Source organism: Anguilla anguilla, chromosome 18, assembly GCF_013347855.1.
Source record: "Anguilla anguilla isolate fAngAng1 chromosome 18, fAngAng1.pri, whole genome shotgun sequence".
Classification (NCBI taxonomy): Eukaryota; Metazoa; Chordata; class Actinopteri; order Anguilliformes; family Anguillidae; genus Anguilla; species Anguilla anguilla.
Genome location: NC_049218.1, coordinates 4,402,273 through 4,474,167, shown reverse-complemented (window position 1 = coordinate 4,474,167; position 71,895 = coordinate 4,402,273). Strand labels below are relative to the sequence as shown.

The 71,895-nt window shown below is 43.2% G+C and overlaps 3 protein-coding genes across 4 annotated transcripts in view; 1 reads left to right on the top strand and 2 right to left on the bottom strand.

Moving 5' to 3' along the window:
* The window catches only part of pdzd8 (PDZ domain containing 8), a 64,286-nt gene extending 49,585 nt beyond the window's left edge, over positions 1 to 14,701 (top strand). The window contains exons 4-5 of the mRNA XM_035400631.1: positions 8,323 to 8,485; positions 9,648 to 14,701. Of these exons, the coding sequence (XP_035256522.1) occupies positions 8,323 to 8,485; positions 9,648 to 11,893 (2,409 nt within the window). The 3' untranslated portion in view covers positions 11,894 to 14,701. The remainder of the gene's footprint in view (positions 1 to 8,322; positions 8,486 to 9,647) is intronic.
* A 6,314-nt stretch (positions 14,702 to 21,015) lies between these two features.
* slc18a2 (solute carrier family 18 member 2) lies at positions 21,016 to 40,412 on the bottom strand. 2 transcript variants are annotated; one of them, XM_035399597.1, is made up of 16 exons: positions 40,265 to 40,412; positions 39,809 to 39,971; positions 36,309 to 36,651; positions 32,762 to 32,820; positions 32,398 to 32,481; positions 31,767 to 31,859; positions 30,859 to 30,948; positions 30,725 to 30,768; positions 28,011 to 28,071; positions 27,427 to 27,522; positions 26,298 to 26,376; positions 24,514 to 24,565; positions 23,675 to 23,738; positions 23,382 to 23,501; positions 22,518 to 22,651; positions 21,228 to 21,335 (listed from the first exon to the last, which is right to left on the bottom strand). In XM_035399597.1, exons 2-16 carry the CDS (start codon positions 39,939 to 39,941, stop codon positions 21,228 to 21,230), a joined length of 1,560 nt encoding a protein of 519 aa, XP_035255488.1. In that variant the 5' UTR covers positions 39,942 to 39,971; positions 40,265 to 40,412. The 2 variants fall into 2 exon arrangements, with proteins under 2 accessions (XP_035255487.1, XP_035255488.1); XM_035399596.1 differs by lacking the exon at positions 40,265 to 40,412 and having other exon boundaries at positions 21,016 to 21,335; positions 39,809 to 39,941.
* Positions 40,413 to 45,002: 4,590 nt separating this feature from the next.
* Positions 45,003 to 52,068, bottom strand: kcnk18 (potassium channel, subfamily K, member 18). The gene is made up of 3 exons (XM_035399598.1): positions 51,713 to 52,068; positions 51,130 to 51,270; positions 45,003 to 46,926 (listed from the first exon to the last, which is right to left on the bottom strand). Exons 1-3 carry the CDS (start codon positions 51,948 to 51,950, stop codon positions 46,115 to 46,117), a joined length of 1,191 nt encoding a protein of 396 aa, XP_035255489.1. The 5' UTR covers positions 51,951 to 52,068; the 3' UTR covers positions 45,003 to 46,114.
* Positions 52,069 to 71,895: the final 19,827 nt, after the last annotated feature.

Here is a 71,895-nt window from a genome sequence, read left to right as displayed (position 1 = left end):
CTTAATACCTGTTAAGGGGTATTTGTGACTATAAGATTTGATTGGTAGCACAGGGTGCAACAAAGTCTCTAATACACTAATGTGGCATAGTCATGATTTCACTATTTATATGACGTTTTTTTTAAAAATTGCTCAAGAAAATGGGGAAAGAATTACAACGTGATTGCATCTGTGGGTTGAAAAACTGTGATATTATTAACCTCATCTCTTGTCTTATGATTTTCCATGCAGTAACCGGTTCATATTTTCACTGTTTTCCACAGCTGGTTAAACTGGCTCGAGTGCTTGGCACAGTCTTGTTATTCTGTCGACCTGAATAGAGGTTATAATGTAATTTAACAAATATTTTACCAGATCAATTACTTATTGAAATGTGGGAAAACTTCTTATTCATATGCAAATTAAATATTTAAATAGATTGCCTCTTACCGTACTAAATAAATTGCCTCATGCTCGGTATGAATCTGTACTGCTTTTTGAAAAGATTTTTGAAAGATGTGATCCGTTAGTGATCCTCTCTAGATTGTGCTGGGCCTGGGGCACTCTACAGATTGTTATTGGTCAGACATTCACCCTCGATTTTAATTGGCCAGGATGCACTCTATATTGTGACTGGCCGGGGTACGCACTAGATTGTTATTGGCCTGCAAAACCCATTCAGAATCCGATCAGCTGGGGGAGGGGATCCTCCGTTTGGTTTGAATGGGGATCCGGTCCCTGCGTCAGCTGCGGCGGGAACGTGAGCGTCGACGCACGACCTGCTGCTCTCTGCGCAGATGTACTTCAGCGTGTGAGCACGTGCGCGACGGTGGAAACCGCGGTCACAGGAAGGGCTGTGCGCCCGGGCGCTCGCGACACGCTCGCATTGTGTAACCGCGGCGACGGTGGGAGGGGATTAGCGCGCATAATGGTACTATTTGCACTTCTGGGAAAAGAAAAAAAAAAAAAAAGAAAACCTTCATGGCGGTCGTCAGCCCGGCCCGCATCGCTCGGGCAACAGGTGTGTACATTGGGCTGCTGTTCCCACACGCGGCACAATGGCGTTCAGTCAACACGCGCGTACGCAAACACACAAGTGCGCACACACACGCGTCGCAGCCTCCGAGCGAATCCGGCCCGCGCGGGTCGAGCTGTGATGTCACTTGGCATGTTTGCTCGCTCTCCTGGCATCTGCGGGATGGCTCATTTGTTTCTCGCCGCGCGCCGCGCTGGTCCCTGCCAGACGGGCCTGTCTCTTCAATTGCGGAGTGCAATTTGATGTCTTTGTGCGTTTGAGTTCAAAGGCAGCGCTAGTTTAGCAGAGCATACTACAATCGCGTTGCCGGGTGTGGTTGGTGTTACAAGAGGGAACAACAACGACAACAAAAGAATAAAAATAATAACAATAACATAGCGGCTGTGTGTTTGCTGTGGGTTTGGTGTGTTTGGGCAGAGCGTGAGGAAAGGTGATGGGATGATGCTCTTTGTGAAAAGGCTCTATGAGGAGCGCTGGATAGATTAACCCAGGGCTTGTCCTCGCCGTGGAAAAAAAAAAAGCTCTTGGTTAAAGGACGGCCATCTTTGTTTTTGTTTGTGACTGATCAGATTTGGCTGCCAGTGTCAGACTTTTTGAACAGATCACTACACATATTTTGAACACTGTATATATGTGATGAATTGTATCCTTTGTTAGTACTGATGGTTTAAATAAAGTTCCTATTTTATGAAATGAGCAAAAATAGGAAAACAATACTATTGGCTGGCACTACAGTGAGATTGAAGTTACGTAGCAGTTTCTTGACCCATCTAAAGAATTTTGAAAGCAACACCACAGCATTTTTTTGGAAATCCTCTTTGATTGTATTTATCCTTTGACTGTTAAAAAGACATGCGAGCGTTGTGAAGAATCTGCCAAAACTCAAAGACTCTGCAGACGCTCCTCAGGCGGTAGTTTTCCCTTCAGCCGGAGATCGGTATTCTTCTCCTCCGTTTTTATAAACCGCGGTCCGCTGCGGCGTCTGCAAGGCTGGCGAGCGTGCCTGCTGGACCGGCGGGCACACTTTGCCGGTTTGCGCCATGGACCCGGCGGTATTGGCGCATGTTGGAGAAACAGGCTGGAGGGGGGGGAGGTCATCTGATCGATACCCAGAATCTTCCTCTGAGGAGATGAGGGGCGAGGGGACAGCTCTGCTAATGGAGAGAGAGAGAGAGAGAGAGGGAGGGGGAAAGACAGACAGAGAGAGAGAGCGAGAGAGAAGGGGAGAAAGAGAGAGAGGAGAGAGAGAGAGAAGGGGAGAAAGAGAGAGAGGAGAGAGAGAGAGAAGGGGAGAATGAGAAGGAGAGAGAGGGAGAGTGACAGAGAGAGAGGGAGCGAGAGAGAGAGGAGGGGGAAAGACATAGAGAGAGAGAGAGAGAGAAGGGGAGAAACAGAGAGAGAGTGATAGAGAGAGGAGAGAGAGAGGGAGGGAGGAGAGTGAGAGAGCGAGAGAGAGAGAGAAGGGGAGAAAGACGGAGAGAGGGGGAGAGAGAAGGGGAGAAAGCCAGAGGGGGAGAGAGAGAGAAGTGGAGAAATTACAGTGAGAGAGGGAGAGAGAGAAGAGTGAGAAAGAGAGAGAAGGGGAAAAAGAGAGAGAGAGAGCTAGAGAGGCAGAGAGAGGGGGGAGAGACAGAGAGAGATAGAGAGAGGGTTGAGAGAGAAGAGAGGAAGATAGAGAGAGGAGAGAGAGAAGGGGAGAGAGGAGTGAGAGAGAGAGAGAGAGAGAGAGAGAGAGGGTTTGTGTGGTCCTCACAGAGCAGAGCAGCGTTGGGGTAAATTGCAGTCCCGGGGCGAGCCACACGCTCTGCCTGAGAGCGTCTGTTTACCTGCTCCCTGGCGTTATTGGCTGGGATAAATGCAAAGCCATTCTGCCCCCCCACCCCTCCTCCTCCCCCCCCCCTCCCTGTAATTGCCCTTTGGACGCCGTTCATCCTCGCAAATCGCCCATAATTGCCGCTCGATGCTGTCTGTGTTCGTGCCAGGGTGGATCCGTCTTCCTCCGCTCCTTCTGAGACAACGGCACGGACGCACGAGGTGTCGTTAAATCGCTCTTTTTTTCCCCGCACGGCGAGCGCGGCAGGTGCTTCTGTCCCCCCCCCCCCCGTCCCCGACAGCAGGTACGTACGGTACAGTACGGCAAACTCGAGCGCCGCCGCCCCTTTCCCCAAAACGATCTGAGACGCTAAATAAATAAATAAATAAATAAATAAATAAATGGCAGACGTTTCGGTTATCGTCGGGCCCAGTCGCTAATATTCGCGGGTGTTTCGTATTCGATTACCTGCCGTGTTTGAGGGTTGTTCTGTTTGTGTGTGTTTTTTTTGGGGGGGTTTTTTTTTTTGGACGGGGCGAAAATAGCCCAGCCGTAATGGAGGGGTTGTTGTTGTTCTTGCTGATGCCCGCAGTCCCGCGCCCGGGTCATGCCCAGGTAGGTGGCACGGCCCCGGCCGGTCCTCCCGCCCGCGGGTGCTCGTTAGCGTCCCAGAAGCCCCGGTGAAAGACGAGTTCAGCTCGCCGTGTTCCTGGCTCCTGTGCCCTCGTGCTCTGGTCCTTTTTTTGTTTGGGCCACAGCCACAGCCTTGTTATCCAGGCCTAATTATCTTGTTCAGGCCTGATTTCCTGCTCATTTTAAGCCTCCTTCCCCCCGAAGCGCACCTCCTTTCCTGCCAACCTGCCGAACAAAACGTTATTTCAGTCGAGGCTAGCCCACCGCTGCGTCCACTTCTCCACTGTGGACCAGGTTCAAAACTGAAGCTGCTGTAGTCCTGTGTAGTGGACCGATATGGCTACAGATCTAGAATGTATTATTCAACTCATACGGATGATAGCATTATTCCTAAATGAATAACACTAAAAACAGTAATTAGCATCTAATTGTATTGTAAAACAGTGAACTATGTCAAAAGGGTGTTTTGTATTTCAAAAGGAATACATCAGTGAAATATGAGGCATTTTAACTGACACTGAGTAATTAAATATACTTCCGATAAGGCCCTCTGCATGTGAACTGGCCATCCTTTGGCTTTGCAGTGGTGATGATGCCATTGATGCTATCCATATCTGCCTACACACCTACTGCCCTCTTTAGACAGTTTCTTGTTTGTTTCTTTTTGCCCCGCATTTCACATAGCTACAATTAACTCTAACCATCTGCTCAAATTAATATTATAAACAGGTTTTTTTTTTTCTGCATGCCTTGGGTCCATGTGCAGCTGCCATGGGCAGACTGCAGTCCCCCAGGTGACCAGAGAGGGCGCTGTTGCGTGCACGGTCCTGCTGTGCTGAAAACCGTGTCTCTCCCTGGGCAATGGAAAAGGCAAATTCGGGTTCCCCTCACAGGCTGCCTGGCGACAGTCGGGCCTGGCCGGGTCAGGATTAAATTAAATGCTGCGCCGCGGGGTGCTTCAGTCAGACAGACCCCCCTCCCCCCCCCCCCAGGGCCCCACACCCAGCCCGTTACAGCTTTGGGCTAACGCCACGTGGTCAGGTCACGGAGTGAGGCGGCCATTGTGGTTGTGTGGGTGACTTACGACGCGAACGGAACGGCTTCCGCGCAAAGTTCTGAAGACTTTGATGGAGCTTCAGGCTGTGGCGTCGCGTCTGGCTTGTTTGCTTTGTTAATGAGCCAGAGTGGCGCTGTACGCAGTTCAAAGCCACACGCCATATATGGAAAGGCCCTGTGTTCCGTCACGCCAGGCAGGAGCGCTCCGCCTTTGAACCTGACCTGTGACATCAGCGAGGAGCACGCAGCCGCGTCCGGGCCAATCGTTTTGCATGGCAGAACAGCATGATTTCACAGAACGGTCTGTGAGGAGGACCATGAATTTAAATAGGGAAAGGATATTCGCTTCTTCTTTTCTTTTTTTTTTGTTTTTCGCTAGTTCACTTCAAGTCGTAACTGCAGGTGTCATTGCAATATCGGTCACACGCTATTTGATATGGCAAATGATCGTTTGACTCTGTGTTTTGATTAATCTTTCTTATGAAAAATGACATAAAGAGCTGCCTTGTACTTACAAATGTTTTAAAAATGGTGAAAAGGGTAAGAAAAGGGTAATCTTATCATCATATTGCAAAAAATGAATGATCAAACTTGAATATTTCATATTATCATTGGTCATATACAGGCTATTACAGGGATAAACTGGTGTCACTAAATCAGGAACAGTGAAGCAAGCTTTAGTGAAAGCAGGGTTCTTCTGTAGTTTGGAAGAAAGGCAGTTCTTGTGCTTATTATTATTATTATTATTTTGTGCCCTCAGCTGCTGAATCCTATTCCTAATGGGAACTTAATTGGTGACACAACAGATAAAGCGTTAGTGCCCTTAGGGGGGGATTCTGTGTCCGAAATCCCCCATGAGGGAGGGATTCTCAATCCGAAATCCTCCCTGAGGGGGGATTCTGAATCTGTGAAGTGCTCCAGCGTTGGCGAACGGCGGCCCTCTGGGTTGCCACTTTGCATATATCCTGTGCTTCTTCATTCCCCACTTTAACTTAATCAGCGCCCTCTTCGAGAGTTACAGCAAAACGACAGCGGCATTATTGCCGTCGTTCGTCTTCCCCGGGCGCCCCTCCCGCCACGAGCACTGACCCTGTCATCATATCCAGTGCCTCCTTCAGTGAAGCATTGTGGGTCAGTCACAACCGAAAACCTAGAGACAGTTATTGGTTTTTTGGGGGGGGGGTTTTTTTTTGGAATAGCTTTTGGCTGCACTGACTTGTGAGGCAAAAGTAATTAGTGTGTGCTTAATATGACTAGTTGACATCTTTTTTTTCCGCCCCCTGGAAACCTGGGTCTGATTAAATTCTAGATCAAATTGGATACACATTAAATGTGACGTGTAAGGTAGCCCTCTCATAATATTTGGAGCGCAGGCCTATTAAATTACCCTTTAGAACCAAATGGAAATAAAAATATTTAAGATAAATGCAAGTTGTTTCCTTAAGGAATATTTTTTGTTGTTGTACTATTTTTTTTCTTACTCAACAAATGTTTACTTTATTTCAGTTAGTCGCTGGTTTGAATGTCGTTATGGAATTCAGTAGTATGTTCATCTTGATTGATGGTATTAGCAATTTAGACCAACATATCTCTATCACCACGGAGAATCAGGTGTCTCTTTATGATGATGTATACTTATGTAAATCCTCAGGTGTTGCTCCAGGGTATTGTACAGGTGGATAAAGACTGAACAGGTGTACAATGGGATGCGTGACTTTACTCTGGCACTGACTGACAGTGATTTAGACAGCTGGTGAACCTAAAGGTGAACATTAGCTGTAATTATGGGGTATTCTTGCCTGGCAATTAGCACGTAGAAGCTGATTTCCTTTTTTTGAAAAACTGGCAGTTGTTATCCATCCCTCATCATTGACAGGTGTGATATTGAAGCCTGTGCTTTCTGTAAGTGCCCAAAAGTTTTATATCTTTTCAAGAGGGATACATTTGTGCCTCCCACAAAACCATGAGCGCACCAGGTGCTCTGCTGCCAAATCAAATTTTCGGGGTCTTCCTGTGTTTTCCATTGTTGGAAAATTATTATTATTTTTTTTCTCATTTTTAACGCCATGTCTGCACATGTCTATCGTCTAATTCCTGAGCCGTCTTCTGAGATTGTTTTGTTTCAGATGCTATTTTTACGTTGAATGACTTCTTGAGTGAGATGAATGGTTTGTTGACGTATGTAATTTTTAAGAGTGCTTTGGCCCTTTTTTCCCCCTTCTGCTGCTGGTCAGATGAGACCGTTTACAGGCGTACTGTAAAACTGGAACCAGCTACTTCACTACACCTCATTTTTCCCATGAAAAGTATTGTGATTTTGCAGCAAATTCAAGCACATTAAAGAGTCCTTCACCTAATGCCAGCAATGTCTCCACACTTTTCTCTGTAATACAGATAGTGTTGCATCATGCGGCACAATGTGCTTTCTTCTCTTTTTAATGTTGAAATAAGGACGGATTAACACGGACATGGTAGTAGTCTCTGGACCGTGTGCAAGATGACATGAGTTAGGACTGGAGTTTGTCAGCATGACAGATTTACAACAAACCACAAACCCTCCTAGTGCCTGCACAGTTATGAACATGCTATTGGGTGGGAGGAAAAAAAAAAACTGTCTGAATGTAATCTGTAACAACACTGCCTGCTGTTCCATAAAGTTTATTATCGCAAGCATTGGTGAATGGAGAGAGACTGATTTCCCCGCTCGATTCCCTGATAAGTCTACAGCTGTGTAAATGGCACACTCACTGTAAGATATTCCCTTGCTGGTGTTGCCATATAAGGGCTTTCCTGTTTGCTCAGTCATTGTTTGTTCTGGAGAAAAGTCAAGTGAATAATACTCTGAGTAAATTAATATTCTGTGATTGGTTGCCATCTCAACCAATTCAGATTGGGCGCACTCAAACTCTTGGCAGCGGGAAAAGTATACAGTGTTGTTCAGTGTAAACACGATTATGCTCAAGCTCTTCGTGGTAAAACAAAAAAAAAGAAAATTAAGTAAATAAATCAGTTCTCTTGTTACACCTCTGTAGTCTGTCGTGTTGCTGAGACAGGAAGTGTTTCCGAGCGATGCCATTTTATTATTTTTTTAAAATAATACTTGGATTTTTAAGAAACATTTTATGTATCCTTAATGTGTTCTTTGTGTTGTGCAAACACAGGTCGGCTCCAGTCGGGCACTTTGTGTGTGCCCCTGGTTTTTTGGGGGGTGAGGGGGAGTGATCTGCTCTGCGTGGCTGGATTAATACTCTACTCTTTGCCCATACAGGAGGGAAACCAACAGTCTGAGTGAATCTGGCCAATGGGCTACTCCCAAATGAGCGTTATTGAGGAAAAGTGTACTACAACGACACAGCAAAAATAAACTCTGAATGCCAGATGATGGAAATATTACCTTAAAAAAAAACCATGTAGAATCAGAGACCACTCCACATCTGTATTTCTTTTTATTGTTGGTTTTCAGCACAAAATAATATTGATGGGATTGTGATATGAGAATTATTCTGGCGTAATGTAGAGACAGCCATTTTTCCCCACTTAAAAGAGGGAGGACGAACTTACAATATTTAATAACATACACAGTTTGGGAGGATAATTTGTTTTGGTGTTATTATTGTCCTTGCAGTTCATATTGATAATGTCATTCTTATATTGTAATAAAACATTTCAAAATAAATCCTTTCTTGTGATTGTGTGTGTGTACCACCTCACGACTACTGAACTTGATGCATCGTTGTTCCGTCCCTTTCTGTTCCCACAATTCCCTTGCTGATGGGGAACCCGTGTTCCGTGCCTTCTGTTCCAGACGGAGGTGATCAAAGGCACCGCCCAGAGTTTCGGCATGACGTTCCGGCACGTCCCGGCCAGCGAGGGGGACGCCGTGCACGTCAGCATCGAGACGGTCACCCAGAACTCGCCCGCTGCCCTGGCCGACCTGCAGAAGGGCGATCGACTCATCGCCATCGGGGGTGAGAGAGAGGACGACGCGGGTGCACTGCCAGGAATTAACGGGGGGGGGGGGGGGGACACTGCGGCTGCTTTTCAGCTGACTCCTTTGGACTGAGCACCGTACTTGAACTTTGTATTTTTGGCTGGACCGCAACAGTTGTGGCCCTATAAACGTGAATGTCTGTGACTGAGTGACTGATGAAGTAACACCATTGGTTGGCGGGCTCGGTCTAGGTTTTGACCTGGTCTTGTTGTCTGTAGTTCAGATGCAACCCTCTGTATTCTACCGCATCTGCTCCATTTGAACAGAAAACAAGGTGACTGGCTGTGATTAATTAGATAAAAGATTGATCGGTCATACAGAGTTTGGTGCTATACAGAAAAATTATCACCTAAACACAATTAATGATGACCGGCCATTGTGTAATGATGAATTTTAATGGACATCCAAAAGCCATTTGTACAAAAGTTGGATGTACTTTTGTAAAAGTTAGTTTAGCCGGTCCTCTGTTGGTCACATGACTGTGAGGAGAACCTTAACATGAACCCATTTATTTCATCTGTCACAAGCAGGTGTGACACTTCCTGAAAGTTTAGGAATTATGTCAAGCAGGCAACATGAAGGTTTCATCAGTCATATAAAATTTATATCCTTGAAATTAAATTATGTTTCTGAATGAAGGGGGTACAGGTGTAATTTTTTTTCATTTGATTGTGTTTGGGTTGATTCATTGGGCAGTGGCTTGTAGTTTCTTGATTGAATACATCTTGTAATTATTTGATTGAAGCACACTGGTCAGTTTGATTGCATGGCTGGGGGAGGGGGGGTGGTTTGGGGCAGGGGTGTTACTTTGCTGCCCTTGGTTGTTTTTTGTATTCTCTTCACATTAAAAATATTTGACAAGTATATAATGCATGAGTGAATGGTGCCCTGCGATGAATTGGCGACCTGTCCAGGGTGTTGCATACTGGGCTCCAGTCCCCCTTTACGACACTGAACAGGAATAAGTGGGTTATAAAATGGATGGATAGATGGACAAGTATATAACAAATAATGTAACATGAAGGAAAATATTGAAGTGTTATGGTTACAGTGATAGTAGTGGTAAAAAAACTACATTCTTGAAAAACCCTGAATATCTCAGTGCAGGCTATGATGTCATTTCCTTTGTTTGCCTACAGGGGTGAAAGTGACGTCTTCTGTGCAAGTGCCGAAGCTCCTGAAGCAGGCCGGGGACAAGGTTGTGGTGCTGTACGAAAGGCCGGTCCGTCACCAGATCCCCGCCTCGGGAACCCTCCAGGAAGCGTTCGGCCAGCTGGAGGAGCACAGCTTCCTGTCCCAGCCGGTGTACGAGGAGGACCCGGCTCCCATCACCACCCTGGACGCCGCCGACGGCAAGGACGTGGACTCCGAGTTTGAGGAGCTCATCTTGGACGCCAGGGCGGTCGGCGGTGAGATCAAGGAGGACGTTCTACTCAGCGTAAACCAAAGCCCCAAAAGAACCGTGGTCACTCTCGCCGCCAAACCTCTGGGCAGCATTTCGCCCATCTTGAACCGCAAACTGAACCTGGCCGGGCTTCAGTCCCCCCTGAAGCCGCAGCCGAAGGAGTCGCCCAAGCTCGCGCCTCCTAAAAGCGGCGAGCAGGCCGAGGGCCCCCAGCGACCCACCGTCCCTCCCCCGCCCCCGCCCGGCCGCCCCCCCGTGCCCCCGCGGCCGCAGATCAAGCTGACCCCGGCGTCCTCGGAAACCCAGAGCCTGCTGGTGGAGGTGGGGGAGCCGGTCCCGGAGAAGCCCGAGAGGCCCCCGCCGTTCGCCGGCAACGGGGACAAGCCCGCCGTCGAGAAGCCGGCCGTCAAACCGCCGGACCCCGTCGTCGAGGAGCCGCCGCCGCCGCCCCTGCCCCTGCCGCCCCCGCCGGCGGCTCCCGCCAACCCCAGCAAGCAAGACTTGGCCAAAGACAAGGTGTCCGAGAGCTCCTGCAGCACGAGGGACAGCGTGGAGGAGCACCCCACCTGGGAGTCCTCGGAGGCCGTGTTCCGCAACAAGGCGGCCAGGTGGAGCAAGGCCTCCGCGGTCTTCGAGGTGGAGAGCAATCACAAGTACCTTAACGTGGCGCTCTGGTGCAAGGACCCTTTCAAACTGGGCAGCCTCCTGTGCCTGGGGCACGTGAGCCTGAGCCTCGAGTGCGTCGCCCTGGAGTGCCTGTCCAGGTCCTCGATGGAGTTCCAGAGCACCTTCAGGCTGTGCCCGCCGGAGCCCAGGGCCAGCGTCAGCCGCACGGCCCTGCGCAGCCTCAGCACGCACAAGGGCTTCAACGAGAAGCTGTGCTACGGCGACGTGACGCTCAACTTCACCTACCTGAGCGAGGGCGAGTCGGAGCACTCGAGCGGGCTGGTGGAGCGCGAGGGGGAGGGCGGCCGGGAGGAGGACGAGCAGCAGCAGACCCTCCACCCCGGCGAGGACCTCAGCCACAGCCCCATGCAGATCGTGGAGGTCAAGCACAACTTCCAGGACACCCAGTTCCAGAACCCCACCTGGTGCGAGTACTGCAAGAAGAAGGTGTGGACCAAGGCGGCCTCGCAGTGCATGATCTGCGCCTACGTGTGCCACAAGAAGTGCCAGGAGAAGTGTCTGAACGAGCACCCGTTCTGCATGGGCGCGGACCGGCGGGGCGGCGACCCGGAGGCCAAGTCCACCATCAACCGGGCGACCACGGGCATCACCCGCCACATCATCAACACCAGCTCCCGCCTGCTCAACCTGCGGCAGGTGCCCAAGGCCCGGCTGGCCGAGCAGGCGGCCGACGCCGCGGTGGAGCCCTCCCCCAAGCACACGCCCAACACCTCGGACAACGAGAGCAGCGACACCGAGACCTACGCCGGGGCCAGCCCGTCCAAGCGGCCGCTCGGCGGCGGCGGCGGGGGCGGGGGCGGAGGCGGCGCCGCCAAGCTGGCGCGCAAGGAAGGCGGCCTGGACGACAGCGTCTTCATCGCCGTCAAGGAGATCGGCCGCGACCTCTACCGGGGCCTGCCCACGGACGAGCGCTCGCAGAAGCTGGAGCTGATGCTGGACAAGCTCCAGCAGGAGATCGACCAGGAGCTGGAGCACAACAACGCCCTGCTGCACGAGGAGCGCGAGGCGGCCGACGCCCGCAAGAAGGGCCTGGTCTCCACCGCCCTCACCAAGTCCGGGGAGCGGCTCCAGGCCCTCACCCTGCTCATGATCCACTACCGGGCGGGCATCGAGGACCTGGAGTCCGTCGAGAGCACCTCGCCGTCCGAGCAGCACTGCTTCAAGGCCAAGGGGGCCCCCGAGGACGCCCTCCTGGGGGCGGACGCGTTCGACAGTGACATAGGCAGTCCCGTGGAGGTCCAGCTGTTGGATGACATTACGGAGGAACAGATCTGCGTGGAAGCACTCCCTTAAAGCATTGAGGACACGGGGCTTGTAACCAACAGCAAATTATTTTAAACTTGTCCCCACCCCCCCCCCCCCCTTGTCTGGGAGGGTGGAGGTTGCACATTCATGGCGAACCCATTTAGAGTCACATCCCAGCTGAATTATAGGCATTCTTCCTTGTAAGCTCATCGTTTTCTTTTTAACATTTTTCTGATAAAACGGAAGGGGAACAGCTGATCCGTACTATATATTCATAAAGCGTCTTTGAGTCGGAGTGCTGACCTAAGATCAGTTCTACTCATTCTAGCTTGTTTTGCTAAATCTCCCTGATAATCATCAAAGTTAGGCCATGGACAGGTGAAACCTGATCCTAGATTACCACTCCAAGACACTTAATGGATATGGGCCTTGGTTTTAATGAGGATTCTGTGCACTGGAGGATTTTGTGCCATCTGGCAACTTGACGAGTAGCCTATAGTTGCCTGTACAGCTGTACAGACCCTTCCTTTTCACTCATAATGGATACCCCTATTCACCAGCCATAGACCCTACTGGTGGATATGGAACCTCAATCTCATATCATATCTCTTGAGTTTTTTTTTTTTTTTTAATTCTCCTCATTGTGGTATTCAACGTATAGGCAGCACTTTAAAGATCATAATCTCATATTCATCCACAGAATCCAAATTATCGCAATTTTAACTCCTGTGTTGTACATCGTCTTTCTGGAAGGGTACCGATATTGGGAAATATAATAACCTACAAATTAATATATGTTGCTTTGTTGTTGTGACAAGCCTCCTGCTCTCAAACTCTATACCGTAAATCCTACTGGAAAAGAAGAAAGGAAGGGGAAAAAAAATGTCCAATACTCTGTGTAGTTTCTTTCTGGTGTTGTATTTTTAATCCATGCTGTCACCTGTATTTGTGGGCACATTTTAATTGTATGCTTTGTTCGCATTTCGTCTGGTTTTTAAAGAAAAAAAAACTCTGCTGTTCTTCATCGTATTTGTTTTTTTTGTTGTTGTTTCTTTGTTCTGTTTTTTTTTAATTTTTTTTTTTAAGAAATTGTTTCTGTGTTTAACTGCAAACTGAGAGACAACTGCATGTTTAAATTGTACGGGCAAAAGAGAAAAGAAAACTGTCAGGGGACCAGGGTTGGAGAGACTAACTTTTTAAAATTCTAATTTGTGTGAATTATTTATCACTCAGGCAGGATCAACATACAGTATGTGACTGTCTAGCTATTATTTACTGTAGCCTGCATACTCTGTGCATATGGTGATGCTCTTGCTTAAAGTGTCGCTCTACTAGAAGCCTTTTTTGGGATGGAGATGGGAGTGGGGGATGAAGTCTGTTGAACAAATTGTTATAATAATAGGAATTTCAAATCGAAGAAAGAAAAGAAGCCCTAGCTAAAAACAAATAGGTCATTTTCCCCTCCATCCCAGTCAACAAAGTTATGCCTGCATAATGTACGTGAGTTATGGTGGAATCATCAGACTGTTGCCAAGGAAACGTTGTCTTGACGCCCTGTACAAGCCCCCAAATGAAAGGCCAATTAAGAAATCACATATGGAAGAGGCATGCTTTGGTAATGCTATGTACATTTATGTATATCAGGTGGGGGGACAGACACACGTCAAATGGCCTAATGCTTTTGTTGGGATACAGTGTGTATCGTTGAATACATTTTATTATTTGCTGGGGTCAAGGGGGGTGGAGGGTGGGGGGGGGGGCGAAGGAGAAATCTGTGTTCTGAGTGTGTGCAGACTTGTTTGATTGTGTACGCTTTGCCTTTGAAAGTCATTTTTCATACGAATGAATGTATGCCACTGAATATACACACAGCACAAAATGGCCGCCACGCAAAAATCGCCTGCGAGACCCGGGCCGCAGCGGTTGCAGTGTCGGAAGAACCCGCCGATGTCCCCGTTGTGTGAGATCGTAGCCACCCCCGAAATAAAATCTGTACACGTCTGGTCCCCATGGTTGTTAACAGCAGCCAGGCTCAAAGAAGAAACATTCACTGACAAGGGAGAAAAGAAAGGAGAAGTTTGGTAAATTATATTCACTTTTGAGGCCAAAGTCTCTTTTCCAGCAACTAGAGTGGAATTACTTTGAGTTACAACAGGCCTTCATTTAAAAATGAATGCGGGGGGGGGGGGGGGGGGGCTCTGAAGGTGTGGCAGGATTTCAGAAGTCCCAGAAAGGAGGGAGATCGTAACCAAATTGGGACAGCGGGGTACTGGACTGGATTGGGCAGAATGGAGGACGCTGTGCCGAGAAGGCGGAGCCACATTTTGTGCAATAGGCGCTCTGACGCTCTGTGGATAACTTGGCTGCTACTTTACTATCTACGATTGTTGTATATTCAGATTTTTTTGTGCAATATTTTTGTAGGAAACAAAGACAAAAAAGGTGATTCCCCGGGAACGGATCGAAGTGGCCTAGCGATCTCTACTACCCCCCCTCGTGTCCGTGTCTTTCTCGCTATCTCAAACAAAAGAAAAAAAGAAGGAAAAAGAAGAAAAAACTCCCCCCACTGCAGTTTCCCGCGTTAGCGATGTTCGCTCAGGGCTTGAACGGACGGTTAGCTAGCTAGCCTTCCGCCGCCGTGACTCGTGCACGTTAAGCCCAGGGTTAATCGCTCCAGCCTTGCTCTCCTCATTGGTCGTAACGGTGCAGTACACAAACATTGTCCGCCATTGCTGTTTGCAGTTTGAGCATTTTTCACAAAAAGAGAGAGAGAGAGAGAGATGTTAACACAGATGTAACATGGATCATGTATTCGAGCGCTATTGTACATAGCCTAAATAAACAATCTCACCTGAAGGCTGCGTGGTTTTTTTTTTTTTTTCCTTTCTTCTTTTGTTCAGGAAGTTTATTACGGGTGTTTGAACAGAACTGAAGTTCCGAACGATTCCTAGTGCAGTTTCCCCAATTCACAGCTCATCGAAGCACTCTTAAGTGAGAAAATATACATCACTAATGCCTGATGAATGAACCCTTCAGATTTACTGTACCCCCGTGTTAAGCAGTGTCTAAACATACTTGTGTGTGTGTCAATGCATCTCCTGGAAATGGACAGCAAGTCGGTTTATTCAGTGAAATAAATGCAATGTAAACACAGTTTTTCAAGGGTTGGACTTGGCCTCCGCGCTTTTGAAATCTGCGCTGGTTGGATTTGCGGTCTCGCTGCAGCCATGACTCACTGCTCAATTAAATCTGGCTGCAGTGCGTCTTGATTCCAGAAGAATGTTCTCTGTGGGAATTGGTGGACTGCAATTGCCCTCTTTTGTCGAAGCGTAATTCGGTAATTTATTTATTTATTTTTTCAAAACACGCAAAAAAAAAAAAAAAAAAAAAAATCTTTCTCGACATGAGCGTGTTGTGCTGTCCCTGCTAGGTAGCGGGCGAGGTCTCCTCTGGTGGAGTGGGATCATTATCCCGAGCATCTGGCAAATAACAGGAGCCCCGGGGCGAGACGGACGGGATGATTACAGCGCGCCTGTTCCCTCGCGACGAGGTCTCCTGTCACTTCTCCTTCATTATTCGGTCCCTTCGGTAAAACACTTCCGCTCTGTGCAGCTCGCTCTCCAGCCCCTGCTCCCCCCCCCCCACCCCCTACCACCCCCCCCCCACCCGGTTCCAGCCCCAAACACACAGCTCGCTCTCCAGCCCCTGCTCCAGTCCAGAAAAAGGAAGTCGAGCGCCCCCCTGCCCCCCCTCCCCCCCCCCCCCCCCGTTTCCAGCCCCAAACACGCAGCTCGCTCTCCAGGCCCCTGCTCCAGTCCAGTCCAGAACAAGGAAGTCGAGCCCCCCACCCCCCCCCCCCATTTTAAGCTGCAAACAGGCAGCTTGCTCTCCAGCCCCTGTTCCAGTCCAGAACAAGGAAGTCGACCGCCCCCCCCCCCCCTCTGCCCCCCCCATCCCATTTTCAGGCCCAAACACGCAGCTCGCTCTCCAGCCCCTGCTCCAGCCCAGAACAAGGAAGTCGAGCGCCCCCCCCCCCTCTGCCCCCCCCCCCCCCCCCATTTCCAGCCCCAAACACACAGCCCGCACCGCCATAGGCTTCCTTCAAATATCCTTATTCAAATCCGCATCCTGTAAAACCGGCTCTTTAGGAACGACCCCCCCAGAAATGCGTGCCGAAAAAGTACAGGAAGTAGTGTTGCAGGGTGTAGTCTTTCAGGACGTAGTTTTAAAACATCTCCTGAAGTTTATAATAATTTTTTTTTTTTAATCTATATTCACAGAGAAAGGGGTTGGGGGAGCTGGCAGTCTCTACGGAGATCTTTCTGTGAGCACAGATCTTTCATAACGGCTTTTAAAGAGGTGATGGAAGGATAAAGATCATATTCGGGGTGCAGGAGCTGACTGTCTGGTTACTATAGAAGATCTGTGATACAGATTACGGGAACACTTGTCAGCTTCCATATGAAATGACTAAATGTTCATTTTATGGCCAAAAAAGTTCAAAGTGGACTGTGGCCCTGAGATTTGATCACTCACTTTGGTGGATCCTTTGTAATCTAAACTCTCGGTCACATCTCAACTCCTATCAGTCCACTTGCGTATAACACCAACAAGCCCTGAACATGTTTGTTTAAAATTTAAGTTGCTGTCTTGGAATCAAGCCCTGATGTTTTGCTGATACCTACCTTCACGCACCTACCTAATATTGACCTTTTCACCTTTTATTTGCGTTGTAACAACACAAGTGTAACATATTGCAAACCCTGTCAGACAGGACTTAGTCTGTCTGCAAATAGATGAGCTTTCTCTAAGCAATCCACAATAACAGCATAGCAGTGTACAACATTTATTACAGCAGTTCTCTCTGGTGAAAACTGACATTAAGTACACAAGCATACCCTTACACCTTCACATCCAAACCACTGGTTAATTCATGGGAAATATACACAGATTTCTTTTTTTTTTGTTTTGTACAGGTTGGCATATATTTGATATTTGTTTATACACAAACACCAACCAAGGGGTGTACAGAGGAAGGCGCGCATGTGTTTGTGTATGTTATGTCTTTGTTTCTTTTGATACAAAACATATAACTTAAAATATATGAACAATCTCCACAATATATTACAACGTAATTAATAGCAATATAGTCATTGAGAGATCAAAACAAACATCTTAACCCGTAGCTTGCAAATTATACACCCGTCAGGACCAGAAGGGGGGATGGGGGGGGTGGGGGATTGGGTGTGGACATATTACTGGGCAGGTCAGGGTCTTGATTTTTCAATGAAAGATGGAAAACCAAACAAAAAAAGACAAAGACAGAAGGTATGGTCACATGACCAATGCATGCAATAGCTTCACGGCAGTGTGGTGTGTGCATGGCAGCGGTGCCTGACTGCACAGATAGTCTCGATGCTTAAATGGTCACAGACAGGTTTTTATGGTTCTCTGCTCGCCTGGCTGCTCATCTTAGGTCTCTCCCTGTGCTCTTGACAAAGAGCGGCAGGGATGGGGGATGGGGAATGGGGGGGGGGGGGGAGGGGAGGTGGCAGGGGCTGAGTCAATATTATCTCTGCTCCTGGCTAAGCGAGCATCTCCAAACACGGTCTGTGGAGGAGACCGACAGGGTGCCCTAGCCCTACACGACTGGTTTTGTGAGCTTATTTTTTATCATGTCAAAATTGTGACATCATATACTATGGCTTTATATTTGATATTGTATTCAGTATAATATAAATATTAAATAACAACAGCCAGAATATTTTTAGTAGATTAGACTTTTTGTAAACCGGGTTTATTTTATCTTAAGTTTAAAATGTCATTTCTAAAATATTTAAACATACGCAAAAAATTGATTTTCAATTTTGCAGAGGACCCCATTGGACTCATTCATGGTCCCCAGGTGGTTACCCCCGCTAAATAGCCTCCATATCTCCTGCTTCTCTGTTTCACCTTGTTGACTGAGTTGACTGAGAATTTTAATAATTATGTCAAATTTCAATCTGACCCATGAAGCGATACACCCTAAGCAGCTCCAACCTTTTTCTTGATGTAGCACCAAGAAATAAGGCTCAGGGGGTTTTTTTTCTCTTCTTCTAAACTGACATTTATTTATATTGAAAGTGACAATGGCCAATAATGTGATTACCTAGAAACAAAACATCCAAATGAGAGAACCAGCTGCAAATACGTCCCTGTAGTCGTTTGTGGCCATGGTGGACCGACCATTTTACAACTGCAGGCTGTGCATTCTGGCTGACAGGCTAGGGGCGGGGGATTCATTGTATTTCAATAGAATGAACGGGATCCTTTAAAAAACATGGGTCTGTTACCATTAGCAATGTATAAGTGGATCCCTTTGTAAAAACCATCTTGTGAGGTCCAACAACCAGCATTTGTTGGTGTGAAGAGAGCTGCAATTTGACACCTCACAGAAGAGTCTTGCCACCTCTTTCTGTGAAGCACATAATTTGAGTTCAAAAGGGATCGACGCAGCTTAACCAGCTGGTCTATGGGTAATAAAGTGTATGCCAACCATTTATTCGCCCTGCTTTCCCACCTCTAGACATGAGCAGCAAATCAATGTGGGTGAAATTTAGAGGATGTGACATCGTAATAATGTGAAGGGGTCAGAGCCAATCAAAGCAAATGGCCGATGAGCTGAAACTATATCGCCTTGATAGTCTACAGGAAAAAGATAGGCACAAGTTTTCAAGAGTCTTATTTTATCATGAGATCTGCTAGAGGAAAAACCGATGTTGGAAAGGCAAACATGGTAACATCCTTAACATTACAAGTAAAGATATGAGAGATGCAACTGCAGCCAAAGGGATCTAGCTGCACACATATTCAGGCTCTTGATGATGACATCACTTGCAGTGGCAGATCTTAAGGTGACCATCCACTTCTGAACTCCTCTACACATCCAAAGGTAAATCTCATTTTTTACATCACAAAGTAATTTTAAATGAAACTATTAGCCATCACCACTGTTTTCCCTTAACCTCCACTGCACGTTCATTTAGACACAGCTTTTCATGGTTTTCAGAAGCTCAATTAATCATTGTTTCCACTGATCTCACAAGATACTCAGTCCAACTACAAAACAACACACACCAGCAAAACCTGCATCATTGCCATACTTCCCTCTAAGAATACACTGGGACCCAGGTGTAATCATACCTGATAATCTGGTTGTAAAGGCAAATAGTATCACATAAATAAGTGTCTATTCTCCAATAGGGTTGCTTAAAGGAAGGTTCTTTCTGCTCATGAAAAACATTGCCTGCTCAAATAGTGTGACAGTCTAAAATGAACCAATGTAAGGTCTCTGGGGCTCTAGAAAGACCCCAGTGATTATTCTCCAAACATCTCACAGAGAGGGACGAATTTGTGCAAAAAAATTCAGTTGGCAGCTTCTGCCTTTATGGCCATGCATTTACAATAATCTGTCAATGCTGCAGCATAACTTGAATTCTTAAAAAAAAAAAAAAAAAAAAAAAAAGAAGAAAAACGGCAGTTGAAATACGAGTTCGTTTTATTCTTCAGTTGAGTGAACCATGTGACCAGAACACATTTCCAGGTTCAGAAGCAACATCAGAATTCTGGTTTGTACAGTAGCAATTCTCATTCCTAAAAGACTGATGTGCGTAAGACGATTGTGTCACTATGCAATATGGCAACGCAGGGCGCTGACAACTGATTTTATGTTGACAAACCATAAATTTAATCATGGCTGTAATTTACAAATACATTTTCTTGACACAAATTCACTCTGCCTCTACTAGCACACTTGTAAGAATAAAAATGTGTGGGAATGATGCTATTCTTACAAGCAGGTTGCACTGTATAATGAACACCACATTTGTTAAAGTCAAATAAGCAGGTTTTAAGGTTACATGTCCACCATTTCCAGTCTGGGACATTTTGTTATACCGACATTATCTGACTGTAAAAGACACAACAGAAAAAGTGAGAATGGGAAGTGGTAAACAGTAGATGATATTGTACATCGTACAATATAGACTATAGGTAGTTCAGCTACTTTCTTTACACCACAAAATGGCTTTTGGTCAATTAAAAATAAATAATAAATAAACAATAACATTCAAAATAAAATAATATTAGCAGGAGCATACATAAAGAAATAATTAAGATTCTGTACCGTGGCGAAAATGGATTTAAGGTAATCCATTAGTTTTTATTCCTAGGCCACAAAACAGAGAAGATTCAAGAAACAACACACATATCTCCAAGGGAATACAGTCAATACCTGAAAGCTCTAAGGAAAACTGCTGGGACACCATGCACAAGAACAGTCCAAGAACAGTCCGTGGGCCATGCCTAACAAAAACAGTCCACTTATCCTCATCTTTACTAAAACGATATATTTCCCCCCCAACAAAAAGCAATATGATCATATTGCAAAAAACCCCAATGTAGTTCAAATTAATCTTAAAAATTTCTCCTGATTCCAGAAATTATGAAAATTTTTAAGGCCTATTTCATGGTAAGATGTGACATGATTCTTGCCACTTCTTCAGTAATTAAAAATATATATATATATATCTCAAGTTTTTTCCCCCAACAAACATACTATTTAAATGCATTGTATGATATCCTGTATATATATATATATATAGTACATTTACATACATTGACCTGTTTTCAACAACATAAAAATCCACAGTGCTTCTACCGTACGACAATAAAACATAAAGCATAAAAGATTACAGTATCGCTCCAATGGTAATCAGCTGACAGGATGGCGTGAATGTGCTCAGTGCTTTCACCGAATGAGCGTAAAGTGCCTGATCAAAAAGGTGGCCCTTTCAAAAGGAACATCAAAGGGGAAAATGCAGATGGTTGCGGCTTGTTCTCTTTCCAAACACTGGCTTTTTTTTCTTTCTTTTTTAAACCCGTACGATGTGCTTGTTAACCAAAACCTAACCAAAACGCTTCCCGTTTGATTAAGACACCTTTTAAAAAAAAAAAACGCCTCTGCAAACGGGAACCTTCTCCACGTCTCTGCCCCTCTCTTTGTAAGCTTGAACTCGTTCGTGCAGGTTCAGAATGTGGTGACCTTAAGCGTCCCCCCTAACGGACGACTGACTACGATGGGCTCTTTTGCGCTTTTTGCGTTTCTCTCCCTTCTGTGGGGGGGGGGGGGGGGTAAGGCTAGCGGCTTGTGTTGAATGGGCAACGTGAACAACTTTGGTTTACTTCGGTAGTACGACACAGTGACACAACACACAGGGGGGGGGGGTGGAAATGATGCAGAACATTCACACCGAAATGAGTCAATTTTTAAACTTTTCTCCCTTTTTTTTTTTTTTACAAGAAAATAGATACTCTGGAAGGTGACGTACATGACCCGTGGCTACTCCTCGCTTTCAGTCTCCATCCCATCATCCATCTGGTAGTTCTGAGTGTCCTGTGTGTTGTACGCCCGGGTCTTCACTGGACAGTTGCAGTCCATAAGAATAGCCTGAAGAGACAGGATGTTCCATTACTCCAGAATCAGGGCTCGGCGTAGCAAGTGCGTTAGCGTTCCGAAAAAAAAAAAACATTAAGCCATCATTATATTCAGATGCTCCTGCAGTTTTTATGGCCAGCATTATTAAATGTGTTGTTCTTAACGTTAAGTGTACTGTACATCTCTGGTTATAAGAAAAAATGCAGCTAATTCTAAGATCTCTATCATGTTTATGAACACACATTAAGAGCACTGTTCCGTTGGCATATGAAAATTTGTGTGGTTTCGTCCAAATGCAGTACTTCCTTGAGTATCAATGCCTCAGTGTAGACATAAACAAAATAATAGCATGCTTTCCGCCATGCCCCAAAGAATGTGTAAACACAGGGCTCTTTGTAAGAGTATAGTTTTAAATAAGAACTGCCATCAGGTTATCACATGCCAATCACTCAATGTTTGACGTTCCTTGTACCTGGTCCAAAATACATATGCAGGTTTCTTTCTGTCAGGCCACTCTATAGTTTATTTGACATCCTGTTCAATGAACTGGCGTATTTAGTACTCCTGTTGACTTGAAATGACAGCGTTTCCTCCTCAGAATCCAGTTCATATGAGCCCATGAATCAAATCTCTTATCGGAGTAAAATTACATACTCCTTCAGAGCTGATTAAACAATTGAGGATTTAACTATGTGTTGCCCATCCTGTCCAGACTGACTCAGGAACTGTAACCTTGGAGACAGTAATGGGGTCATTGACTCAACAGCACCATCTGCTATAGCCTTGTGCCTACAAGACACAAGCACTCCATCACAGGACAGCCAAATGGGAGTTCCAGAGAGGCAAATCAATGGTTCTGTTGCACATGTTCTAGAGGCCTGTGGGACTGTGGGAAAAAAAGCTCTTTAAAAAAAAAGAAAAAAAAATCCCTAGGAGAAACCAGAATAAAGCAGAGTTGTCTCCTAGTTTGACTTAGCATAGATTAGGTCAGAGTAATGTTCATTGTGTGAACTGGAATTAATGCATTCATGGCTATGAATAGCTGTACAAAATGAGTATGGTACCTTATGAAACCTGTGTTTTGTAGTTCCAATGATCTTTGGTATGCACTTATTGTGCGTCACTCTGGATATAATGTTACAATGTTGCTAGCGCAGAAATTTAGAAGAAAGATAATTTGTTTGTTTTTCTCACCATTTTCTCCTCCTTGCCCGGTGGACTCCGGAGGAAGAAGCAGAGAGGGGCGAAGAGGATGTCCACCACCCCGATTATGGTCATGAGCCAGGGGAAGCCGATGCTCCTGGCGATGGCCCCGCCCGCCGACGGCCCTTTGAACGCGGCGCGGGAGAAACGCGGCACACGTGAGACGGAAAGTATAAACCGCCGCCTCGTTCTAAGGGTCCGGTCTTTCCTTTGGCTGGCAGTTAGTACAGTATATAATCAGTATATAATATATCGGCAGTGTAGTATAATGGGTAAGGAACTGGTCTTGTAACCTGAAGGTCGCAGGTTCGATTCCCTGCTAGGACAGTGCCGTTGTGCCCTTGAGCAAAGTACTTAACCTGCTCTGCTTCAGTTATATATCCAGCTGTATAAATGGATACAATGTAAAATGATATGTAAAATGTTGTGTATGTCGCTCTGGATAAGAGCGTCTGCTAAATGCCTGTAATGTAATGTAATGTTTCCAGTTCCAGCCGTCGCCAGTACTGCATATGGGCTTCCCCGTAACCTTTGAATAATATATATTTTTTTGTTTGTTACACTGAGAAACAAAATGCTAAGTCATACCTTAAATGTGCATCTGGGTCCAGATCTAAGTAACTGAGAAGGCCATGGCATACGAATAACATCATTGGGGGAACGGGGGGGAGGGGGCAGATGAGGACTTCTCCAGTTTCCCAGAAAGCATGTGCCATGTGCATTTCTATGTAGGGGGGAGTAGGGGGGAGGAGGGGGGGGGCAACCCAACCACACCCCTTCCCCCTCCGGCTACGTCCCTGATGTGCAAATGTTAATAATTTGAATCTAATTTAGCCTAGTTTGTACACCACTCACCCAAAGCGAAGCCCATACAGAAAGCCACGTCTGCAATGGCGTACACGCTTCCGTAGACGGACACGTGTCGCAGATCCACCAGGTAGCCCATTATCGGCATCATAGACGAATCCACCATGCCTGTTAAAAGAGACCAGACAAAACATTTTCCCACATTTAGCCACAGACAATCAAAGGTTGTACACTGGAAGGCTGTTTCCTTTCTGTAGCTGTTAAATAAATTACTTCACTGAATTCCCTTTCTTCAGCTTGAACATATTTTTCTGGAGTGCTGAAATGGTAGATTAACTCACCGATGGCAAATCCAACACCAAAATTCGGTACGATCAGTCCGTAGATGTCTTTTGCAAAGGGAACCTATGAAGAAAATTATTTTTTACTGAATGCGTACAATCTTTCGCATTTACTATAATGAATGAAAATCAGATTGACATAACTGAATCTTACATAAGATGGATTCATTAAATGTTGATTTGGTTATTAGTAATGACCATCACAATGACCACATTAATAAAGCTTTACATACAGGAGATTTTATATGTAACACAGAAAATAAAAACTGAACCCTTGCTAGAATGCAATTTTTAGATTTTTTTTTTTTTAGGTCTGTCGCTGACCAGCCTGGTACAGTATATCGGGTTGTTGTGTGAAAACTCAAGCCCTTTCAAAAATGTTCATTACGACCAAAGGACAAAAGGTGATAAGGCTTGAAATGAAAACATCTGCTTCCTGCTGAAAAGCTTGTTCACGAAGCACAGAGAGCTCCGCGGACGGAGATACTCTAGGTGCTTGGGTTCTACCGAGATTGAGACTGAGGCCTCTGCTTCGTATAAAACATATACGTCCTGTAGCTATAAGCCACAGATAACTAAAGTACTCCCTTAGGCCCTGTGGCCACCGCAGAGCAAACATATTGTCCCCATAATGTAGGTTTATCATCACAGACGTGTGTGTGTGTGTCCCCATAATGTAGGTTTACCGTCACAGACATGTGTGTGTCCCTATAATGTAGGTTTATCGTCACAAACGTGTTTGTGTGTGTGTGTATTTGCAGTGCTTACAATGTGTGTGTCCCTATAATGTAGGTTTATCGTCACAGACGTGTGTGTGTGTGTGTATTTGCGGCACTTACGCAGAGAATGCTTATCCCCACGAGAAGCATGCCGATCAGGGAGCACAGCCATCTGTGGGGGGGGCGGGGGGGGGGGGGGGGGGGGGAAGAAGAGCCCCTGTGAGAGACTGCCAAAGACAACAAAATGGCTGACAGGAATCAACCCCGTTTTTGTACTCTGTGGGCTGAAATAGACCGGGGTCAACACGCAGATTTATTACAACAATAAACTCCGAAGGAAGGAGAGAAAAAAGAAAAAGAAAAAGGAGAGGAGGAGACCGTGGTCTAAACTCAATGCGATTAAAGCTGGAGATTTCTTTCTCCAGGCAAGCTTTGGGGTTCTGAGCAGCAGGCTGTTTTATTAAATGAGAAAAAATAATGATGTAAAATCAGCAAATCTGGAGGTTGTATTTTTTTTTTGAGATATGCAAGACTGTGGGGAAATGACAGACCACTGCTAAACAAAATAAACAGGACATCTGTCACTTTTGGTTTTTGAAGAAGATAAGATTAGAATTACAATGGGCCATTAGTCAATCCAAGAATGATATACTACACCCTTCACTAGGTAACAAATGTGTGTCCTCAGTGTTGTTTTTCTCCTGTTTCTTACACATTCGCGTCATTTCCTGAGCTACCTGAACTTATCCGACCCAAAAAACAAAAAGTGCTTGCCAGAGATTACTTTATGATATTTACTTTGTTTTGTTTTGCAGCTGCAGCTGAAGCATGTGCTCCTCTGATACACTCGGGGCGTCATAGCTCAGGAGGTAAGACCGATTGTCTGGCAGTCGGAGGGTTGCCGGTTCAAACCCCACCCTGGGCATGTCGAAGTGTCCTTGAGCAAGACACCTAACCCCTAACCCCTAACTGCTCTGGCGAATGAGAGGCATCAATTGTAAAGCGCTTTGGATAAAAGCGCTATATAAATGCAGTCCATTTACCATTTACACTCATTCTCAAACCACTGGGTACTTTCCACACAAAGGGAGAGCCATTTTGAGCGTTGATTTGGGAAGAGGTGCATCTCTCAGCACTGAAGAGTGTTAACAGATAGGAGCCTGTTGACTGGCCGGGAGCTGCATATGTAGGCAGCCGTAACACACAAAAAACTGGGCGGCAGTGTAGTATAATGGGTAAGGAGTTGGTCTTGTAACCTAAAGGCCGTAGGTTCGAGTCCCCGCTAGGACACTGCCGTTGTAAGAAGGTAATTAACCTGCGTTGCTTCAGTATACCGTATATACAGCTGTATAAATAGATGCAATGGATAAGAGTGTCTGCTAAATGCCTGTGATGTAGTGTAATGTAAACTCTGTTCTACTCTATCCCAGTCACAGACAGCCCGTAGTGTCACACTTCTGGCTAATGACACAGCCCAGACTGCAGTACTAACGCCATTTCTAGCCTGTGAGACATAGCCTGCGTTTGTGGAATGCGCCTTTACCGACTGAACCACTTGGGAATCGCCTTGTTTTTGTTTGTGACTGTGAGCACCCAGGGTACGGGAAGTACTTGTTTCTAACTCGGGGGGGGGGGGGGGGCTGAATTTCGCTCGATGCAGACCCAAAATTATCCGCAGGTTCGATAGAACGGTGCCTCCAGAGCTGGGTGTGTGTGCGTGGCTCTGCAGCAAATATTACAGGTTTTTTTTTTGTTTTTTTTTCCTTCTCACAAATAAGGACACACGTGGCGAAGAAAACAACAAAGAAATTTCATTTGATACAGCCGGAAACGGACATGATTAAAAAAATAAAAAATAAAAAAAAGAAGAAGAAGGAAAAAAAAAGAGTAATTTCCCCCCTTACCTTCCCATCTTGTGTGCGAGAACGCCGAAGATGTTGGTTCCAATAAGGTAGGAGACGCTGGCGGGCACAAAGGCGACGCCTGACGAGGGAGGGAAGAGGGAGGGGAGGGGTGAGATAAGCGCGTCCGTTATCGGTTCCCGATCGCGGGGGTTGCTATGCGCCCGCGAGCGGCGGTAATGAAGGCTCTGAGCGAAAGCCGCGCCGCTCTCGCGACGCCGCTGACACCCTCATATCCGGCTCGCTTCTGATCCCTCGCCGCCCGCATAATCAGCCTCTCTCGCAGCCCTCCCTCCCTCACGGTTTAGACCATCGTCTTCATCGTCTGTTTGGGGGGGGGCGGGCAGGGGGGGGCATCAGGGAGAAAAACGGCGGCGCGTTGGGCCTGCACTCCCCCGAACCGAGAACGCCGTCGAGAACTTTGTCAAAACAACCCCGAAAATGTAAATTTACTGGCATATTGTGTTACATTTTTCATTTGCTTATTTTCAGATGGAAATTTTGTCCCAGACTCCACCTAGATACAGCCCTTTATTCTTGTTGTTTTCTGCAGTGAAACATTTTTTTGGCCAAATTTGTCGTCGGTTGAATTTCTTTCAGAGACTCTAAATCCGTTTTGGACTGTAAACGTTGCAGTTCTGTTGAATTTGGGCCTTAGCCTCACCGCTAGAGAGCACACAGCGCTCCACAAGTGGCCCATTATTAAAAATCAGTGCTACAGTGGGCAGCTAACAGTTGGACAAGGTCAGGCAGTCGAGATAAGAATTGGCTGTTAAAAGAAGGAAAAATAGTGATTTGTCCTGCTATTAGTGGACCACTGTAGTGCCGATTTACATTATACTGGTGTGCAGTCTGACAGCTGCTCGCTTGATGGGTTGCACTGGGTTGCAATTTTATGTTAAGCATTTAAATGCCTGGGTAACACAGGTGTTACTTTTAGTTGCTGTAGGTTTCATTGGATGTAAAATGTCAATAATCTGTACTATAATTTGGCTAACTAGACCTGACTTTAGTGTGTGTGTGTGTGTGTGTGTGTGTCTTTTTTCACTTTTAAAATATCAAGCTGGTGAATGCTGTTCTGTGCCATTTGGGGGCGAGAAAACAAGAAACAAACAAGAAAATTTCTAAATACCTAGCTGCCATTTTCTTGAGCACATAGTCTCCATCATCCAGATTGGCAAGGCGGGCTCCAGCATGGCTATTGCCATGTTTGCAAAGCAAATGGACCCTGGAAAAGACAGGTGATTGGAGGTAAGTGGGCCTGGTCTTTAACTGCCATCTTCAGAACTCTTCTACTTTTGTCGCTTTTTTTGTGGAAAATAATACCCCTCATATCATCCCCCCACTTGTCTGAGGCTGATAATTGAGCCTGTGGGCTTGCTAATTAACAAAACAGGTGTCTTTCAGTGCTTTAATGCGTTCTGACATGGGGAAGGGGGGGGGGGGGATGGGTTCAATGTGCCCTTTTCAATAGCACAGGCTCTTCCCATAATATTCACCTCTTCACTACATTTGGCAACAGTCACACTACATGTTGATGTTTCTTCCTTTCAACCACCAACAGAGCACTATATTAATTTAGCCAATTTCATGAATAAATAAATAATTGAATTAATCCTTCTTTATTCAATGCTGAATCTTTACAATTATGACAGTAACAGTTCTGTTCTCCAGGCATTAGCAGTGCTGTCTGTCTGCCCTGCTTCATTTTCTTACCTGCAGCGATGAGTATATAAGGATCTTTCATGAGTGTCAACAGCGAGGTCCCTTTCTGACTCTGTCACACAAGAAGCAGAAAGCAGAATTTAATGTCACAGGTCCTGGGAATGTACTGATATGGCAATATAGCCAGAAGCCCTTCGAGTTTCTACAAATATTGTTCTACCTTTTTTTTTCTCCAGATGTCTAGATGTGTATACTTAGCTTCTCTGACCGGCACAAAACCAGCAGCACTGTGTTTATCTTATATTGTCAGGTCATGCCTTTTTTGGTTGCTGTGTAGGATGAGCCTGCGATTGCTACTTCCCACCCATGATGAAAGCACTGTACTCACTGCTGTCTTTAGATCTTAGGCTCGCTGTTTTAGGGTTCATCCCGCGTGATTTTTAAAACAAATATTTTCTTTTTATGCCATTTGCCTTAACTGATGGCGGCTTCATACAGGCTGTGAGCACCCTGCCATCTTGTACCATTAACGTTACGACTGGGAAATCATAGCGCTAACTCCATATTCTGGGGGAGTCTCCTTGCCTTTCAACAAGATTCTTAAAAAAAGAGGTCCTTCAACTGTCATCCTGCTGTGAACCATCACCTAGCGACCACAGATTACCAGCACCTCACTAATTAGAGCATTAGTGCTTTCCTGCTGAACTGTCTTTCTGTTGTTTGTATACAGTATAAAAACCTTCTCTTATAAAAATCTTTAGGACCCCCTCCTACCAGTGAGCGTCAACCTTCGGCAAAGCACGATTCCCCAGAGCAATGTTTCGTCAATCTTTTCCAGCACCTTACGCGTGTACATTTTAGCTCATTTTAAGAGTTCGGGATCTCAGCTATGTGGGCATCAGACACGATTTTCCACCGCGTCTGATTCCATCGATGTCTGTTGTGTGATGGGAAAAAAGTCACAATGGGCAGGAGAGTCGCCGTGATGCGATTAGTCCCATAAATCCTGTCTCCTGCTTCAGTCCTCTCACTTCCCCTCCGTGATAATTGATAGGCATCAGTCCCATCGATCAAAGTCGGATTAGATCTGGCCCAGAATCCTTAGCTTCCTGCGGCAGGCTAAACGAGCACGTTTTATTCAAAGAACCGGGAGCGGAGAATGTCGCTGCTACCAAACCCATAGGTCGCCATAGACAGATTTATACCCTGTTCAGCTTCCATGTGGATGAAAGGCATGGCTTATTTTTGCTAAATTCTCATCATTCCTTGAATCCTGTTAATTGTAACTTGCTCCCAGTTTGTATGCTAGGGGGATATTTGTGCTATATCTCCTCTTAAAGCGATTCTCCAGAAAAACAAATGCAACGCTTAAGCCTTTGAAGACTAGATTTTTGGAATGTTTTTTTTTTCCCCCCCAGAATTCTAAGTCAGTGTTCTAGAACCCCGTTGCTTTCAATTACAAGTAATGATTGTTACGTCAGCGTTAAGAACATTCCATGTTCAGCTCAGAACATTTCAATCACATGTTTGTGCTCTTGCACCTTAAAAGGTTAAGTTAAAAAGCCTAATGCTGTACACGTACCGGGGGGGGGGGGGGGGGGGGGGGGGGGGGGTGCAAAGGGGAAATTTCCCCTGAGGGTATGTATCATTGAAAAGCCTCTCCCAGAACTCAAATGCTGTATATTTACAATAAGGAGTACTTTCAGCCCAAAAACAAACTGACCAGCTTTCTGGCGGCAGTGTAGTATAATGGGTAAGGAACTGGTCTTGTAACCTAAAGCTCACAGGTTTGATTCCTGAGAAGGACACTGTCGTTGTACCCTTGAGCAAGATACTTAACCTGCATTGCTTCAGTATATATCCAGTTGTATAAATGGATGCAATATAAATGCTATGTAATAGATGTGTAAGTCGCTCTGGATAAAATCATCTGCTAAATGCCTATAATGTAATGTAATGCTTTCACTGACATCAAATAACCACAGAAAAACAAAACGGAACAATAACTGTTCAATGTAAAGGTCTCATTCTTAGACACTGCAGGAGCTGAAGACAGGTTTGGTTGATGTATTCACCACAGAATACATGCAAACGTGAGATCACTGTCTGAGGAACTCCACCCTGGAGCCAATTCATGAGGTAAAAAAAGTGATAAACAAAAAGGAGGTGAGCGACCTATATTATGTGAAACAAGAATACTGTATGCATATACATATTTATTTTATGTTAGTCTGTCATGAGTTGAACAGGTTTACAATGAAATGTGTTTTATTTATTCAGGTTCATAATAATACTCCAGTATTATTTTATTACTTATTTTATTACATTATCAGCAATAAAAGATAATAAAATGTTGTTAAATGTCTATGCAGAGTGTGTAAGGAATGGACAGGTAGTCATGCAGTGTGGCCAGCTTTCTGTCTGTGATAATGAATCAAATAATTATGCCCTGAAACGTTTTCCCAGCATGCACCATGTACTGTAGCCCATCCTTCCATGCATTGCATGTACCACACCTGCTTAGATTTGCTATCAGGCCAAAACATGTCTGTATCGCAAAGAATGGTACAAGCACACCACACTTTCCAGCTTTTCATCTAGAAAAAATGGAAATCCCAGTATCGGAAAATCTGAAAATTGGTCATTATTGTAATATTGTAATCAGGTCAACGAGAGCTGTGAACACAGTTAAACAGCTCTGTCCATTTTTAGGCGTGCGTGATTTTGGGTTTTGCAGTTTTGATTGCAATGACGGCGAAATTCACCTCCGGTTCCACTTTTGAGGGCTGGAGAATAAACAGCTGGAGGGCTGTGGAAAGAAAGAGAAGAATAAATTAATGACATAATAATCAAAAACAAAAACAAAATGGAGTATCTTGCTTCGATGCACAGTGCTCACCTCCATCTAACAGAGCCAGCACCGCTAAGATGAGGAACGGAGCCGTCTTCCCCACAAACTCATACATCACACTTCCGAAAGGGGGTCCGACTGTGGAGGAGCGCAGGGAGACGGTCAGTGTGGGCTTGCATCCTGAGATCCTATCCTGCCTGTCGCTGCAGGGTCTGGAGCGGGGATTTTCCCAAATTCAATCCTCGAGGACCCCTGTGTGTGCTCTATTTCAGTGGCAACCAACCCTGTTCCTGGAGATCCACCATCCTTTGGGTTTTCATTTCAACCCCTAAATTGGGTCACCTGGCTCTACTAATTAGTGGCTCAACAAGACATCTAGCTGTTGAATGAGGTGTGCTTTGTTAGGGTTGGAATGAAAACCTATAGGATGGTAGATCTCCAGGAACAGAGTTGGTTAGCACTGCTGTATTTTGTTCCAACCATCTTTTGATTAATAATCTGCTGACTAATGAAGGTTGTTGAACATATCTTTTCCCATGATTTCTTCTTAAACAGATTTTAACACAGTGAAAGTTTGGCTCATTACAGTTTTCTTTGTCTGAGTTCTTTGTCTGATTTCTTGCCTTTGTCTAATTTCAGAGCTGGAGGTCTATCAATAAATCAATTTAAATGTGACCTCTTTCAAAGGGAAATATTTACCACAGTAGCTTGCAGAAAATGAAAGCATTAGTTGTCTGAAAACAAGGAACGAGTCTTGTAACCCAAAGGTCACAGGTTTGACTCCCAGGTAGGACACTGACATTATACCCTTCAGCAAGGTATCTAACCTGCATTGCTTCAGTATATATCCAGCTGTATAAATGGATGCAATGTAAAATGCTACGTAAAAGTTGTGTAAGTCGCTCTGAATGAGAGCATATGCTAAATGCCTGTAATGTACTGTACTGTATACAGACCCAGCACCCCCATTGCCATTCCTCCCAGTGCTATCCCAATGGCGTTCCCTCTCTCCTCGTCATCCGTGTAGACACTGGCCAGCATTCCCATCCCTCAAATGTGAAAAAAAGGAAGAGTGCATTCGATTAATTCTACTAAATGCCAGACTCGGTCTTTTAGAAGTCTGTACTGTTTCCTAGTTCCTTTAAAAAAAAAAAAAAAAAAATTGTGGGCAGTCAAGCTTTTACAATTATCATGCAACTTGTCCTCTAGTTCCAGAATAACACTGGCACTATCAATACTAGCTGGGATAACAGACAACAGGCTTTGCATTCAGGTACAAAATGGCCTCTGTGCTTCACCCAGCTGGATTCGACACCTCAGGGGCAGCTGAGGTGAATCACCACTTTCCCCGACCCTTCGCCGTAAGCGCTCGACATGAAAGGTACGACAAAAACGCAATTCCTCCTCCTGCTCATCGAGACCTTATTCTGGAGCAGTGGGACCCCAAAAACTAACAGGGGTCCAAGAGTATTGCTACAGGAGAAGACTGTGAACTGGGTTACTAAATAATGTGAGCATAGAAATGCCTTGAAAAAAAAAAAAATTTAAAAAAAAGCTTGTATTGAAAAATAATGACAAAGACTTTACCAGCAACAGAGGAACAGGAGGACCCAACGCCCTGAAGAGATCGAGCCAGAAACAGCAGGCTGTAGCTCTTTGAGAAAGCGAACACTTGATAATGACCATAGATGAAGACAAAGAGAATACCCTAATCATGAAAAGAAACTAGCAATCTTGCACAACAATCTCAATGAGTATTACTGGGTATTGCTGAATTATTACATGATTTATCTTTTATATTATTCACTTATTTATCAGGTACATTTGGCTGGCAACTCACATCATCCGTTTATACTGAAGCAGGTTAAGTACTCAACATCAGCAAAAATATATATATTCCATAAATTTGATCCCACCAACGTATGATCCCACTGGGTAGAGTGATACTTACTCAGGGTGGAAAGAAACATGATGCAGAAGCCAGCAAACATTGGAATCTGGTATCCTATTCTGCAAAGACACATAATCAATTTGTCTGAGGTATGCCTCGTTGATATAACTGCAATTAAACAACTGACATTCTAGAAGGGACTAAGACCAAGGTAGCGAACGAAAACAATGACCTGCTTTTCTAACCTGTTGTTTTACACATTTGTAGCACCAGAAACAAGTCTGGTCATGTGACACACACGGGAAACCTCAGATCTATCACGATGATTGGCAAATTTGTAACATCAGAATGCTGTATGGTCACAATTCTGAAAAACGCTGCAGATGAGAACAATAGTACATAGACAGAAAACAAAAATGAACAAATGCTAACAAATAACAAGCAGGATGAAAGGAGAAAAATATAGGCTATCCAACGCCACTGGCAGACAAAGCGTTACTTCAGAGAGATGACAGTCTGTTCCAGATGCTGGACATGCATCAATTCCTTCGCCTTTGCTTTCTCAGGAGCAAGGTGACTCACAAAAGATAATGGAATTCCAATATTCGCTTCAATTACTGATTTTTGAGATGACCCGTTTGAAGCAGTAAAATGCTTGGCCAGAGAATCTTTGAAAGCTGTATTATGTTAAATTGGAGCACATCATACACTCTGCTGCTTGGTCTGCCCGTCTGTGTGTATCATGTTGTTCTGGGACTTCCATTTATGAAAGATGAAAAATTAAAGTTAAAAGAACGTTAGAAGATGATACAGTAGGGGGGGGGGGGGGGGGGGGGACCGAATTTATGTGCCTCTAAGAGAAACAATGTGACAAATTGTGTTATTGATTAGTGAAAGACAGAATTAAACACATTTCATTCAATTTATGTCGTTATTTATGTTCAATATGGGACCATCTAAAAATTCTGCCATCCTACAATCTTCTTGCATACGATTCCCACCAAGCACACAATTTGGCATACAATTCCCCAACACAACAGAGAGATCATTTACAGATAAACACCATTCATAAAGACTTATTAAATAACTACAGGATCTTGAGGAAAGAAACCCTGTAGGCCTACAACTAAGCCTTCTGTGTGTCTTCGAGAAATCAGGATGACAATAACAATAACGTTATTTAATACAACATTTAATACAACAATGCATTGCAGCCGGAAGTGCATTTTCCCTTATAATAGTATGCGGGGTTGAACGCGAATTGATTTGTTTGGCGGGTGCCTGTTAACTATCTAAAAAACGTGCGAAACTGGAGTGTCCCACAGATACAGTTCTGTAGCTGGACCACACGGAGCTTATGGCTTGGCTGAGGCTACGGAAAAAGCGTGGACATTAACAGCCGCTAACGTTTGAATTAGAGTTTTGCAGCTTCTGCGAAGCGACAACAACACACTGCCTTGGCATTGACGACCCAAAGCAGGTGATTTTAAATGGGTATGGGTAACCAACCGTTTTGTTGCCTGTGACTTATTTTTACGTTCAATTAATTGAATTCGACGTAGATATCTCAATAGTTTGGTAGGCAACCAACCAAACGAATCATGTTTGCAAGCAAGCCGGTTCATTACATTAGCCAGCTAAATCTAACGTTACTAAATGGCTAGCAATTCAGCGAAAGCTACGTGTAGCTAACGTGTTGAAACGTTTCATTTGAAAATATCATGTCTTAAATTCAACCGTTCATTGGCTGTCAGCTTTTTGAAATGGCTAGTTAGATAGCCAGCTGAGCTAATAAACGACGAGACCAGTAGCAGCAATCTGACAGGGTTTAGTAGAGGTATAGGAGAGTGTCTGGCTAACACGAGATAATTGTAGCCTATCTGTTGGACACGTTGATAGTTAAGGCTACCACAAATAACGTCCGAGTCCTTCAAAAAGTAACTTTCAGTGTCAAACAAATATGGAGCGTGCTTTGTTGCATACATTTATTAGACAACCGCAGTGTAAATACCGGCCTTGTTGGGTGTAGGTAGTTGTAATGAACTTGTGAGTTGTCACATCACAGTTGGCGAGGTGCCCAAAGTGTACACAAACATTGTATGAGTGTTATGTATATTACACAGTTAAAACCTGTGCAAACAAAAAGTACGCTTGAACGTCCTTTGCCAAAGTCAAATTTATGAAACCCTTATCAATGTGTGAAGGAATGAAGGCCTGTTGCTCATTCTGGCTAATGAGCAGTTTAAATGTATATAAAAACATTTGTTTAGTTCCCCTTCATTTAAAACACAGCACAGTTTTCTAGTGCATGTGACCTCATGCAGTCAGAAGGATTTATAGACTTCATTCACTAGACAAGTTCACAGATGCAGCTTTCCAATCAATACTTGTTTCTTTGTGGCGTTTCATAGAACGCAGTAGAAATTAGATTCAGGGTCATCCTCGAGTCTGTTTATTCTGTGATGTAGCAAAGGTGTAGCCTCTATCACATAGCAGAGGTCTGGTCTTTATAGCTGGTGAGTCTACCACAGCAGACTTCATAGAACGCTTCTGGAAACCTTCCAAAGCCTCTACCGTTGACTCGATTGGTACAGACTGTACATGGACTGCCCTGGTATTAATCTGATCTCATATCCAATACTGTTTACTGACCACTGCATTTTTTGATCTTATCTGACAAGCACTTCAGGTTATGAATTTACAATTCAGTGCTGTCTAGTTTCCTGTCTGTCTGAAGGGTTTTTTTAAGGGTAGATCTTCAGAGACACAAACCTGAGTTAGATAGAGATTAGGTCAACCAAGCGGTATGAACCTGGATGCAGCAGAAACAATTGCTCTGTTTCAAACTCCTCATTATACAAAACACTGTTTATTTTTTTAAAACTAATTTTATTTAGTATCAAAATAATACATTGATCACATACAATCACACTGTTTATTTTTGTTATCACACTTTCTATTGATTTAAAAAAAAAAACTGTAAATACACCCCCCCTCTGTAACTGTGTGCTTTGTCCATCTAAAATCAGAGCCAGCATCAAGCTTCCAAAGGGCAGTCAAAACCAGTGGTATGTAACGATAATTTAACAAGAACAAAGGTACCTTTATACATACAAAACATCTGTCTTAGTAATGCGTGTGCAGTTTCAGTTGAGCTGGGTGGTTTGAAACCACCTGCATGTCAGCAAACAGCTGCTCTCTTCCTGTTAATGTTCTTGACATGGAACGGATCATCGCTAGCTAGCTTTGAACAGGCACCCTGTTTATCCTTTTAGCTCTTTTCTAGTGTAGCCCTAGCAGCCCAGCTGTAGCACATACAGTCCTCGCCAACAACGACTGATTTACACCCTACAGACCGGACCGTACTGCACCAATCACAAACGAGGCGTATCTCACTGACAACAGGTCGCTATATAGTTGTCGGTGCTGGGCACACATGCTGACAAAGTAAAAAAAAAAAACAAAAAAAACAATTAAGTGTGAATATTTTTTTTCCGAAAGACGCGGCAAATCGCTTTGCAAGTCATCCCACATTTGACCTCGTACAGTGAGGTCACGAAAACTCAAGGCCCACACCCGCTGAGGTCAAAAGGAGTTCGCCACCCACCTGTTGGTAAGGGGCCCGATGAAGGGGTTCGTTATCAGCTGCACGGTGGCTTTGGACGCGAACAGCAGCCCCACTTTCACATTTTCGTTCAGGAGTTTTTTGTCCCCTTCGTGGCAGTCCGAGTCGTGCGCGGTGCCGTTCGTGGGCGCGGCGGGAGAGGTGGGCAACGGCGGCATCGCCGTGGTGAACGCGGCGGCGCCGCCGGAGGTCACCCTCGTGGAGTTGTCGTAGAGCGACACGATGGTCTGGAACGTTCCGGACGGCGTCTGCGGAGAGACGGTGTAGTTCGGAGCCGTGGCCTCCTGGTTGTCGGCCGTGTATAGGTAACTTGGAATGATGGGCACTGGTGAAGAGGTCAGAGTCACAAATTAGTGGAGAAAAAGCAGCGTAGGGGGGCGGCAGTGCAGTGTAATGGCTAAGGGGTTGGTCTTGTAACCGAAAGGTCGCAGGTTCGATTCCCTGGTAGGACACTGCCGTTGTACCCTTGAGCAAGGTGCTTAACCTGCATTGCTCCAGTATATATCCCGCTGTATAATTGGGTGCAATGTAAGTCGCTCTGGATAAGAGCGTCTGCTAAATGCCTGTAATGTCATGGAAAGCACAGCAATGGGGGCTACACATTCACACTGGTCATGGAACCAATTTGACAGTGCCTTTACAAATATTCATGTGTTACTATTACATTTTTACTGAGTATTCCGTTGATTGGCTATTATTACCATTATTTTTCAACCCTAGTTTTTTTTTTTTTGCCAAACTTTGATTGCCCAAAATTATATTTGTTCCTGTGTCACTTGGCTGTGTCCATTTGTAGACTGTGTAGCATGTGGGATGGATGCTACAAGATAAGCCTCCCGACAGCGTGCTAAGACTTTCTGCAAATATTGGCATAGGTGCTATGCCAACACATTTTATTATAGGCAATCGTACCACATCTGTGAAATGGAACGGGGATTACACTTTATGCACACTTGCGAAACTTTTATCCAGACTTAAGGCCAGGTATTTTCTCTGGGCTTGTAACCATATAGTTTTAATAAAATAAAAAAGTTTTTAACCACAGGTTAATACTAGAATGTTAACACACAAGTGCTTCAATTTTGTGTGCTTATGTGGACTGTTTCTTACACTGTTGAACATTTGGTTAAAAATAGAACAAGAACATTTTTTTGAAAGAATTTTTCATTCAGATCAGTTCGCAACATTTAACACTGGAAAATGGGCATTCTCATCAAGTGATACTTTATTTTCCCATTGAGTTTTTGACTGCTATTTCCATGCTTAAAAAAACAAAAAAAACAATCTGAATACACAGTACAAAATTTGTATATACGCACCACACATCAAACGAGCAGTGTTTTGTAATGGAGATAAATGCTTTGTAATCGTTTTATCAGATCGAACGTGGTAACTCCACCCATAAGAGACAAACAGCACACCTAGATGAGCAGCAAAAGCAGTCCACACCAAAAACGTGTCAAAGCACGGGTTTGTGTCTACAGTCATTCCCCTGGACTACAACACTAGAACATTACGCTAGAAACTGTGGCTAAGACTTGGGCTCGATGTGTGTGTTCCACCCAGGAGTCCCTGCAAACAGGTTGTCCTGAATAAATCCCTGTGCTGTATAAATCCAGCACCTGGATTATCAAAGCAACAGCACAAATTCTTGCGGTAATTCCCTGAATGTGAGTTCATGAACGTTTTACCTTTTTTAGTACACACAATTGAAAGTGAAAATGTTAATATTTAATGCCAGTAATATAAACATTTGTTTACATTTCAACAACATATGCTGTAACTACTACATAATGCTTGAAGTCGGCTAGGATTCTATAGTAGTTGCCCTATATGCAGAGATCAAATCCATATACTTTACACAGTCAAACAACCATGTTACATCGTCAGGCTAAACATATGTCGGCAAGTTGTGACGGAAAAACAAACTGTATGCATGCCAAGAACCCAACCTCTGTTGGACATAGTCTGAGTGCCTCGGTCTTAAAAAAAAAGTGTGTTAGTGCTTGAATCACTCTAGGTGGGCCGGCCCATTTTTCTGCCTAATTTCTGCCTGACACGGGCTTTAATCCAGTACACAACAGACGACACCTCCGTCTCATTCAGAGCGCAATCATTGCCACTTATTGCGGCGCCAAAGGCCATCGGATTGGCACGCGTCACTGTCACGATTAATCTGACATAAAGTGAGACTTATCGAGGGCAGCGGACCCCGACGCTTGCAGAGAAAAATCGTGGTGGTGGTTCATTCAAAACGCAAATGAATTGGGACAAAACCCCCAGAAGGAACGCAGCGAGGCAGATATACAGGAATAGGAAATCCAATATCCTTCAAATCCTTGGCAGGTGGTGAAACGCGGCTCTTCAGAAAAGATCAATAAGCTTTCTTTAACCTGAAATTTGTGTCCGTATTTCCCTTTTCTAGTAAAATTAAGTGCCGTTGATGCCTCGTGCAAAGTTGAGTAGCCTAATCAGCTCATGAAAATATACCTTTCTGTTCATACAGAAAATAATAATAGATAGTTTTTATTCATCGGTATCAGATAAATGGGCTATTGACATGCAATTCAGCAAACAGACCATGCACAATATGTCTGTAATAAAACGAAATCGATTATTTCAGGTCATACCTAATTCATTTGACAGATTCTCGATTTAACACCAGATACTGTTCGCTTGCATGTTACAATAGCATTAATTGTGAACATGCAGAAAAGGTTTAACTAGATTTTCTTTTAAAAATGCTTTTAGACATCTTAACGCACAGCTTACTTGCATGCCACATTTGACACTGAAGGGGCATTACTGAAGACGTAATATTACTTTTATTATTTGAAATTACGTTAAGATATCTACTTTGTGTTGAGCTGAATTGGTTTTAAGGGAGCCGGTAGTCTACAGTGTAACGACTATAAATGATTTATGTCGCGCATTCAGTTCTAGAATTAATACATTCGTTATTACAGCATAATAAACTTCTGAAGTATTTTTTTTGCCAATGTACGTAAATGTAGTCTGACTTTGCGATAAGACTAGCAGGGATTCTTAAATTAAATAGAAACACCACGAGTAAAGGCAACGTTTGCTGCTGCATCTTCCCCCCTCTCTCTCACACACACACACGCAACCCCCTCAGGTTAAAAATTACGAATTATTTTAACGCGAAGTTATAATTTCTTCAGACACCGTACAAATTAAGTAGTATAGTGTCGCTAGTTTTAACCCTCAGTTGCATCTGGTGTTGTGAAAAGTTTGCAGTCAGCCAAGATTTTACATTATGGTAAACTCTGAGAATGTATGAGAAAATTAAAAAATAAAACTTTTACATGCGTATTTTCCACTTTTATGGCCGTTATGTTTTTTTTTTTTTTTTTAATAATTCGAAAGTTACGTTGATGCAAAGGTAAGGAACACAGAACAGTACAGTTGAATATGTAACAGGTGCACGTGCATATTCCGGCGGTTTGCCGATCGGTACCTACCGACTACGGTGAGCAGCATGTTATCCAACAGCAAAGCGATGAAAACGATCAGCAGAATCAACTTCCTGGATTGTCTTTCTTCTCTTAACCATCTCAGTAAACTAAAATCTCGTAGCCTGTCTAGTCCTCCCATTTTACAGCCCGAAGAGGAGAGAGATTCGCCCTGGAATGAAAGGGAACTCGTTAGCTGCAGACCAAGGCTACAGGGTGAAGAACGCATCAAGTCAGGTAGCCTATAGCAAGAAACTTTGTATTATATTTTACTGCGTTACATATTTAAAAAAAGTAAGATTAGCTTTAAGAATTGACCCCCCTTTCAGAAATATATTCAGGGTCCTAGGGTTTGCACCCAGCAATGAAATCTGCATCTTGACAAGGAAAATGTCAGAAGCTGTGCCTGAACATTAAGAAAAGCAACTACAAAGTTCAAAGATGCACACATTCATAAAATCTTACCTTATGCGCGCATTAGAAAAATCCCTATGCAATTGCAACGTGAAGAAAGGGACGTCGAACATGGGGAGGTTTGGTTACTTGACTTATCCCTGACGTCACGAAACCCTATCAGTCACGAGCATCATCGGCAGCGCCGGCGGAACTCAGCTGCAGCCGAGTATTAACGGAGACAAGTTGCTTCCTACAGATGACCGGCTCCAAAAACCTCCGGTTTGGCGTTTGACATCATAATACGTGTAAAACACAATTTCCTGAACTGCATTTGAAAGGGGGATCAATGCACAATCTCAACTAAATTGATTGTAAAGTCATGTGGCACACGCACGGTTGCCTGCTGGATGTAAATTTTGTCTGTTATTTTCGAATATTAAGCAAATCAGTGGATTCGCAATTAGGCACAAAACAAATATTATGTAAAAGCAGATTTCTTTTGAAATCCGAAAAAATAATCTTAAAGTTTCTCATAGAAATTATAATGTAGTAGTACCAAGGTGAAAATAATTGTAATACTACTAATATGATTGTTGCTATTATTATACCAAAATAATAATAATAATAATAAGTAGCAGCAGTAGTTTTGGAACTTTGCAGTGCCAAGCACCTCTGCTTTAAAACCCTGAATTCCAAAAATGTATTGTTTTAAATCAAGCCTCATTGTATTCACTATACAGTTCACATTGCATCCACTACGCAGTGCAAAATGATTGAGATGGCCACTTTACCAGATGTGGGAGTCATAGAAAATGGTCCACAACTTAAATTCGTAGTGCCGCTTGACCGTTACTGGAAGTGTTGATCAAATCCAACCCTGAACCATCGATTCTAGTGACCACAAGCAGGAGCGCCCCACCCCACCACTGGTCTGCCTAGCAGTGCTTGCACACACACATATTTAAAAATATAATGGGGTGAGGGATTTCTTTTTTTTTTTTGGACAACTGGTACGTTGGTGGCAAAAACAACTTTTTATGCTGTGATATATTTGAAATTCATTCATAATTGAGTTTAAGTGCTGTAGACCTAGTGTTCAAACAGTCAAGTACAAAAGTGAGTCAACACTGTTGACTACTGGGAGATATTTATAAGTGTATTCCACAAAGGAGGATTTGGTGCATGCGCACCAATAGGTACATGTTTATTTTTTCAGCGTGGGGTGAAAACTAATTAAAACCATGATACGTTGTACTATTGATGCCAGGTCATCTCCCATATATTGCATACAGGTTCTGCATCACTGCAAAATTCAGAAAGATTCAGGTGAAAGAAAACAAGTTTTTTTTTTTTTTTTTAGCACTTGTCACTTCTGCATTAAGCACACTGTCCTAACCTACACTTCATTTTAGTACTGTACTATAACAACCATATACGAAAAACTCTGTAGCGTTTCAGTGCTCAGGGCTCCACCTGGTGGTCATTCACGTAATGTGCGTCGCTGTGTTTATCGTGTCTTGCGGGTTGCCTGGCGCCATCTAGTGGGTTGTTATAAATCCTGCAGGTGTAGGGCTTGATGCAATGTGGTTCAATTATCTTTTTATGGCTTTTTAAAAAGCTTTTAAGATACTACCGAAATATCACTCCCTGTCAGGGAAAATTCTTTGGACTTGACTACTCTGATAGTTAATGTTTTTGAAGCACACTTACATAAATAACATTTATCACATAACTCCAGTGAATTAAGTTTGGGTTTCCTATTTTGTGTCCAAAGTGTGTGTGTCATTCTGCATGGACATCTAAGTGACGGAACTTTCAAAAAGGATGTGCTAATATCCAACACACTTTTTGTGTTATTAGTTTTGTGTTACTTTCAACACATTTTGTGTCAAAGGTACTACTTCTATGCTACAAATATACAATTTATGTGTTACAACGGAAGACGTTGTTACTCGTACTGCGTTGAAAGTAACGCTGAATATGTTGTCCTTAACCAGACATGGAGGTTTGTGTGGTTCTTTTGCATGCATTCTGTGTCTTGTTTAATTTTTGTACATGGTTCTCTTTAATGAACCTGGTATTTCGGCTGCTGAGTGGTGCATCAAGATTGATCGGTAGCCTTTTGTGTAGTCCTATGCCCCAAATTCTTGAAACAGTTACTGACTGTGCCAGGCTGGCACTGCCTTTCCCACGGGATGACCCCTAAGAGGCTTTAGCCTTGTCCTGGGAAGGTGGGTTCTCTCGTGCGCAGGGTGCCAGCTGTGTGTGTTTTTTGGGAAGACGTGTGCTGCTCTGTGCTCCACTCAACTGACAGAGGATGGTGCAGCTATCAGAAGCACATACAAATATGACCGAGCATTCAAATCTGAGTGAAAATAAAACAAAAAAAATTTGACTAAGTAAGTAAACCAAGCTTCTTTTTTTTCTCCAATGGGAGCATATCCTTTATCTGTTCTCTTGTCATTCACACACACGTCCTACTGCTGAACTCAACAGTACCTCCTCGTGTCCTTCATCCTCCCTCCTTTCTCCTCTTCTTTCTCCATGCAGGCCTCCATCCATCCAATCACGTCACAGTGCACCTGCATTCCTGGGCTGTCAGTCAGGACTGAGCGTGCCCGACCTGCCAACATGCCACGCCCCCAGGACACCTGCAAGCAGGTCTGTCGTCTCTAAATATTTAGCTGCTTTCCTCACACTTGTCTATCGTGCCTAGCTGGGCATGTTAAATGGACTTTTAAGTCAAGTGAAATACCCAGTTACAAGGTAAACTTGATAAGCCTTCATCTTGTCCAAGGAAACCGTTTCTTTATGTTCTGTGTTCTCATAGAACGACACTGGTCACTTTACAACGCCCGAAAACATGCCTGGAGCTTGTGGTCTCGATGAGCGTGTGTACTGTATGCGCTGAAGGATGAACACCCACGCGTTACGTCACCACCTACATAAATTATTCAGCCTCTACAGTAATGAGTCGATGAGAATTTAATGCCATTGCAACAGCGAGAGAGACAATTAGACAGACAGAAAAAACAGCATGAACGCTTAGGGAAGCTGACACACTTTCACAGGTCTAATAATAGCAGATCGACTCTGATCACATACAATGCATTACATCCAGGCCATTTTATTAAGGGAAATGGGCATCAGGTGCACAGTGAGGATGGCAATTTGGCTGGATATTGATCCTACAAGTGCCTGGGTTGGGTCTGGATAAAACTTTTGTAAATATTGAACATAACGGTGACATGAGCTTAACAGGTATTTCGTTATTTGGACACTGAACATCCACGCTCTTTAAGGGATTTGTAGGTAATGAACTGTGTGTTAAATTCAGTACTGAACAATGTGAGCCGATCGACCTGGGGGGCTGGACCACCAGCTCTAAGGGGTCAGAAATGACACACCAGGTTTGGGGTCCACTCCACTTTCAATTCAGCCAGTTCACAAAATGAATCGAAATTCAATTCTTCGATCGAAGAATCGTCATAGAACATTATTGTGTTTTTCAGTTCACTTTAAATTCAGTCCTTTTTGTGAATTGGCTGCGTTGGAAATGGAACTGAGTTGAACCCTGTGACACGCCTAACCTTACATCAAATATACATTTTTATTACTTTCCTTCTCGTTCTCAATTTGGAGGAAGTAGATGTGTGTCTTTATCTCGTGAATTTAAATGCAAGAAAAAAGTGACTGCATGTAGCGATTAATTCAACTGCCAACAGATCTCATTTATTTCAGGCGGGTTAAAATCACAGTGTGGCTAGGTCAGCCGTCAAGATACTGAGTCGTAAGGTTGGGGTGAACTCCACTTCAGTCAACGTAGAAACGATTAAGATTAATTTCATGAACTGAAAAAATGTACATGGAACATTGCAGGCATTTTCCAGCACATTAAAGCAATTTCCTAATTGACCGAACTGAACTCAATGACCCCAAATATGGAGCGTAACATGATGTTGCAACCTAACTCAGACTTGATATTGATGGGACTGGACACGTGCTTTTGTGTAAATAAATCAAGAAAATGTGGGCAAGTTTTTGCATTCCCTGTATGTCAACCGAGTGAAAAACAACGCATTGGCTATATAGGATGGCAGGGCTGTGCATCCGTGCAGTAATATACAATGCATGTAGAATTGTGTAGCAACCTGTGTAGAAGCAGTAACGGAAAGTCCCAAAACTAAACACAAGTCAAACATCTGAAAAATGCTGTACTGGAAAATAATGGAAGAATAGTTCTTTAGCTTAACAACATTTTCTCCCCTATGTTTAACTCTCTTGGCCAGTTTTAAAGGCCCAGTCATATTACTGTCCCATTACTTTTTTTCCCCATGTCCTCTGTCAGTTTGGGAGGCTGCAGACAAGAAAACGTGCCCACCATTTTAAGTGCGTTCTAAGAGCCTGCGCTGGGTTGAGCTGGAGTTGGCACTGGTGCGCTGCAGGTACCCCCTGAATCAGAGGCTGCCCTAGGCCCACCCTGTCCCTAGTGATGCGCCTCCCAGCGATACTGGCTCTTTTCGGACCGCTTAAATTAAAACATTTCATTTCTGTATCGTGATATATGGCATATTGTGATACCAATCAAACTGCAAATGAAATGGCTTACCTGTAAACAAACAGTGCTCCGAACTCAGAATCCAAATAACTCGACTGGTCAGGTAAAACACTGGCAATTAATGACCCTGATGTGAAAAAAAGGTGTGTGTGTGTGTGTGTGTGTGTGTGTGTGTGTGTGTGTGTGTGTGTGTGTGTGTGTGTGTGTGTGTGTGTGTGTGTGTGTGTGTGTGTGTGTGTGTGTGTGTGTGTGTGTGTGTGTGTGTGTGTGTACTCAAATCTGCTAATGCTAATGCAAATGCAAGCGGTCACAGTTTTAAATTACTGAGAGACCATTAAACTTCACTCGCGAATGCTAGCATGCAGTGGGTAATCTGCGAATCGAACAGCAGGCTGGCTCTGACTCTGTTGGAGTTCCGCAGCCTGGTAAATTCTGTTTGTCGTGGTAACGTGAAGCTGTGATTTCTGGGTAATACACAGACTGTACGGTTTTAGGTATGAGTCTGTGGTGGGAGTTTGCCCCTCGCACAAGTGGAATGATGTCCATAAATGTCTGACCGTATAAGCCAGAGCCGTATAAATCGCAGGCTGGTCTGGATGCTGTCATCTGCGTATAAATAATCGCAAAAAGAATAAACTGTTTCCTGAATGCCGGGAGCACCTACTCATCTGGTTTCATTCACATAAAGTGATGGATGTTATCAGATTATTACGAGGTCAAGCAGAACATAAACCTCAGGAACGCTCAGGAGTGGGAGGGGGTAGGGAACTGTGTACTACAGGAACTCTCAGGAGTGGGAAGGGTTGGGGAACTGTGTGGTTTAGACGGCTACAGTGATCTCAGGAAGGTGGAAATTAAGCTGGAGCTTTTCAAATGTTCCATTAAGTGTAGCTATCAGTTGAGCCAACAAAATGATTATACACATGCTCAAGTCATCCATGTAAAAAACTTCTCAATGTTCATTTTTTATCCTTCTTAACAATTTGTGGGTTATGTCTTTAGCCATTGCTACCCATGCTATTTTAAATTTATTACAGAGAACACTGGTTGTAACTGCAGCACATATATTAGCACTAGCAATAACACTACATAGACTTTTTTTTTTTTTACAGCAGTGTGCATCTCCCATCCATTCAAATGTGCGTTAAATGCAAGAGGCCAGGCGTTATAGTGCACGCAAACCCAGCCAATGCCCCAGTGTAGCTGATCTAGGCTCGGCTCAGCAAGTTTCTGTCAGTGGGGGGGGAAAGTGAGTTCCGGGGCATCTCCGTTGTCATGGGAGCGCCACCGAGAGAGAGGCTGACGGCCTCCTGTCTGCAGGGCCTCTAGGGGCCTCTAGGGGCCCTCGGCTGACCCTCCGGCTACTTGTACTTCTGCACCGTGCCCCCGCTGAGGCCGCGGATGCAGAGGCGGTAGAAGCTGACGAAGCGGGACTGGCCCAGCTTGAAGGCCATGGAGAGGATGGCCATGCCAGCGATGATGAAGAGGAAGGTGAGCATGAAGAACTTGGGATGCTGGGGCACGATGTCGCCGAAGCCGATGGTGGTGAGCGTGACGAAGCAGAAGTAGAAGGCGTCGAAGATGTTGATCTCCTCCTCCCAGCGGGGGAGCACCAGCCCGCCGAAGAGGAGGTAGGCGAAGAACAGCACCAGGATGAGCATGAGGGGCACGTCCAGCTTCTCCACCTCCTCCCCGGTGCACAGGTCCCACAGGCCCCTCTGGGGCGGCGCCTGGTTGAGGTTGGGGCAGGAGTAGCTCCGGTACAAGCCCCTGTGCTTCTGGAGGCTCTCCCTGGCCAGGTTGCCCCGGGCGACGATGCGATCGAAGATCTCGGCGTTGCGCAGCTTGACGGAATACGTCTTGACCGAAGCCTGGCTGCGCAGCACCTGCCTGATGTCCATGGGCGCCCGGACCACCACCCCGTCCTGCCCGGAAGTGTCCCGTATCAGCCCCCCCTCCTCGGGCTTCTCCTGCTTTCGGCAGGAGAACCAGGAGCAGAAGGAGGGCAGGGAGCAGCAGAGCCTGTGCAGGCGGAGGTAGGCCTTGGACACCAGGATGGCCAGGATGTCCCCCACGTCGGTGATGACCAGCAGCATGAGGGGGATCCCCACCATGGCGTAGAGGACGCACACCAGCTTCCCAGCGACGGTCACGGGGTATATGTTTCCGTATCCTAGCGACACAGGAGAAGGAGAGTACGGTAGGGGGTTAAACGGGAGGCCTGTGTTACCCTGTGTGTTCACTTCCATTTCCTTTTGCTGTCACCTGGGACATGTAGTCAGGATAGGCATGGTAGTCGCAGGACATGAGTCAGTGCAATTATACAGTGTTGGAGGCCTCAGTATATTTGAGAAGACTGGCACCTGCTGGTGAATTTGGAATATTGGGGGATCATGAAATCTGGTCTGAAACGTTTCCTGTTGAACACTGGAAATATCACGTTTGCCTGGGCTTCATGTTAAAAATCATTATTTTGAGTGAAACATAATTGTAAACAGTGCTGTTATCAATAAGAGAGAAAGAAATGGGGAAAGTAGTACAGTCATTTTGTAGTGAGCTATTCTGCCTGGGATATATCTTTTCACTACATTTAATCACAAATTATCTGGAAATATCAATGGCCTGCTTTGTGAGGTGAAAACTTGTGTGGGTGCTAAAACATCAGGGGGAAAGGTTGCTTTAAAAAGCTCATTAGCACAGGGGGCGAGTTACGTGGACGGGAACTCATGAGGTCATGTTCGATCGATTACCTCATTACAGCAACAGCAGTACTTTCCCTGTGGTGTTACTGGTGTCATAGTATCGTGAAGGCTAAAAAAAAATGCTCAGTAGCTTACAGTGAGAGCTTGGGAAAATAAACTTCAGATCTGGCGCGTAATTCACACACATTCCCCTGATTCGCAGACTAAGCAGATGAGGGATGGCCACAGTGAAATGATGGCGATGAATGGGAAACGGGCGTTGGGATTTCACAGAGAGACAGTGAGAGACGTGATGACAGATTAATGGTAATGTTACATAGCGGTATAAAAAAAAAAAAAAATGTGTCTGTGATTAAAATTATTTATTTATTTATTTATTTTTTAGTGCTTTCTCGGGTTCGTGGCCCTCCTGTTTTAAAGGCCGTGATCTGCAGTTAGCCTGTGTCTCCTGATCACGGTTAGTTAGCGTGTATCAGACCTCAGCAGACTTCCTGATGTATTTTCACAATGCACTGCATGACGCGTTATCACGTGGCATTAAAAACGATAGCAAAAATAACGATAAACCACATCTCACACATACGACCACCATGTGGGTTTTCACCATCATTTCTTGTAAAGGCCTGTTTTTCTTTTAAACGCCCCTCGCCTGTTTCATGAAAATGAAAGTACTCGATACAATTTTTTTACAATACAATTTTACATATTTTAAAGACCCATTCCTTCATGTATGCCTTCAAGGGGGATAAAGTGTCTGCTGAGACAGAACTGCAGAAACCCACTGTGCCGTTCAGACGTGAATCCGGTCCAAACCCATTACCGTTAATGGTGTGCAGAGAAGAAAACCTCCCTAATATGTTTCCTGTACATTTGTTTTCACTTAGTAAGACACCAGTCAGAAGATTAACATCTTCCCATAGCCTTTACTGACATGTTTTTTTGTGGTAGCAATTAAAGTGCAGTCAGTTTTAAAAAATCTATTGACAGAAAACTGCATTTCCTAGCTCGCTCTCCATGAGTATTGGCTGTAGTACTGTGTGTAGGATGTGAAATAGTTCCTGGCTCTCCTGTAGTACTGTGTGGCCTGTAGGGAGTGAAATAGTCACTGGCTCATTAGTACTGGTAAAGTACACCTGTTTTAGCTGTGGTACTGTTTGTACAGGTGCGAGTAGCACAGTGAAGGTACAATTATCCAACTCCAAATTTTGGAGAACAAGCACAAATCCGCAATAGTTGTGACCGCACACGCGCATGCATCCATGTGTGCATGCATCCACGCACACACCCTCGCACAAACACACGTGACCTCTTCTTTGGCTCATGACCAACCTTTCCACAAAATCTTGTGCAAATCTGTGAATCCATTCGGGAGTTCTGCCCCCTTTTGGTCAATCAGCCTGAAAGTTACTCAACTCTACCAATCTCCATGCCAAATTTCAGCCTCCTGGGGCAAAAACTGTGGCCGCTACGGGGTGGGACACTTTTGTGGACCAACCGACCGACCAACTGACTGACCGACACAGACAGAGCTATAGAGCTGCCGGTCGCAGCTAAAAATTGGAAGGAAAATACATATTGTAAATTGTTTGACTACAATCTAAAATTGTGGATTACAAGGAAAAATTTGTCCCAAACATAATGGATCTCACTGTATATCATGCTGCAACACTGGTATGCAAAACATACCAGTACTGCATTAATAAGCAGTAGCTAATGTATTGCAGTTTGTAATTAAAATGAGCAGAAAGTACCAAGCACTGTTGAAAACAATGCAGCAAATGAATCACAACGGAAATGGAAACTAACTTCAGAGCTTGTTTTTTTAACTAAAGGGGGTGTTAAACTGCATTCCTCCAATGAAATAACTTGTCTCAACATCAAATGTTTATATGTTGTGGTCAGCTCTAATATCATACCCTGTATTAAGCCAAGTCTTTGTAATGCGAGTGGTTCTGGAAGCCCCTTGTCACAAGGGTGGCACACTGGTTGCTGTAAATGAGCATGTGTGCTCAGTCAACCTACCCTGTTTAACTAAAGGTCAAATTAAATACGAGCCTCTAATTCCAGTTTCCGAATACTTAGGAGTTTTGAAACAAAGATCCCTCAATATACAGCCCATATCATACCCCCCCCCCCCCTTTTACTCCTGATTTACCCCGACAAAAATTCTGTTCTGGGCTTTATTGCCTCACTGCTATTTCTTGTAAGTGGCCTGATAACTGCCATTTGGCCAGTCTGTGTTACTGCTCCGCGCACTGTGAGGTAAACAACGTTTGGTCCTTTGTTCCACGTCCCAAATGCAATGGAAAGAATCCAAGATGAAAGACAGAGAGAAACCGAGCGGATAAAAAAACCAGTCTAAAAATAAGATTAAGATGCCAATGCTCGTATTAATGTATAAAGGCACCGCATACTATTAAATAGTTTGCATATTTCCTCTCAGCTGGTTTAGAGACTAACCAACCTAGAGTCTTGGGACCACCTACTCCATCTGTCCATGACCAAATTTATGATAATGGGAGCACACACAGGCCACAGTTTATGCCTCCCCACGCAGAACATAATGGATATCTGCTTAATAGATTACTCAACCTGCAGAGAAACTGAATTGCATCATGCTTTTACCATCACCCCCCCTCCTCCTCCCCCAAAGACCAAAGGCAGGTTCTGTACATATGATGTTTTTGAACCCCAAAAAGTCTTGTTTATCCAGCACTTTTTTCTATTTAGCAAAAAGAGCATCCCCCATTGGTCTTTACAGTCTGTTACAACCAGCTACTGTGTACACTTAGTAGCCTACAATACATGGTGTGGTGCGCTATTGGCTAAATACTTTATGCTGAAAGACATGTATCAGATAGCTGAGAATGACTTGTTTATACCCATAGGATATTTGGATTTCATATATCTTTTCATATATTTTTTATGCGAAAAAGTATGAAATGAATGATACTCCCACAAAAGGTAATGTGCTCCCTCCAGCTCCCACCTGTAGACAAACTGACAACATATTACAACACTGGATTCCAGGATTTCACATTACAACTTATTTTTATAAGAAACAGTACTGCAATAGCACTGAGGGAGGTCTGGGACACGAGGGGGAAGAAAAAAAACCCTTTCCAAATATTACACATGGAGCGAAAAGATACTTGTCCGTTCCTACCATGTATAACAATGTATAAGACGTATTACAAGCTTAACATGCGAAAACGTAAATGATAATTAATTGAAAACCCAACAGAATCTTAACAAAAATAAAAGAAGGAAACCTAGTTCTGCGTGACTCGACATTTGCGACGTTCCTTCAAAACCGTTCTAGTGGAGGATATTATGAATTAACTTTTCGCGTGTTCACAGTAAAACGTCCAGTGTTAATTCAAATTCAACTCTTAACAGTATTGATTCAACTCCTGACAGATAACAAATATTATCTGTTAAGAGTTGAATTAACACTGTTAGAGTTTAATTAAAACTGGACATTTTATCCCCAGTAAATGATCATTCAGGACAGTGCATTTGCGTCTTTTATCGACAAAACAACGTAGACTGCGTTCAATATGTAAAACAATACATTGAAACAAAACACCTGTTTGCTATACATAATAATTACAAGGGAGCGCAGCCATCATTTAGGCTATTGAGATAAAAGTTCATAAAAGTTTAAAACTTACCTACTGTTGTAAATACTGTACAACAGAAAAACATTGCGCCAAAGAAGCTCCATTGTTCTGGACTCTGAAGCCATGTCGTGTTAAAAGTTTTCATCTTGCCATGGAGTTTCATCACGAATTCTTCTTGCTCGGGTGAACTGTCTGAAGGAAAAGCAAACACCTGCTATCACGATAGACTGCCTAGATATATATTTTCGTACGATACATTGTTTGGCTAATTATAGGGTAATTGGAGGTAAAAACGCCGGTGCATACATACGATTGGCTTATCTCTTTTAATCAATTACTAAAAGATCCAAAATATAACCTAAGAAAAATAAAAACTATTCTATTTTATTTGATCATACATAAAATATCATCCATACGAGTAGGTCTGGGGGGAGAGGGAGATACGCATGTCACCCCCAATATTTGATATGTAGGCTATTTGTTCCTACACTAGGTTAGGCTTGACGTTTGATTACGCGAGACCAGGTGGTCCAGCAGTGTCTCCTCCAAAGCTGAAATGAAACTTTCTGAAATGAAAATAAGTTTAAATGAAACTATTTCTATGTTTTGTTCGGATTCTTATTGAAATACTTACCATTCTCGCTTGAATTGCGAACTGTCTTCACGAGAGTGAGCAAAAAGTCTTTGTAGTCCTTTTGTAGTTCCACGGGCCTACCGTCAGGACCTTCGATGTACCGGAATAACAGAGCCCCTAAGGCGGCGTATCCAACGAGTAACACCATTAGGGAGGCTAGAGGAAATAAAATTGATAATAACCGAACGCATCGCGACCTCTCTTCCAAAGTGTTCCCTTCTTCTAGCGCAACAGACATCTTGCGACTGTGCCCGAGCTAGTCCAACAGCGCGCCGGCAGCCCGTCTTTCCATCCCAGATGCTCTCAATATGTGGATGTCAGTGCCGCGTAATTGCGAGAGTGAACATGAACCACGCCATCCTTTGCTCTTAAGTAAACTGCCGACTTGCATTCCCCGGGGAGACAAATGCATTTGATTCGAGAGAACTGCCCTTCTCGAGCGGCCGCCAAGAGACACACAAGTTCGCTTTTAAACCAATTCATCTGAATAGAAAACGAATTGACAGATTATGGAGTTTATAACATGAAATATTCCACACTCAAGGTTATCATTTAAATATATTTTACAAGCAAAAATGAAAAAGTCATAAAGGAACCATTTCTTTAATTAGCCGACTTAATACCACTGTTTTCTTGCGCACGGAGACGACAGATGTAGCCTAAATGTGATGTTATATTTAGCTCTTTGAATAACAGTCTCGTTCCAAAACAACAACTGCAGTCTCTGCCATGTCATTGTTAAACTATGTTATCTGTAACAATAAATGCTGAACTGAAAGCTGCATTCCATAAAATCTATTTTGCATAAAACCTTCTCCAGTTTTGAGGTCACTTGTAGTGAACAGTCATCGGTGGTTATAAAAAAGTGCAGGCTTATTATATCAAAATAGAAACCCAAGACTTATTTAAATATATGTGTGTACGAAAATAATTCATAACATTGACTGATTCCACCCCACTACCACCACTACTTTTATTACAGCGATTAAGTTTAATATGCGTAAGATGATCAAACTGCGAAATCACTTACTACACAGTTAAATAATGGTGTTATTTGAAATCTGACAGACCAGTCAGAGTGGTCAGGTGTACCAGATTTAACACTGAACTTTGTAATATGTGCCATGGCTTTAAAATCCCCTTAATTTCTCTTTCGTTTGCTTTTTTAAAATTTCATTAAAAAAAATGTTTCTCCATATTTTATCCTTGGTGGAAAATGTCGGGCATATTTTTTGATGAGGTGGAGCACCAGGCTTTAAATATGACAATGTCTGCAAGGTCAGGAATTATGAGCAAGCAGAGACAGCTGGTATGACTGAGTTGTACATGCGGGGGGTGGGGGTCCTCTGTCGCTAACCAAAAATGGTGCCATTCGCCTCCGTATTGTATCTCGTGTGGCTCTCTACCGTTCTGGCAGGCTAGTCTGTCAGGAAGTGCTGTCTTTAATAATTTAGGCATACACTACAAGTGTATGCTCTGTAAGGCATATTATGCACAAGAGCAGCACAAACATTGTTAAACTATAATACACCAACACTACAGCAAGAATAGTAATTGTAGTGATACCTTGAATCAAACCACAACTAGTTTACTGTAAATGAAAGTGGAAAGTTCCTTGCAGCATGAGAGGTATTGATTGCAAGCTTGCACACAGTTCTTAACATTTATGTAAGAAATCAGGTGGGAATCGTATCTGGAGAACAGGTTAAAGAGTGCATATCCATTACACTTTCACTCAGCTCAGCAGATTTCACACATAGTGATATACTGTAGTTTGCCGTACTCTCCTTGAGATACACCATGACATTTACGTCTTAGTATTTCAGTGTGAAGTCTTTCATTAAGCAAGTGAAGAATCACATCAGGGCTAGTTTATTCACTGAATTCACTCACCTATCAATGGAAGCAGTGGGCATAATGGCACTTCACAGAGAAAATGTTACCGGATAGCGACACATCAAGATTATACTGAGATGATCAGAAAATGAGATTTTATTTATTTATTTTATTGTAGTGTTTATTTTTGTAACAAAGGATGTTGGGAGACCTTGAGTAACATTTATAAACAAGTCAAATTATTTGACAAAATTGATGCGAGGTTGCAGGAAAATTAAAGACGTTATCAACAGAAATGAGTTTATTATCATATTTTAGCACTTCCAAAGATAGTCTGCAAACTCAGATAATAACAAGTCCTAGTTTGGGAAGTAAGTAAAATTAATGTTGTCAATGAATACCACTGTTGAACACTATGCTATGTTTGTACAAATGCAACACATATTAATGCTGAGCTCAAGGGTATAGCTGCAGTGTATTCTACCTGGTATTTCTAATGATAACTCTCCATTACTGTCTGGTGGTGCTGTTATATTGTACTAAATGTTTCTGCATGTATGTAGTTAAAATATACATTTTTTAAAATTTACATGAAATATTATATATTATGTACAAACCCATGGTAGGGCAATCCGAAGAATTCATAAAATGAAACTGCACCCAATACAGGAACAATTTGATTTCTAATACATTTATTCTCATCTGATTTTACCCTCATTGTGGCATCTTGAATAGGTGTGGCTGATGTTCCCTGATGTCATAGTATCAGAACATTTATGGGTTAAAATGTGATGGCTACCTATGAATCTGAAAAATAAAAATTAATACTTCAGTCTACACTTGAAGAGTTGTGACAGATGTCTTGATCATTCTTTCGATGCGCATTTCAACATGAACCAATCTAAAGAGACTGAGACCACTACATCCATCACTTTTAAATAAAATCAATCTTTTAAACTGCACACGTTTTGAGGACGACAAAGAGAGCCAGGTGGAAGGCTTTATAATAGTGACCCAAATGAAGGGACTCCATATTCCAGCCCTATCGACCCTGATTACACTGCAACATATTGGTAACATTGAACTATTATTAGTTTATAATTTCACCAACACAAAATACCAACATATTGTATCATCACAGCAGTAAGCTAATTTCTGTTTGAATATGTATATTGCAGTAAGGTACGCCATCCTGTAAATACAAACACACGTTTTAAATGCATGGAAGACTACAAAAGAAATGGACACACTAATAAATGTACAAGCTTCGTGTCTATGAAAGGAGGACGCAGACACGGTAGCTACTTAAAAACACGTAATCGCATTTAACTCCATTAGATGATCGTCTCACTGTAAAAGCTCTCCATTTAACAAATGCACATGAACATTTCTTAGAACGATAATGTTGGAATGGTGTGAAGTGATGACGTGTGCACTGCGATGTCCCCCGTCTCTCTTCTTACACCATTTCCTCTTTTAGTGAATCATTTGTGCTGAGTTAAATTTTATTTATTTATTTATGTATTTATTTTTTACCACAAAAAATCATGTTCCGGTAACTCCAAGTACCAAATGGATCCATGCTTATGGTAAACAACACTGTTGTGGAGACTCCACCTTTATTACTTAGCATTGGTAAAACATTTCTGTGTTTGAACACATCTATTCTATTTTGCAAAAAAAAAACAAAAAAAAAAAAACATACTAGATCCTCACCCACAAATTGGAGGAACATCTTGGAAAATCGACTCCTGTTCCTGTTCACACATGACACCGACACAGAAAACTGACTGAACATTTATGAGTTAAGATACATGTGTGAAAAGGGATATTGTCTCTCAAGACCTTGTGTGGTCCTCCACCAATGTACATTTACCAATGTAAAACAGTTTTATAAGTCCAATTATGTGTAGTTCACCGTTCTTGTACGCCTCCTGCAATAGTTTCAGATCTGGAAGACTGAAGTCCTTGGCCCATAAAGAAAGCCAGTTGCTTTGACAGCCAACACATCTGGTTAATGTCACCGAGGCAAATATTTATCTAAAATTATTACTTGTGTAGAAAGGATACTTGCGCGTGATGTACTCCAAGCTCTGTGGTCCCGCAGAAGAACCATTTAGAGCAGAGGTTTCCAGAGTGACCTCACTCGCTGAGTACTGGAAGAACTTTGACTGGTGATACATACTGTAGTGTTTGTTTAAACAGTGTGCAGTGCGGGTGGATTAAGAAGGGCTAGAGTTCCTGTCAGCGCTTCTTGACACAGGCAGCAGTTCAGTTCGTTGCTTGGCTCATCTATAACTTTTTTTTGCTTTGTCTGTGTATCTGCAGTTTTTAATTTGTCATCATAGCATCGTGGCACATTTGTGAGCGCCATGTTTACAAATGGGAGACAAAAAGCACTTGCGAAGCTTTTCTCCTAGTCGTTTACAGGCTTCCATTGTCAGTGGCCGCCCGCTTAATGATGAGACTGTGGAAAGTAAGGATTCTGAAGTTGACACTCTAACCGCACATCGGTTAGTTATCGTGGATTTACAAACTGGGGGACTGTGACTCTTGGACAAATGGTACCCCCCCGCCCACCCCCCCCGTCCCACACCTTCTTCTCCCCAGTTTTGTACACTTCGTGCCCAGTTGGAGGTGTCATCATGCCACATTCGGGGAAATCCCCAAGTTTCCCGTCCGGGAAAATCCCAGGAGCACTTTCATCTCTTAAAGTGAGTGTGTAAGATGAGGGTGACTGTGTGGCATGTATGTGTATAAGATGAGGGAGACTGTGTGGCATGGTCTGGACGGTGGCCAGCTCTAAACACACATACGGCGCCCCCCCCCCCCCCACCCCCCACCCCCCCCCTGGACTCCAGGCTGGACTCCCCACCGTGACATTTTCTTCACCAGTAGAACAGCAGACTGTCCGCTTTCCTTTAAAAAAATACATCAGTAACAGGTGAGATACGGCTGAAGCAATACATGCATTCGGTTCCTGTATGATTGTGATGAGAGAGATAGCAGATCCCTTTTTCAGTACAGGGTTTCACATTTGTCATGTGACGCACATCATATTTATCAACACCCATCTGCTACATTCAAATACATTCTACAGCATCCTTGAACGATATGCCCGTAAAATATTACCCATAAGACAATATCATGCTCTTAGTGGACACATCCTTTAGTCATCAACCTTGCTCCCCAAAGATATTGTAAAAATTATCGACACTAAATTTCCTGGAAATAAATCTCACCCAGCAAAAGGTTCAGTGTTAAATGTAACTGAGTATATTTGATCACGATCACACTGCAAACTGTTCTTATCCAGTTAACACTGGACATTTTACTCTTCATCAAATAGTGAAAGTACAATTTTTAATGGAGTCCTCAGCCTTTTTCAGCCATAATTCCCCATCTATGCACGTAGCAACTGGAGAACAATATCTTACATTCCTTTTTACAGGATGCACCACAGTTGAGATATGAAGAGAACCCCCGATACTGCTCTCTCCAAACATAGCACCACAAACCAGTCTGCTACTCGCGTACAAGCGAAGAACGCTAGACCTAACCTCATTGGTCAAGACAAAAAAAAACGCAGGTGCATTCCAAAAATTGTATTAATTGTTTACACAGTATTCATGCTACCAGCCACTATAATTGGAATCCACTGAATTACTTGAATGCCTTCTTCTTAAATCCTTTCTCTCAGCTGCTCTTGCCAGTTTGCTGCTGTAAATTTCACTGACCTTTAAAACAAAAGGAGGTGGTTTTTTAACAGGCCCAACCGATCTTTCCCTGAAAATTGTCAGTTATATGAGGACATTTTGTGGCTGCCTAGATAAGATTTTTGAAGTATTTCACATACGTTGAGGCCCGATGCTCATCTAGTATGCGTCTTACATTGAGGCAATGCGACTTAAATATTATGGAAGCTGGTAGAAAGCAGGTGCCTACCCGACCGTGCTAGCTCAGTACGCGAAAAGGAAGCTTGATCTGTTAGCATCTCCAGGGCTTTAGTCCGTAGCTGCAATGCAGAAGAACACAAAGTACCAAATGGGTTCGGTCAGGCTGCGTTACCTAGGTGTGGTAAACCCCCTGATGTGGCAGTACTATCCTGTGAGATGAAATGGTCGGCCAAGTGTCGTTTTTGTAGTGCAGAGCCATTATAGACAATATAATTGGTATGAGGAGTGATTGAAGAACCTTCCTGGTGGTTAACGGGTTCCAGGTTACACCTATACTATACCACCCATACTATACCACCTATGATATACCACCTATACTATACCACCTATGATATACCACCTATACTATGCCACCTATACTATACCACCTATACTATACCACCTATGCTATATCACCCATACTATACCACCTATACTATGCCACCTATACTATACCGCCTATACTATACCACCTATACTATACCACCCATACTATACCACCTATGCTATACCACCCATACTATACCACCTATACTATACCACCCATGCTATACCACCTATAATATACCACCTATACTTACCCCTGAGTGCTTGAGTTTCAAATGCCATTCGTTTGAGAGCCCCTGTGGCCCGGGTCTGTGTGGCTCCCAGGAATCCGTGCTGGAAATGCTACGTGCTCCTGAGGGCCAAGGCCCGGGGAGACCTCTCCGCTCCTCTCATAACTGCGCTCATGTGATGAGGGGGAGCGCATTCAGACGCCTAATATAGGTCCCGAATCCCGAAGAACGTGGACATGAAGGAGAGAAGAGTGGCCATAATTATACAAATGTCAATCTGATTATGATATAATGTTAAGGTAATGTCAGAGTAATATTCTTCAGCGTCAAATGCAAAAAAAAAAAAAAAAAAATGCAGAAGATGAAGCCCTGATGAGGACTGGGCTTGTTAAATGTGTTTCTGATGGAACTGAGTACCTAGCAGGCACCTAGCAAGTACCTAGCACGCCCCTGTGGGGGACTACGGGCTGATTCTGTTCATTCTGCTTGATCACAGCTGAAGGCGTCTCGTGAATGCTTATGCACTGTGATGACAGCAAAGGACATTGCAGTTGCAATCATATCCCTCTCCTGTGTTTTTGTTTAAAAGAGAATTTAAAGAATCTGAAAACGTTTCATTTTTTCCAGCTCTGCACCTCAGTGTTTCAGCAAACTATTTATTTCAAAGGAATTTATGTTTTCTTATGATTTTTTTCACAGGAATGACAGTTGGAAATATGTAACTGTGCGCCTGAGGTCAGAGAACCGCCATGGTGAGCACTGACCAAAAGGGTTTCCCATTGGGTTGGCCGCTTTAACTTCCTCACTTTCCGCTTTAAAAGCATACTCCAAGTGTATGTGGCCCCTTTAAAATACTCAGTGTGGTTTGAAGCTGGACACTGGACCCTGGTGGTTTCGTCCAAAGCACTTATCAAGTAATTTCCAGAACACACTTAATGCCGACTTCCTCCATTTGAGGTTTCTGCAGGCCACTTAGCTGTGTGGGTGGTTACTGTTTTCCTTAAGGGCATTTTAATGCCAGTTTTTCTTCGTGACCCTGGGTTTGCGATGCAAAATCACAATCAGGTGACCCTTCCATCCCTTGTTAAAGTGCTCTCCTGACACGCAGAAGGAGTTTCCTTTAAAAACGTTCTTACACGTAACTTTAAATTTCATAATCTCTCAAATTGGTAAAGATATTGGCATTGAGTACGAAACTAATAGTGCTACAATACATGTTTAAAATTGTTTCTCATTTTTTTACAACAACAGTTCCCATACCTTCCAGGCCCAGGACCAACACATACACCTCAAAAACATTTTCCTCTGAAACTCATTAATGGATCCTCTACCAACCTCTCAAGGACAAACCTGCTCTTTTTTTTTGTCTTAGTCTCTTTAACCCGTGGTCTGTCTCTGTCTGTGAAGCCAGGTTGCCAAGGACAACTCCATATATAGAAATGTGTAGTGCACATGCTTTTAACTTCTACAGGAGACCAGACTTCGTCTACACAAACGCCTGGTCTGTACGCATTTGTCCTTACGGGCGTTTGACATGTCTGCTTAGGCCAAACCCGTATGTGTTGCCATCCACCCGGTAGGAGTGTGTAGTTTAACTTTTTCACTTAGCAAGTGCCAAAGAATGTAAACTGATTTTATTACCTTCAGCCCTGCTGTGTTTCGTCCTATCCTTCTCAGGGATGGCAGTTCCGTATCGATGGTAGCAAGGTTATTTCCTCTGGCTACTGCCCTCTGCTGGTTGTAAAGAGTATCAGAGGGAGTGAACTAACAGCAAGGGAACAAAACGAAGGCAAACGGTTCACAATAGTTAGAATCTAAGAGTTCAAGCTTCAGAGTTCAAAGATTTATGAAAAGTTTTTATCCATATCCAGAATGCTTTCAAATTGTCAGATTTGTGGGGTGAGGTAATGAAATTTTATTTATTCCGCTTTAATTTTAAAGATAAACAATTTCACATTACCAGTGTTTTCTGACATTGCGAAAACGGAGCAGAGCGTAGCACTGTAAAAACCTACAGCTGTGCTGATAAGACTCTGTCACTACCCAAGTCTATGAAGTGTGATGTAACACATTTAATATAGCACATACACATTTGACCCAAGGCTCTTCATGCTAAGAAATATTACAATAGTAACACATTCATTACATTACATTATAATAAAAAACAGTAGCATGAATCAAATAGAAACATAAAGGAGGAAAGTGAGTTCCAAGTTTGGGAGCGGTGGTGCATTAAGGTCTCAGTGGGTAGGAACCACCTGAAGTGGTGGTTTGTCAGGTCACGGATTGTAGGCCATTCAGCCATTTTGTGGGTCCTTGATGGAAAAGTGGTCAGACCAAGTGGAGCGGCCACTGGAAGCAGAGCACCGCAGTGCCCTAACTGGGCTGTAGGCTCGGACCGGTAAAAGGGTGCTGTGTCTCTGACGACCCATTAAAGCCAACACTGGGGTTTTAGACCCTGATACGGGCAGCAGTCGGGAGAGACAGCGGACAGACACGAGGAGAGGTGACGCGTGCGTATCTCCAACAAAGCAACGAGTAAAGAAAGTTAATAACAAACAAACAAAAAAAGTAAATTGTGTACCTGCAGGGATGCCTATATACTGTGAGCTCCTTAATATTTGGGTCAAAGATTTTTTTTTTTTTTTGATTTGGCTCTGTACTTCACAATTTTGGATTTGTTTGATTTGTAATCAGACAATTCACATTCGGTTAAAGTGCACATTCTCAGCTTTTATTTAAAGGTGTTTTTGTGTGTACACCCCCCATTTGAGGGCACCCTGTTTGAGACATATATTATGCAAATTAAAGTAATCCTGTTTTGTACTTGGCCTACCTCTCACTTTGTGATTACTGAGCTCACCAGTGCTCTCTCTCTTCTTAATGATGTTCCAAACAGTTGATTTTGGTTTGAATTATGTCTCTTTTTTTCGTGTTTTTCAACCTCATAATGGCTCCCTTGACTTTCATTGGCACATCTTTGGTCCTCATGTCAACAAACACCAATAACAGACCACAACGAAAAGCCTAGAATCAAGAGGAGACACTGAAAGCTCTCTTATACCTGAACTGTGGACTTGAACACACCTGACTTATCAGAGACAGTTATGAACCAATTTGTCCCAAGCATTGTGGTGCCCTGAAATGGGGGGGACTATGTATGAAAAGTGCTGTAATTTCTGCATGGTGAAACCAAAATGTATGAAAGTACCTTTTACGAGCATACAGAGCTGAGAAGCTGAGCATCTGCACTTTAACTACATGTTGTGAATAGTTTGATTGCTAATCAGAATCAGAATCAGAAACAGGTGTATTGCCAAGTACGTTTTCACGTACAAGGAATTTGCTTTGGCCTGGTGATGCATAACAATAAACAATAAAAATAAAAAACAATAAAAGCTAATCTAAAATTGTTAAGTACAGAGCCCAATCAAGAAAAAAATGTCTTTTTCCCAAATATTATGGAGCTTGCTGGATGTGGCTCTCCAGAGGGAATTGATAAGAGTAACAATCGGAGCACATGCAGCCTGCCTGCACCAGCTAAACGGAAAGTCACTGTCCACCTCGGCTGGGGTACTGCAGAGTCCACTGCAGGACTGTGTTCTGGGAACTGAGACAGAACACATAAAACAGAAAAATCCAATCTATTGTTCCTATCGATAAATTTGCGTTTCAGCATTTTTCGTGCCAATATTCATGGTACGCCATGGATTCTCTCATCCCATATCCCTTTGCTGGAGGACCGACCTGCTAGTCTGGGCTCTCCTGAATTTACTGAGGGTTTTTGTTTGGACGTACCCACAAAATCATTTCTCAAAAGGTGGCACAAACTGGCTCACAAAGAGAAGCACAGCACCTCTTTTATCAAGTTCATAAATTCTGCCGCTGAAATTTTTTTTTTGGTCAGTGTGAGCATCAGAAAAATATTAGCGGCAGGGTTTTTAATTGTGTCAGATCCACACAATCCGTTCTTTTCCTGTTTCCCTTTCAAACTCCTCCTCAAACTTAAGCATGAGAAAGGGCAGTTATAGTTAAAGAGCGACTTCAGATTTGTTCATTCCCCGTTGTTATGTTTTGACTAACGCAAGTGTGAGGGTGGGCTGTGCTCGTCTGCCATGACTCACGGTCCGAGGGAGGAACAGACAACCGGCCTGGAAATCTCACGCGGATGTGTGTGTGTGTGTGTGCGTCCACAGCCTGGTAACCAAGGCTACGTGCACACACTCCGCCCCCTCCCGCCAGCCCACCCGGTCTAAACCCGCCTCCGAGTACGAGATGACGTAATGCCGTGACATAACCAGTGATCATCAATGACCAGTTCCTAAAGGGCACAAATTATATGTAGATTAGCACAATCGTTCTTACAGCGCTGTGAAAAGTATTGCATATTTATCACTAAATATTTCAGATCTTTTGACAGAGTGTAATATCAGGCAAAGGCAAACTGAGCAAACATAAAACATTTTTCAAACGATTATTTCATTTATTTAATGAAAAAAAGTTATCGAACACCCATATCACGCATGTACAAAATGTGGTAGCCCCCTTAGTTACTCAGTCAACCAATTAACCAAATTTAATTGATAGAATCAACTGACTGAACATACTGTAGCCAGGCTTGATTGCAGCGAGCCCAGTTGAACCTGAGTGCGGCACTCATATTGTGCCTTACCATCAGACTAAACTAATCACCACAGAGTTTCTACAATAAAAAAAAAACACATGTAAATACCATGAAATGAAAGCTGATTGTCTGTACTCATACTGTCCTATATATATCATTTCATCTCAAATCCAAATGCCTTAAGTATATCGCAAAAATAACCATTTTCAACCCTACCGTTACTGCTCTGTTGGAGGGCGCTGTGTGTTTGTTTGGTTCTCTATGTATAATGTAACTACTTCAAAATAATTATTTGGATTGCACGGTCTTTAACACCTGCATAACCCATGTGGTGGTGGAATTAAGCCGTTTTTCACGATGAGGAAAAAATTGCACGGCGTGTGCAGTCGGGCTAGGCACTCAATGCCAGTGACGGGGGAAGCTGGCATTCCACCTTCAATTTCCCTGCGCATTAATTCCCTTCCGCTAAAAGACCGTCCATTTGGCCGTGAAGTGCTGCTTCGCGCTAGTCCTTCAGAGCTAATGGTTGATGGTCAGCACAAACACCATAACTGCGGCAGCTTGTGTCAGGCGGCAGGACTGCGTGGGTTCTCTTCACCTTCGCGAATGAGTGCCCAGGAGTCTTATGACTCTGGGCTAATGCAGTGCTTCAAACCGCGAGCTTTCTGAAAAAACTTCAACCCCCCGGTCTGCTGTTCAATGGAGCACGGCAAGCATGCTACGTACTGTATGTATGTATGCATGTATGTATGTATGCATGCATGCGTACTTTTATTATAGAGTATAGTCTGCCCTGTGTCTAATATTTTTTTAATTCGTCGTCATCAAGGTGAAGGTCAACTAGGCTAGCTAGTAACGTCACCCAAGGATAACAGTTAGCTGGGGAAGTTGCTGTGGGAACGCCTTAATTAACGAATGTTCTCTGGAATACCATGCAAGCAGGCACACAGCTGACGTTAGCCAGCTCGGTAGTTTAGCTAACTTCAGTGAAGGTGAAAGCCCTCACTTGGTTTTAAAGAAATTTAGATTTTGTGTGGTAGAACCATAATGCAGAAAAACGTTTTTTTTTTTTTTGCTGGTGTCTTACAAAAGTCCACAGTGTATGTGCACTGGCTATACAGACGGGAAAAATAGGAAAAAATAATAATTTATACCAAATGCCTGTTGTATGTCAGGTACTGGCTGAAGGGCCAGACTAAGGGGGTTGACTCAGTGGTCTGAGTCAGTGAGTTTCTATGTAATGTAATCTAAATGTAATGTAGGCCTCTCACAAAAGGCATTGTTACCCTTCCAGACTCTGACATTGATAGTTGGTTAACATGATAACAATTAAGCTATCCATCTGTAATTCAATACATTTTTCTCCACTCAAAAAAAGAATAATGTTCCAAGGGCATTCCTGCAATGTATCTTATGACTTACATTTACCGTACTGTATCCTAACAGACATTCACTTACCATACCGTATCCTAACAGACATTCACTTACCATACCCTATCCTAACAGACATTCACTTACCATACCGTATCCTAACAGACAATACATGCAAGGCAATACAAGGGTGCAGGGTGCCGTTAGTGTAAGGATTTAGTATTGTAGGCTGCCTAAATTGTTAATTTTGTGGCTCAGGCTAACCAGAGCTAAGAACCCTACAAAAAGCACTTTGGTGTTTGAATGGTGTGTCCACAGCAGCTAGGACATGGTGGGCGAGCCATGGCCATATAAATAGTGTTCTGGCCGCCCAATTTATCATGGCTGAACCACCACACCCAAATGTGATCCCAGTCCCTCCCAGTCCGCATTTGTCCCCATTTGCAATCCCCCCCCCCACCCCCCGTTCTGTGATCGCAATCTCCCCCCCCCCGTTCTACAGTCATCGCAAGTCCCCCCCCCCCCCTGTGTGAGATCGCAATCTCCAGTCTCTTAAACTATGTTGCCATGTTAGGAACACCCTTGGTTCTGGTCCACCAGATTCTATGCAGGCCCGACTACTGCATATGAATGTTCCGGTCCATTAATGAGTAAATGCCCTTGATTAAATGGTCCATGTCTGATGTTTGAGAATGTTATTCCCCCAACACAGTGTAGGTACACAGCATGTGTCTTAACTGACATCGACTTTTTAACCTTGTTTAAACTGTGACTGTGTGGCTTGATTTGGCATTCAGTATTGTCTTTGCCGAGTAGGAGTTTAATACATGAACTGATAGACAGGTAAGTGATTGGTATGAATAAATGAATTCAACTGAGTTTGTGTAGACAAAACAAAATGAGGCTTTCTTAACTTCAAAAGGCACTCCATTCAAAAAAGAAATAGAATTGGTTTGTTTTGCTGGGAAGATCAGAGGTTACCTTGCAGGAAATTACCACTGATCGCATTGATAGGCTACTTATTTCCATTATAAACAGCTTCACATATAATCACATACATCAGATGCTTACGATTCATTTCCTGGCACTTTTGGAACCTTTCCATCTGTTCCAATTCCTATAGTGAGGACGGCGGTCGTCCTTTTCAAAGTAACCACTAGGTGGCGACATTGCACCAGCCACATCCCATTGTCTTCAAGGATAAGTGGCTGGCTGCTTGAACGCCACGGCCATCAATTTGCCCATCCTTCTAACTAGTTTCTCTTTGTTGTCCTCTTCTTTATGCCCCTGCTACGCTCACACAGCACTCGCTGCTATACATTATCATTTCATTTTTTAAAATACTTAAAACCCTGAACGTACCGGCTGAATAACCCTCATCAAAAGAGCTTTCATAAAAAAAAAACTTGAATGGAAAATGTATGTTCAATCAAGGACAAACTGTCAGGGAAACACAAGAGGTAATGAGGTGAAGAACATCAATGTAATATTCTTAATTCTACTTAACTGTATACAGTTACTGAGTGTCTTTAAATATGTTATGCAGAGTGGATTGGTCTGAAGGTGACAGGCATTTGTGGGCTGTATTATGTAACTGCAATACAGGGGTCAAAGCCAATATCCAGTGGTAAATTATTTACTTTAAGTACCTCCTAGGGTGTTGTGAAGCAAGGTCAGGATATGGTTGTGTTTTCATGTTAAGAATCTCATGAATGATCTGTTTGATGTGTTTTTCTTAAAACCTCATACAGCTTTAGCTTTATGACATCCTTGACACAAACAGGCTTCGACAGACTGAGCAAGGACAGGTGTAATGTAAGGAATTTGTTTTGCAAGCATTTTATTATTTGATTTTTTTTGTGTGTAATGATTTTCTCTCTGAGCCGGTGGTATGAGCAGGAGGGCCGTTCAGGTGTGTAAGACAGATTCCCTGAGAGCGGGCGGACATCTTTGGAGTATTCTTCTAAGTGCAGCTTCGAGACCTCAATCCTGAAACAAAGATAAATTGAGGCAGAGCGGGGGATTGATGGTCACTCAAATGCCACTGCGAATGGGCTAGCAGGAACTACGCAAAGCATAGTCATTACTCCCTCGTTTGTCAGAGAAATTCTTTTTTATTTGCACTAATTCCAAATGCATAAACAGACACGTGCGCACACACACACACACACACACACATACACATACCCACACACACACATGTACATACTGACCACAAACTGACTAGGAGATGAGGGAAGCTGTTGTAGTTGTTGTCATTGCAATAGAAGTGGTAGTCGTAGAAATAAATGCAGCCTGCTTCATATAGGGTTCATTTCTACCCATTTTTTTGAAGCTTCACTTCATGTTTAAATATTGCATTTATGTTCAGTGAATGAAAAATTGCATGTGTTAATTTCAAAATGTCCTTACATTTCCTCTTCTGCTACGGGTTCCTTGTGTCTTTGGGTGTGTTTTTTGTGTGATATTTAATAACCCCTTTGCATGCTCAAAAAGCATCACGCACTCTCCCTTTGGAAGGAAGCACATTTAAACCGTTTAGCTTTTTACAATTTTTTGAATTAGTGCTGATTTTCAGAAACTATGAGAATTACTGTGAGGTTTTACACCTCAGATGATTTTAATTATTCTTAAAATCATTTTTATTAGCTACATATAATATGCTTGAATATGACTGGCAACTTTTTGGACTAGTCCAATCCTTTTTACTGTAATTTTTCTTATATGTTTCAAAAATAGATGCTTTACAACATTATTTTCTGTAGATTTTTCATTTTTAACATGGAAATAATATTGTTGTATAAAAGAAATCCAAAGGTTAAGTACTAATTAAATAATGTCCTCATAATTGTATCATTCATTTCCATTTCATTAATATAATTGCACATAAGAAAACAATGAATGCTTGACATATTTGCCTGAAACAGCAACAGCAATTGTAATCAGACCGTATTGCATATGATTATTCAGAATGAGGCTTAATTATGACCTAACCAGCGAAAGCAACACTGTGAAAAACAGAGCAGTTTGATTCTTTGAGTGCTTTTCTTATTTTTCTGATGTTCTATGATTTTCCTACATTTTAGCCTAGGCTTTCGCGCGCCAAAATATCCAGAACCCCACAATAAAACGAGTAAAACACCATCTCTTGACAACGGAGCTCAGCCCACACTTGAAAGTACATCACTGCCCTAAGAACAGGATGGAACTGGATTCTAGAGGGACCGTTCTTAACGGAGTTTTTAAAAATATATATATTTCTACAAACGGTGTGTTTTTGTCATCGTTTGAACGAGGTTTTTACCCCACCGTGGCTGGTTCAGTATGGCGCGGACGCGCTATTACTTTTATTCGGACGGGCGGAAAGATGATGTGAAAGAAACAGCACTGCACGTGACTGAGGACCCCGGGAGAGTGTTGAGTTAGCGTAGCCTACGCACACTCTGTGGTGACGCCAAGAAGTCTTTGTAACGATCCACGCTTACTCCGTCTTCCCCAGAATTCTTAGGCTGGAGCTTCACGTTCACTATTGGCCAGGAAATAATTATTTTAAAGTGCATTTAGGGTAAATTCTTTTAACGCGGTAACTGGCTAACGTAATACAGTCTTCTCCTTTTTCTCGCATAGCATAAAATCTGCTCTTCTTTTTGAAGAAAGTACAGCCAAAAAAAAAATCTCGAGTTAAATGTTTCCAACGTTTCGCACTGTTCAGGTGCTACTGTAGTGCGGCTTTCATATAGGCCGCTTGTTGGTGTCAGCGTGAGCAAGTTGTAGTCCTTTGTGGGCTCATAAACACCCAACCACAGCATTAAAGAAATGTGCTGCAGTATATTGTAAATATGTGCACCTTTGGGGCAATATAATGATAAAGGTATTTCACAGCATTTTATTATCATTTTTTCTATCTGAAAATAGCTTTTGTTGCTGTATAGTGTTGCAGTATCTTTTCAGATCTTGACAATATAAAAATGCTATTTCTTGCTTGAAAGCATTGTGGCATATTTGCATTGCACCACCTTTGCCACTGACGTCTCTGCCAGTGAAGAAATAAACTTTTGGAACACAAGCTCGGAGATGGTGCTTTCGGATGCCAGAAGAAAGCCCATTGTTGACTCCTTTCAAACACGGAGCCACATCACCCCCATGCTTTACTCTAAAGGGAGAATGGAGACATCAGATCTCTTGTGCCTTATGGTTGCATGCGCTGTCTCCCTGTAACACTGCGCAAGCTTGATCCTGCCTGCCCTACACCCAAACAACCCAAGTCAGAACATGGCAAGGAAAATTTAAGGTTCCTCCTTGTACCTTTTACGTAAGAGCTGAATTAGCATCATTCTGTGTGAAATCAGTGTGCGAAACGGAAACGGAAACGGAAAGGTTGGCACACTGATGTTCAGTCTTTGGGTGCAGCAGTATGTGTATCAACCTTTTTAACTAAAACCCTTCAAATGTTGTTTTGTGAGCCGAAATGCAAATTTCTATTTTAGCTGTTTTGTTATCAAACAACTTGATTGTTCTCCATATCCAAGACAGGATTTGTACCAGTATCTAATACAATCCACACTTAAATATTATGGGATGGTAATGGTCTGTAATTAAAAGACTTTTGGAGTGGATGTAGTCAGTTCATAGCTTTGTAAGTTAAATAGACTTCATACTATACAGATGTAAGATGTATGCATCAGGTGAAATGTGTAGACCATGGTTTTTGGTGCTTATTTTCTAATAGACGGTTGCTGCTTTATTTTATAAGCCTATATCTGTATGGATTGTTTGTAGATATGAACATAAAATATTGACATGGAATAAAACATCTGCTAAATTTTGTAACTAATATTTATCTGAGTAATGTAGTCTGTTTGGATTCTGTTAATACTCATACAATTAGTGAATGCCATTTTAAGGCCCCACGTGATAGTTACATCTTTAAAGTAAAATAATTAAGTCTCGGAATCAAACGCGTTTCAATGCGTCTGCCAAGCGTCCTCGGCAAAATTGCGCCCGGCAACATTTAAACATCGGTTAGATACAGTTCTCACAATGGAAGCTCTTACACGGCTCGCGGAGAGCGAACGTGCAGTTGACAGACAGCACATTGAAAAGGTTTAAATAGATTTTTTTTTTCATTGCAAAAAAGAAGAAGAAAAAAAAACCTCATTACAGGGAGAGGTAGATTTTTTTTTTTTTGCGCAAATCTTTGTGAGTGTTTGAAAACACAGGAGCGAGAGCGTGGGACGTCTCCCTCTCTCTCCATTTAACCTCGCCTTAGCTGTATGGGCGATCGAGAATTACAGTGTATTGCCCCTGCTGTGAGTTGTGCTGATTAGGCGGCGTACTGTTCTTGAACAGTCACCACAGACAGGCTAAGACCCTGCGTACGACAGAGGAACACTTTTTAAATAAAGACTTTCTTCTGGCCTTTGTTCCGTAGAAGCTTCCAGCAAATCAGAACCAGTCAAAAAAAAAAAAAAAAAAAAATTGCAGCCATGCAGAGCTTGGAATGGCTACATCTTCTAGCTTAATGTGCATTTCTCAAATGCTCATGGTGGACAGTGTAAATGCTATTTGGCTGAACAAAGTGTGAAGTATCACCCAATAAATGTTGATATTTAAACAAAAATATTTGTGAAACCCCATGCTACCTTTTTCATTTTAATTTCGAATTTTTAGGTAGAAACAACAATGAGCGTGCTAATCACCATTGGAACAGTATAGCATGCTTTCTGAGAGCGGACGAGACCTTTATTCCGCGTGTAATCATGTGCATACATGACGTTCCTGAAAGGGAAAAATATTGTGTTTGTGTAGAAGCCTAGAAATTCGTATTAACAGTGTTTTCTTTCTCTGTTTTCTCTTGTATCCTTCTGGGTTGTATTTATGTGTTATCAAAGCCTAATTTTACCTTGATTCCTTAAGATCTCAAATTAAATATATTGACAGTTTTCTTGTGTAAATACATGAACTATGTTTATAATTTCCCAACCTTCTGTAAATGAAATAAATGGGGATGATACGGCATGAAGCTTCATTTCACATCTTTACTGTCAATACATACATTTTAAAACAAGGACATTTCCTACTATGTTTTAATTAGTCCTCCTTAGATTAGGATTATTCTTTGTATTTGTTAAAGTAAATGTAAACTTACAGTAACTACAAAACATTAAAATTGCCCATATTTGTGAATATTGATAATTATCTTACTTTTATGCACTAATTATTCTAACAATGAACTAATTGTTAATTGCATAACTCTTGTGTTGGTACGCTGTATGAAAGTGTATCCTACTAAATGGCTACTTTCAAATGCCTCAGTATGCAACAATTCAAATTGTGACATAGGCCTTTTGGTTGATTCTGTAGCATAAAATAAAGCAGGCATCCAGTTTGGCTCAAAAAGTCAGGACCCACCAAACAGACTTTCATTGAGGAATAGCACACATGTATAGTAAATGTACCTGAAGTCAATAAAAATAAAAAATAAAATAAAAAAAACATTTAATCCTAGCTCTTGGGCAGCTGTCACAACTGGTCGTTGTCAACCCAGATGGCTGGAAGGAACTCCATACCACGCGCGGCTGAGTGTAATTAGGGGTTGAAAGTTTGTTTTCCTAACAGCCGCCGTGTCTGTTGAGACCGCAGATGCGCGGTGTCGCGGGCTCAGAGGACTGACTCGACACACTGCGTTAGAAAGGGGATGAAAATCCCAGCGTATGTCACGAGGTGCGATTCTCTGCACGAGGCAGTGTTTCCACTCCACTGTCTCAGTGTCAGAAGCATCTTATTCTAACTGTTCTAAGACTGGGCACTGCCTGCAGTATTTGCAGTATAATGATTTAGTTGTTGAAACATGGCTCCCTTTAACTGTTGCCATTGTAAAGACCTTACTGTTTGGGCAGGGTAGAGAACACAGATAGTCTCCTGAGTCCTGACAATAAAATAAAAAACTTTGAACCAGAGCCGTTAAAAGAGATTAAAAAAGTGACAAAAATCTTTGAAAAAGTGTGGAAAAAAACATGGCTGACATTTCTTAATTGGCCCAAAGCAAGCTGAGCAAAAACACAGGCTCTAAGTTTCACTTTGGGGTTTTGCTTCTTGTGTGATTTTGAGTAACCACAATTATATCAAAGACTAGCAACAGTACACAGCGTATGGCTTTTATCAATCAGTGTATTTGAAAATGGCGTCAACAAATAAGTTAATGTGTGCATGTAAGTGCATTATGTGTTCTGTTCTATAAAGCAATTCAAACCAGCCTGTGGACATATTTTTCAGAAAAATTCTTAAATAATTACCATTGAATCAGTCATTGCTCATGAACCACTCACTCAACCACTCAAAACCCATTTTTAAAAAAAGGCATTGAAGTTTTAAAAAGCAAAACCAGTTTTTATTTTTTTTGTTTTTTTATTTTTTATTAACAAGCCACACTATATTGTGCTTGTTTGTACGCCAGATCCCCTGCAATGTTATTCATTTGGCCCTCCTGACGGAAAGACCCTAGATCACACAGAACTATCATATCCCTGATGACCCCGAGATTTCATTTAATTTAATTAGGTTATAAAGTAATTCAGTTACACGGGGGCCTTTTGTCTCTACCGATACAAGATCGGATGGAAGTTCCACAGGTAAATGAGATTTACGTCCAGGAACGTCCTCTACGCTCGTTCACCTGTGAATACACCGACTGCCACAGCCGGGATGGGCTCTCACAGTGAGATCCCTTCTGATTTAAGATGATTTAATTATCATGAATATCAATTGGCACTCGTCATAAAAAGTTTGGAGCCTTCAGCACATTTTACGGTCACACGAGTTACTGTTTACGAAGTCGGCGAACTGCTGTTTGCTGTACGG

Coding starts and splice junctions, on each gene's coding strand:
- slc18a2 (XM_035399597.1), bottom strand. CDS start 39,941: ATGGGAGGACTAGACAGGCTACGAGATTTTAGTTTACTGAGATGGTTA. Junction 30,949..31,766: donor AATGGCAATGGGGGTGCTGG/GTCTGTATACAG, acceptor GCTCCTCCACAG/TCGGACCCCCTTTCGGAAGT. Junction 21,336..22,517: donor CGGGCAAGGAGGAGAAAATG/GTGAGAAAAACA, acceptor CTGTCTCTTCAG/GCTATTCTTATGGACTGCAA.
- kcnk18 (XM_035399598.1), bottom strand. CDS start 51,950: ATGTCTGTTGCGCTAGAAGAAGGGAACACTTTGGAAGAGAGGTCGCGA. Junction 51,271..51,712: donor TCGCAATTCAAGCGAGAATG/GTAAGTATTTCA, acceptor CTTTTCCTTCAG/ACAGTTCACCCGAGCAAGAA. Junction 46,927..51,129: donor TACAGTATTTACAACAGTAG/GTAAGTTTTAAA, acceptor CTGTGTCGCTAG/GATACGGAAACATATACCCC.